The sequence below is a fragment of the Lissotriton helveticus genome, chromosome 7, assembly GCF_964261635.1.
Source record: "Lissotriton helveticus chromosome 7, aLisHel1.1, whole genome shotgun sequence".
NCBI classification, from domain to species: domain Eukaryota; kingdom Metazoa; phylum Chordata; class Amphibia; order Caudata; family Salamandridae; genus Lissotriton; species Lissotriton helveticus.
This window is the reverse complement of record NC_136068.1, coordinates 1,602,855,930-1,602,920,356: the sequence shown is the minus strand read 5'-3', so window position 1 is coordinate 1,602,920,356 and position 64,427 is coordinate 1,602,855,930. Positions and strand designations below refer to the sequence as shown.

The following is a 64,427-nucleotide window of genomic DNA, read 5'->3' as shown; positions in this document are numbered from 1 at the left end:
CAAAAAAAAAATGCAAAACGGCATTGATTCCTATGGGCCTCTAGGCCCATAGGAATCAATGTAATGCCATTCCTTAATTGCGATTCGCAATTAAGGAATCGCAAATTCCGAAAATTAAGAAATCCTAAAAAATTTTAGGATTTCTTGATGTATAGGATTTTGCAATTCCTAAATTGCGATTCCTTAATTTTCGCAATTTAGGAAATGCAAAATCCTACAATGATGCATGTGGGGGTATGTTCCTTATCGCAATATACCTGACATACTATCCCCGCCCCTCTCCCTCACTTTTACCCCCATTCGCCTTCCACCCGTTCTCATATATTCACTTCATACTCCTACATGCTATTTCCTCTCCCTTCTCCCGCCCCTGATCTACCCTGCCCCTATACCCTCCCCCCACTTCCCCTGGCCAACCACACTTACATAGTTACCCAAATCCTGGTTAAGAACTAAGGGGCAGATTTATGTTGGTAATGCGCCATGTTTGCGTCACACAACTGCGGCGTAAACGTGGCGCATCCCTACGACCAATTTACAACGTGACGCATCTAGGCAGATGCGTCACATTGTAAAGCCCTGCGCCACTTGTGGGCGTTCCGGCGCAGGGTGGGCGTTCCGGGGCAGGTGCGCCTCGCAAAAGTGGCTGAGTGAAATCTATAACATTTCACTCAGTCACTTTCAGGCCAATGCTGCATCAAAACCCTGCGCCTGCTTGAAGCAGGCGTAGGTCTTGACGCAGCATTGGACAGATAGGGCACCCCTGAGCCTGGCTGGAGCTGCGTCGCGCTTGCGACGCAACTCCAGCAATGCGCCACCTTTACGGCACAGATGCGTCACGCATCTGTGCCGTTTTTGTCCCATGGTGCGCCGCATTGTAAATGCGGCGCAGCATGGGTGGCGGAGCAGCGGCGCAAAATAACTGGCGCATCCCTGGGGATGCGCCAGTTATCATAAATCTGCCCCTAAATGTTACTTCTTATTTCCTTGTCTAGGTATTTATTTATTACTCTTTTATTTTGGTAATATATTTTGCTTTTCCTTTTTGTACGAATGTAATGTCATTACTGCATTGTGTCTCTACTACCATCCCTTGTAACGCGCTCTGATACCCTTGGGTCTAGCCAGCGCTATATAAGACGGTTTAAATAAATAATTAAAATAAATAAATAAATAAAAATGTGTTCTACTCACACCCACTCCACTGAGCAGTGTTCTATATCTCATTAATATGAAGCCCGCACCCTATGGAGTAAAACCACCGACTCTTGTGTGATTGAGAGTTAGGCTGTGAGGTGTTCCTTGGATGTTTCCCTGGACGGAGGCCGAGAGGTGTGCAACAATTCACTTATGGTCACAACCAACCTGAGCCTGTCGGAGGCTGTAGATATCAACCTACAGAATAATATATTATGGTGTGATTTGTCAGGCATTTTATCTCTGTGTCATGCTTAAGTACGAATGCAATCACATGAAAAAGTGAGTGCTGCATGAAAGATGATGTTCAGAAGGTTACATTATAATCGATTGTTCTTCTGCGGCCCCTCCAGTGCTTAATGTGAACCTGTGGTTTCCAGTGCTCAGCAACGGCACTTAATCATCAACACCAGCACTTTTCATCAGCACCAGTTAAGGACACATTAATTTATGGGGAGATTTTGTGATTTGCCCAGAATCACAGGATGTTGAGCCAACGCCGACACTGATACTCAAACCTGGTTCTCCAGCTCCGAAGTCGGCAGCTCTGACCATTACGCTACATCTGATACCTTCTTTCGTGGTTAATATTTAGGGCATATTATCAAGGGGTTTATCTCCACTTTTTTGGCTTTAAAAGCCAAGAAAGCGGAGATAAAATTATCTCCCTATTACCTAGCTGTCGCTAACACCAGGTAGCGACAGCTAGTAGGAGATAGCGACCATCTTGGGCCCCACTTTGCATGTCAGTGATATTTATCACTAATGACATGCAAAGTGGGCGTGCCAAGATGTTAGCGACTGGAAACAGTCGCTACCATCGCTATCTCCTATTACCAACTTTTGGAGATATTCGCGCTAAGCGCGAATATCTCCAAAAGCTAACACCTGCCCTGAGCAGTTCTTAGCTATGTTATCCAATGGGAGGTGGATAACATGGCTAAGAGCATTAGCTCGGTAATGCATGAATATCCCTGACTTTTCTGCGATATTCATGCATTGCGGCCGTTTTTTATCGCATTTGCGATAAACCTTGATAATACCAAGGTTTATCTGCGATAAAAATCGCCGCAGCTCAGCGGTAAAATTTTGTCTCTAACCAAGCAATAGCGATAATTATCGCTATTGCTTGGTTATATGCCCCAAAGTTATTTTTAGGTGGTGCTAAGAGGAGAATTAGGCTGGTGCAAGCTACCTCCCGACAAGAGCCCCGGCACTTACTTTTTTTTACAAATTAACCTCTTGGCACCTCCAAGTTAGGGGAGAGGAGTTGGCCTAACGGCTAGGGCGCTCGACCTCGGATCTGGGTTCGAGTCTCGGTAACGACGACTCCTGTGATTCTGGGCAAATCACTTAATCTCCCCGTGCCTAAAATAAATGCGTGTCCTCATGTAACGTAACTGGTGCTATGTAAAGCGCTCTGATACCTGATTCAGTTCGGGTCTAGTTCGCGCTATATAAAACTCTGCAAAAAAAAAAAGTCTGGGGGTGCGGAAGCAACTGCTACACCCCAACTTCCAGCACCACTGGGGCTACTGAGCTCATGTGTAATCAGTTTGGGTTTGGAAATGGTAACTAGTAAGTTAAGGGCTCGCCTCTGACATATTTGTGTTAAAAAATTTGCCAGATTGCTCCATGTCAACAGGACACAAACTTTCCCTTTAGAAATCATCACTATCTGGTGCTGTTGACCAGGTCCATAGTGGAAGCAGATGTGCTCGAAACCCCGCAATGCACTAATTTGTTAAATGATAGCCCAGGTTTGGAAGCCTGAGAGCCATCCAACATGGTACAACCAAACAACTGTGTGTGTCTTTTACAACTTAAGTCAGAAATCCTGGTAGAGGCAACTCACATTTAATCTGTACTGAATTAATGCAATGTTAATGTTAAGCTAGCTTTAGTGACACTGTATTTTGCAGCCCTACTAAACTGTATAAATGTGTGCTAAAGAAGCGCTGTGATGTTACTACCTCTAGTTCACTTTAGTAGTTTAATAACTTTAGGACCTTAAAAGTGCTTAAAATGCAGCATATTATCCTCCACAACACAAATACCATTTAATATATTTACACTCATTTAGACACAATCCCACTCCACATAATTCCAATACACTCAAAAACACATAATTACTATCCACATAATACAACCGCACACTATGCCACATAACTCCACTACAGAAATCCACTCCACTCCACACCACACAATTCCATGGCACACCATGCCACAACTAACAATTCCAATCCAACCCACATAATTCCACTACACACCACATGCATCCACTCCAATCCATAACACATATGTGAGAGACATTTACAACGCCAATAACTCTAACTCTTTTACTTTTTTTTAAACAACCAAACACACAGATCTGGAGCTTAGTTCCAACCTATTTGTTTTTTATCACCAAAACGGCATAGATATCCACACAGTTCAATGCTACACAATTAAACTCAACACCTTTCCAATTCTCAACAATTTGACACCAAACCACATAATACAACTCAACAACACAATCACACAACACACCACATACATCAAATCCACGCCACAAAATTCAACTGCGCACCATATAATCAAACTCCACTACCTACCTCTCCAAAACACAAAGTACCATTCCACATGATTACACTCTATAACATAGAATCCCATTCCACACAATTCCAATGCACTCAATACCACAAAACTGCTATCCACATAATTCCACAGCACACCATGCCACATAATTACACAACACAAATCCACTCCACACAATTACACACCACACAATTACACAACGTATCCAATCCAGCCCACAAACTTCCACTACACACCACGTACATACACTCCTTAACACATAGGTAAAAGACATTGCCATCAGGGAAGAGGGTGTGGCTTAACGGCTAGGGCCGCTGACTTTGAAGCTGGGGATGGTTCCAGTCTGGCCAGAGGCTCAAACATCCTGTGATTCTGGGCAAATCACTTAATCTCCCCATGCCTGAAAATGAATGTGTCTGAAATACAGCTGGTGCTCATGTAAAGTGCTCGGATACCTTCGGGTCGAGTTAGTGCTATATAAAACTGCAAAAAAAATGCCAATACCTCTAACTCAAGCAAATGCGAGACTGAATGCATTTCCTATGCTTGTTTTAAGACTTATGTCCTATATGGAGAAACGGTGGTATCTAAAATGATGAAAGACTTGCAGAAGACATATAATAGAGGATAAAGGACACGTGCATGTGAGCTGGAGTCTGCTGTTCTCTGAGACAGGAGGCATGCAGAGTTGCACGTGTGCTAGCAGCACTCTTCAGCTTTCGGCGCTTCCAGTCAGGGCCAGGGGGGGTTTCCAGACGGTAGGGTCTTCGGGTGTCCTGCAGCCGGGGTCAGGCGGTGTACACAAGCGGATGCCCACTCCTTCGAGTGAGTCTGCCCTTTCTTTGCTTGTGTGTGAGTGTTAGCCACGAGATCCTCTGGCAGACGTCATCACACTCCCCTACTCGCCCCTCCCTGCCCGTGACCCATAAAAGGAGCCGGGCAACCACAGATGCACCAGACACCCACAGATCCCAGTGCACAGGGCAGACCGCATCACCTGAGAGTGGCAACGGCCAGAGAGAGGGCAGAGCAGCTAAAAGTGGCACTGTCCCCTGAGAGTCGCATAATACCCTGAGAGTGGCACAGGTCTCCTAGCAGCGGCACAGACCCCGCACTCTCCTGGCAGCGGCACAGACCCCGCACGAGAATCCTACATACCCTAAGAGGCCAAAGGAGGTCAGAGAAAGTCCAGGAACTCAGCAGCAACAGAGAGACCCCATCAGACCGGCGGAGGATAGCTCTGAGAGGCGACGACTGGTGCTTGGCACACACAGGTGGGTGAGGCACTGCCTGCATGCCTGCCCACCGCTCTGTGCCAGTTCTGCCCTCACAGGGCACACACTGTACTTGGTGCCCACTGGCAGGCACGTACATTGAAGAAACCCTGTACTTCAGCCATGTTTTGGGGGATGGGATGTCAATGCAGGGAAGGGCACAGAGCCTTTGGGAGGGCATAGTATACTCGTTCGCGGAAAGGGAGAGTGTTGTAATGACACAATTCGAAATGGGCTGATAGAGACTTTAGACAGGCACAGATGGAAAATCTGAATTCCAGTGCTAACTCGCTGTGTGATCTTGGGCAGTTCATTGTCTCTACCATGGTCTCAGTTTGCTGCTGGGGGTGTGAAATACCTGTATGTGAGAGATTGTCGTGCAGCCATCATCTTTAACTGTGCCCCCCCCCGCTTCACTCACCACCCTATAGGGGCATCTCTACGCAGCCCTGCTTTTCCTTTATTGTGGGGCAGTGCTTTAAATGGGAAAAAATAAGTGCAGATACTCATTAAAATTAGCTAGAGGTGGAGGAGCTACGTCGGCGACCAAGATAGCCGCTTAAGGGCTCGGCTGCGCCGGTCCCTCTTTCCTGACCCTCTATCCTGGCTATTATTCGGAGCCCCCTGTGTACCCCCGTGTATGGGAGCATTGGCGACGCCTGCGGGTGTTTGAGCGAGCCGCCCCCGAGCTCCGGCGGCGGAGTTACGTCGCCATTGATGCTGCGGCCTACCTTGTGGTGAAGCCGGGGCCTCGCGTTTCGAATAGGCCGCCGACTAGTGCAATAACATCGGCCGCCGCGGGTCGGGGGGGGGTCGGCCCAGTAGCGCAGGGAGCCGCCCTGGTCCAGAGGTGAGCTACGGGCCCCACGGCAGGAAACATCGGCGGGACGGTAGTGAGGGGGTCATGAACAAGGAGTGGGCCCCCCCCCCCCCTCCCCTGGATCTACTTGGTTGGATTGCCAATGGAGGCCCTGTTGGCTTGAGACCTGTGAGCTGCCCAGTGGATGCTGAGATCACTACGTTTGGGCTGCACACGGGTGGGGGCTCCCCCCCTCCCTCCCCCGTTCCTCACGGTGCTCTTGGGGACATTGGGCACTGTACAACGTGGCCGCCCTGTGCTTGGGAAATGAATGGCTGCATTGCAATTCTGGGCGTGGATTGTGTGGCCCACAGGAGTGACGATTTCTGCTGGAGGCGATGGGGAGCACCGTGCTGACGAGGCTGTAGCTCTGCTTCCCAGTGCAGGTATCCTGCTTGTGCTCAGAGGAGGAGGACATATTGCTGAGCGCTGTGATCGCGCCACGTAAGCTGCCTCACGGTGCGCTTGGGGGCGCTGAGTGCTGTACAACGTGGCTGCCCTGTCCTTGGGCAATGAGCGGTGGCAGTGCAATCGAGGGCATGGATTGTGTGACCCGTGGGAGTGACGATTGCCGCTGGAGGCGGGGATGAGCACTGCGCTGTGAGACTCTAGCGCTGCTTCCCCTCGCAGGTATCCTGCGTCTGCTCGGAGGTGGTGGAAATATTGCTGAGGGAGATTCTGGGAACACCCGGAGTGAGAGTCGTCTGTGTGCCAGCGGATTCAACCTGGGAGAGTGACGAGGAACTAATCCATATATAGGGCGTAAAGCCTCCCCGAGGGGAGGTGTAAGCGGCCGGCTGGTCTCGGAGGTTTGACTCGGCGGGGGTGCGGGTCCTCGCACCTCCCCCTTTGGCGCGACACTTGCTTGTGGGTGAGAGCCGGAGGTGATGCGGCGCCCCTGGGTGACGCTGCACGTCCCCGAGTGTCATGCAGACTAAAGGGCACAACCTGGATTGGCGAAAGACCTCGGCCTGGTGTAGGTGACTGCGCTGGATCTGGAGTCAGCTATTCGATTGATGACAGGAGCAGATGGTGTAAACGAGACCCTAACTACCCGGGAGGATAAGAAACACACACTACCGGCAGGCGAGATGACGGCAAGGGTTGACGCAGATAATTCTCAGCCCAAATCCACGAGGGGTGCCAGAAATATTCAGTCCAATAAACTGGACCGCTACACTCTACCTAAAGGTTCCCCGATTGATTCGAAAAAGGGGCCTGTTGGAGGGGCAGAGGAGGCTCCTGGTGGCAGCGAACCAACGCTGACAGATCTCATGATGGCAATCAATGGAGTCCAGACATCCATGGGCCAGAAGATGGAGGCCTTGAATGACGAACTTGATACTGTCACAATTGAGATGGGGCGGATAAGAGCGGACCTCACGAAAACAAGTGAGAAAGTCAAATCGCTAGAAGTCAAAACGTCTAGCCTCATTGACGATGTGAACTTGTTGCAGCAAGAAGTGCATGATCTTAAGACCTCAAGGGTTCTCACCAATCGTAAGCTCGAAGATTATGAAGGGTGGGCACAGCGCAACAATGTTCATATACTGGGGGTGCCAAAGAAGTCGGAGGGACAAACTCCGGATCTATTTGTGGACACTCTCATTCTCAACCACCTTAAACCTAAAGGTTTGAGTAATTTCTTCATAGTCGAATGTGCCCACAGAGTCCCGGGAGGTAGACCTGGACCAGGGGCTCCCACCAGTCCTATGATCACTAGGGTTCTGAACTTTCGGGACAGAGATGTGATTCATCAGGCGGCGCGAACCGGAGCTCCATTGAAATTTGAAAATGTGACTCTCTCCTTTTTCCCGGACTTCACTCAAACGGTGCAAAAGCAAAGACAAGGCTTCCTGGCAGTGAAGAGGAAACTGAGAGACAAGGGTATAAAATATGCTATGATGTTTCCGGCCCGTCTCAGGGTAGAACTCAACGGGAAGGCCTGGTTCTTTGATAATCCTGATGTGGTGTCTGACTGGTTGGACAGTACTCCTTTGCCTGGCGCTGGGAGTCAGGACCGAGAAGAGGCGGAGGATCAGTGAACTCGCTAATGTGGACCTTACTGTGATTTAAACTGTCGTAAGTTGCAGCGAGATTGCATGGGACGTGCAAATAGATCCCCTGCTTGGTCATGTTTTATAATATGTTGGTGAATTAAATATTGCAGGGGGGGCTGGGGGTGAGGTGGGGGTGGTGAGTCTGCCCATTGGCCCTCCTCTGTTTTCTACCTTTAGTTAACTTTAGATTAGATTGGGGGCGACAGGCACACTGCTAGTTGGGGATTAGCGTTAGCGACATGCAGGGGTGCAGGGTGGGGGTGGAGGGCTCAATTTTGTGAGTTGGTTTGGGTTTTGGTTTTTTGTTTGTTTATTTCTTTTTCTTTGCATCAGGCGGCAGTATCCTATTGCTATGCTAGTGATCTGGGGTGAATGTCGCGTGCTAATCATGGATCGGAGGTGAAAGTGTTGAGTTGGAACGTCAATGGCCTGGGTGACAAGATCAAAGTGGGAGGGTGAATCAGCTAATTCAATTAATCAATCAATCATACCATTTGTATAGCGCACTACTCACCCGGGAGGGTCTCAAGGCGCTTAGGGGAAGGGGTATGCTACTGCTCGAACAGCCAGGTCTTGAGTTGTCTCCTGAAGGCGAGATGGTCCTGGGTCAGCCGAAGGTGGATGGGGAGGGAGTACCATGTCTTGGCAGCCAGGTAAGAGAAGGATCTTCCTCCGGCGGTGGCTCTTCGGATGCGTGTACGGCGGCGAGGGCGAGGCTGGTGGACCGTAGCTGGCGGGTGGGCGTGTAGAAGGTCATGCGGTCGTTGAGGTACTTGGGGCCCAGGTCGTGGAGAGACTTGTGTGCGTGGGTGAGGAGCCGGAACGTGATCCTCTTGTTGACGGGGAGCCAGTGCAGGTTCCTCAGGTGGCTGGAGATGTGGCAGCGTCGGGGGACATCCAGGATGAGTCGAGCGGAGGCGTTCTGGATGCGCTGGAGTCTTTTCTGTAGCTTGGCTGTGGTTCCAGCATAGAGGGCGTTTCCGTAGTCCAGTCGGCTGGTGACGAGTGCCTGGGTGACTGTCTTCCTGGTCTCGGTCGGGATCCAGCGGAAGATCTTGCGAAGCATACGCAGGGTGTTGAAGCACGATGAGGAGACGGCGTTGACTTGTCTGGTCATCGAGAGGGAGGAGTCCAGGATGAAGCCCAGGTTGCGTGCGTGGTCGGTTGGCTTGGGTGCGGTGCCCAGGGCCGGGGGCCACCAGGAGTCGTCCCAGGCGGAGGGCGAAGATCCCAGGATGAGGACTTCCGTCTTGTCCGAGTTCAGTTTCAGGCGGCTGTCCTTCATCCACTTGGCGACGTCTTTCATCCCTTCGTGTAGGCAGGTTCTGGCGGTGTCGCGGTCTCTGGTGAGGGAGAGGATCAGCTGGGTGTCGTCGGCGTAAGAGATGATGTTGAGGTTGTGCTGGCGTGCAATGGCTGCAAGAGGTCTCATGTAGACGTTGAAGAGGGTGGGGCTGAGTGAGGATCCTTGCGGAACGCCGCAGATGAGTTCGGTGGCCTCGGATCGAAACGGGGGGAGGCGGACTCTCTGTGTTATTCCGGCGAGGAACGAGATGATCCACTCCAGTGCCTTCTCCTGGATACCGATCTTGCTGAGGCGCTGGACTAGGGTGCGGTGGCAGACAGTGTCGAACGCAGCGGAGAGGTCCAGGAGGATGAGGGCCACTGTTTCCCCCTTGTCGAGCAGGGCCCGGTTGTCGTCGGTGGCTGCGATGAGGGCGGTCTCGGTGCTGTGGTTGGCTCTGAAGCCGGACTGTGAGGGGTCGAGGGATCCGTTTGTCTCGAGGAAGGCGGCCAGCTGTCTGTTGACGATCTTCTCGATGACTTTGGCAGGAAAAGGGAGGAGCGAGATGGGGCGGAAGTTTTTGAGGTCGGTGGGGTTCGCTGTTGGTTTCTTCAGGAGGGCGCTGAGCTCGGCGTGCTTCCAGCTCTCCGGGAAGGTGGCGGTGTTGAAGGAGGTGTTGATGATGTTCCGGAGTTGGGGTGCGATGGTGGAGTCGGCCTTGTTGAGGATGTGGTGTGGTCAGGGGTCGGTCGGTGATCCGGAGTGGATGGTGTTCATCGTGCAGGCTGTGTCCTCGGTGGTCACCGTGGTCCAGGTGCAGAGGGTGGTGATGGTGGTGGGGGGCGTTGGTTCGACGGTGGGGTGCATGGATGGAGCGCTGAAGCTGTTGTGGATGTCGGCGATCTTGCGGTGGAAGAACGAGGCGAGGGAGTGGCAGAGGTCTTGTGACGGAGTGATGTCGTTGGTGCCGGTGCTGGGGTTGGAGAACTCCTTGACGATGCTGAAGAGTTCCTTGCTGTCGTGGGTATTGTTGTCCAGTCGTTCCTTCAGGGATTTCTTCATGGTGGTGCGGATAAGCTGGTGGTGCTTGCGGGTGGCGTGTTTGAGGGCGGTCATGTTGTCGGTGGTCCGGTCGAGGAGCCAGGCTTTCTCGAGAGTGCGGCAGGTCTTCTTGGAGTCCTTGAGTTCGTCGGTGAACCAGGATGCCTTCTTGCTTCTGGGTCTGCTGGGAGGGTTCTTCAGTGGTGCGAGGTCGTCAGCGCAGGCGGTCAGCCACTGTGTGAAGTTCCGGGCTGCTTCGTTGGGGTCCTTTGCGCTGGCGGGTGCGTTCTGGCTGAGAGAGGTGGTGAGCTGCTCGGTGGTGATCTTACTCCAGCTTCTGTGGGGAATCTGAAGCGGGTGGTGGTGGGTCGTGGTTCTTCTGAAGCTGAAGTGGACGCAGCTGTGGTCGGTCCAGTGGAGTCCGTTGGAGTGGCTGAAGGTGATGTGCTTGCTGGATGAAAAGACGGGATCAAGCGTGTGGCCGGCGTAGTGGGTGGGGGTGTTGACCAGTTGCTTGAGTCCGAGGTTGGCGAGGTTGTCCAGCAGGGCGGCGGTGTTGCGGTCCTTGTTGTTCTCCAGGTGAAAGTTGACGTCTCCAAGGAGGATGTAGTCGGCGGAGGGGAGGGCGTGCGGGCTGATGAAGTCTGTGATGTCTTCGCTGAATTGTGTGCGTGGTCCCGGGGGTCTGTAGACGAGGGTGCCTCTGAGGGTCGTCTTTGGGTCGGTGTGAATCTGGAAGTGGAGATGTTCGGCTGCGGCGAAGGTGTCGTTGAGGTCAGTCGTGATGCGGATGGTATTTCTGTGGACGATGGCGATGCCTCCTCCGGTCTGGTTGACGCGGTCCCTCCTGATGATCTTGTACCCGTCCGGGATGGCGATGGCGATGTCGGGTGCAGAGGAGGCATTCATCCAGGTTTCCGTGATGAAGGCGACGTCCGGTGATGTTGCGTCGAGGAGGTTCCAGAGTTCCACGGCGTGTCTGTGGACGGAGCGGGTGTTGAGCAGGATGCACTTGAGGTGGTTGCTGCTGGTGCTTGACTTGGCGGGTGCGGTGCAGGTTCGGAGGCAGGTGAACTTGCAGGTACAGCAGGTGAAGGGTCCGTGGGTGCGTCTCGGCGTGGCTCGGCAGCAGGCGGGGTTCCGGCCGGCATTGAGTGCGTTGAGAGTGGCGGCGTCGTAGGTCAGTCGGGTAGTCTTGCATCGGCGGCGGGAGCCAGGGGTCCTAGCGCTGGGCGCGGTCCAGGCGCGGATGGGCGCAGACGGGCTTACCTTTGGCGCGCCTTCGGCGCACAATCGGCGCGCCCGCTGCACGTCAACGCTGCGCGTGGGAGCGGGCATCATAAGTAATGCGCCGGGAGGGCGGGTCAGCTGGGTGGCGAATGGGCGGCAGTGGGCGGGGCCGCAGGGGCAGCGGCAGGAAGAAGGTGCGAGCGGCCGGCTCGGCGGTGGCTGGGTCGCTCAGGCAGGCAGGCAGTCGGCGTCAGCGGGAGCAGGAGGGGGCGACCAGGCCAAGGTAAGGCGCTGTGGTCACTCCCGATGGTAGTCTGCGGTCCCCTTAAGTAATGCGCCGGGAGGGCGGGTCAGCTGGGTGGCGAATGGGCGGCAGTGGGCGGGGCTGCAGGGGCAGCGGCGGGAAGAAGGTGCGAGCGGCCGGCTCGGCGGTGGCTGGGTCGTTCAGGCAGGCAGGCAGGCAGTCGGCGTCAGCGGGAGCAGGAGGGGGCGACCAGGCCAAGGTAAGGCGCTGTGGTCACTCCCGATGGTAGTTGTTAGAAAGGCGACCCCGGGGGAGGCAGAAGATGTCTGACTGACCACCCCTAGGTCCACCTCTCCGTCAAGAAGTAGCCGAGCGTTACTGAGAGGCCTCCTGGGTGAGGGCCCTCTCCTAGGATCGCACAGCAGAGTAACCACACACTACAAATGGACACCACACCAGAGGTCGAGTTCGTAAGCTTTATCAGGAAATAAAGGCCGCTGGATCCCAGCGATATGTACAAGTAGACCGAGGGGTCTGTAAAGTCTCGAAGAAGGGGGGTCAGGGAAGCGGGACAGTCTCGGTTGGGGGTGTATGAAGGGATACCCTGCGCACAGCTCTCAATCCTCGAGCCGGGGGTTCCGAGAGGTTGACCCGCGGCAGCGCCAGCAGGCTCTCAGGATGGTTCGGTAAAGGTGGGCCGCGGCAGCGCCAGCAGGCTCTCAAGATGGTTCGGCAAAGGTGGGCCGCGGCAGCGCCAGCAGGCTCTCAAGATTGTTCGGTAAAGGTGGGCCGCGGCAGCGCCAGCAGGCTCTCAAGATGGTTCGGTAAAGGTGGGCCGCGGCAGCGCCAGCAGGCTCTCAAGATCTCTTCAGGTTACAGGCAATGAGTTCTTCTCGTGTCGGTCGTGACAGCGTCGGTAGGGCTTTCCAGTCCAGGATACAACTGACGTCCTAATCCAGGGCTGGCCCAGATATAGGACGGGAGTCCTTTGATGTCTGGACCCTCGCGCCTGGGGGTCAGAGGGGCCGGGATGATGGTGTCCAGTCACCCAGCAGGGGGGTGGAGCCAGCGCCCAGGGAGGCCGGAGGGCGATCGAAACCAGGCGTCCGGGGACGGCTGGAGGGCCATCGAAACACCCTTTTCTTCGGGATCTGTCGAGTGGCCACTCGACCACCTGGGTGGATCTTGGTGCCTCGATGTCTGGGCTGCGCTGGGGCCTGGGCCGGGGCCGAGGCCACGTGGTCGTGACGTGGTGGGCCCAAGATGGAGTCGGGCGCGGCCTCGTGCTTAGGTCGTGAGGGGCCCACGCTGGAGCCAGGTCGGTAGTGGGGGTCCGGGAGGGTGGCCGGACCAGCAATGTGGGGGCGTGCAGTGTCGGGCAAAAAGGGCTGCCCGATGCTGGGTGGAGGGCCGATGTCGTCCGGGGCCCACCAGGCGGGAGGGGTAGGACCACGCCCTGAGGTCGGGTGCAACACGCGTCCCCCCAGCTGAAGGCAGGGGAGAGTCACCCATCCTCTTGGGGATTCTCCTCGCCGAGGCGGAAGAATCTGGAGAGGCCGTCAGCATTGGCGTAGTCGTTGCCGGGGCGATGCTCCACAGTGAAGTCCATCCCTTGCAGGGAGATGGACCATCGCAACAGTTTCGGGTTCTCGCCCCGCATCTGCATCAACCACCGCAGGGGCCGGCAGTCGGTCTGGACCCGGAAGTGGGTGCCGAAGAGGTAGGGCCGGAGCTTCTTTAGGGCCCACATGACGGCGAAGGCTTCCCTCTCGATGGTGTTCCAGCGCTGTTCTCTGGCTAGCAGCCGCCGGCTGATGAAGGCAACGGGAAGGTCGATTCCCTCAGGGTTCACCTGTGAGAGGACCGCCCCAATGCCGTGCTCCGAGGCATCGGTTTGGACCACAAACTCTCGGCTGTAGTCGGGGGCCTGGAGCACAGGGGCGGTGCACATGGCAGTCTTTAGAGTCTCGAAGGCGGCTTGGCACTCTGGGGTCCAGCACACCTTCTGTGGTAGATTTTTGGAGGTCAGTTCTGTGAGGGGCCCCACAATGCTTCCATAGTCTTTGATGAAGCGCCGATAGTATCCTGTGAGCCCCAGGAAGGCTCGGACGGCGGTTTGGGTGATTGGGGGCTCCCAGGCCCGGATGGCGTCAATCTTTGGCTGGAGGGGAGCCACCCGGCCGCTTCCCACCTGGTGTCCCAGATACGTCACGGACCCTTGGCCGATCTGGCACTTGCTGGCCTTTATTGTTAGTCCGGCCCGTCGGAGGGACGACAGGACCTCCCGGAGGTGGGTCAGGTGTGCATCCCAGCGGAGGCTGTACACTGCAATGTCGTCTAGGTAGGCGGCGCTGAACTCTTCTAGCACGGCCAGCACTCTATTCACGAGTCTCTGGAAGGTGGCCGGGGCATTTTTCATGCCGAAGGGCATCACCTTGAAATGGTAGTGGCCATCAGGGGTCGAGAAGGCTGATCGCTCTTGCGCTCCAGGGGTGAGGCCGATCTGCCAATACCCGGACGTGAGATCGAAGGTGCTGAGATACTTCGCAGCCCCCAGGCGATCGATCAGTTCATCCGCCCGGGGGATGGGATGGGCGTCGGTCCTGGTGACGGCATTCAGCCCCCGGTAGTCAACACAGAACCGGAGCTCCGGGGGCGTGCCGGGGGCGGCGGCTTTAGGGACCAGGACAACTGGGCTGGCCCACGGACTGTCGGAGGGTTCGACTACCCCCAGCGCTAGCATCTTGGCCACCTCGGACTGGATGCAGGCCCGAACTCGATCGGGCACTCGGAAAGCTCGGTGTCTTACAGGCGGGCTGTCTCCGGTGTCTACATGGTGGACACACCACCGGGTGACTCCAGGGGTGAGGGAAAACAGATCTGCAAACTGCCCCAGCAGCTGCCGGCAGTCATGGTGCTGCTCCGGGGTCAGGGTGGAGGAGAGCATGACCCCTTCGATGGAGCCGTCCTTCTCAGTGGTGCTCATGAGATCTGGCAGCGGTTCGGAGTCGTCTTCAGCTCCTTCATTGGTCGCTAACAGCAGACTTAGTTCAGTGCGGGCAAAGTGCGGCTTGAGCCGGTTAGCGTGTAGGACCCGGAGGGGGTTCCTGGGGGACTCCATGTCCACCAGATAGGTGACGGGGCTCTTACGCTCCATCACCCTGAAGGGCCCCGTCCACTTCTCTTGGAGGGCACAAGGTTCAACCGGGGACATGACCCAGACCTGCTGGCCCGGTTCGAATTCGATGGACGAGGCGTTCTGGTCATACCAGCGTTTCATCTCCTCCTGACTGGCTTCAAGGTTGGCTTCGGCCAGTTCCCGGAACTTCTGAGTCTGGTTTGCGTAGGGTCAGGAGGTACTGGTAGACATCTGGTGGAGCCCCTCGGGCAGCCGTCTCCCAGCCTTCTTTGACCAGGCTGAGGGGGCCCCGGACCGGGTGCCCATACAATGGTTCGAAGGGGCTGAACCCCAGGGACTTCTGGGGTACTTCGCGGTACGCAAACAGGAGGCAAGGCAGCAGAACATCCCATTTGCGTCGTAGTGGCTCCTCGAGGCCCTTGATCATTCCCTTCAGTGTTCGGTTAAACTGCTCCACAAGTCCATTTCCTTGGGGGTGATACGGGGTGGTGAACTTATATGTGACCCCGCACTGTTGCCACAGGGATCGCATATACTTGGAAATAAAGTTTGTGCCCCGATCACTCACGAATTCTCGGGGGAAGCCGACTCTGGAGAAGATCCCCATTAGGGCTCGGCCTACTACTTTTTTTTTGTTTTTTTTATTCTTTTTTTTTTTTTTTTTTCTCATATATGCCACCAGTTAATATCTGCTCTAAAATAGGCGCTCTTCAAGCCACTGTCACAAACTATCCTTTCCAGCCCTCGTGTTTGTGGATAGCTGTAGAAGATTGCCCAGAGGAATGGTCGTTACCCGTCCAACTTCCTTTCGAATTGGTTCTTGCAGCAAGGAAGGACAGGACCACTTACCTCTGGCATAATCATTGGACTATTGTTACCTTTCAATCCAGGCATTCAGTGCAGACCACAACCTAACAGCTTTATCACCCCCACATAGAACATCAAATTTACTCACCGCCACGATGTATTTAAGACAGTCTGCAAATTTCGGGGGGGAAGCAGATTTCCATGCTTTGCAGATCTCTCTTCTAGCAATGGTCATAACATAAAAAATAAACTGTGACAAGTTACTGTTAAACACATAATCTGACAATAGGCCAAAAAACACCAATCTAGGTGTACATTGAATTGAAACCGACAGAACCTCTTCCAAGAAGTTACACAATTGTTCCCAAAAATTTGCTATATTCGGACATTCAAAGAACATATGAATATCATTTGCGCTCATTAGATTACACCTAGGACAAAAGTATTGCACCCCAGAGATCCTAGAAAGTTTAGCCGGGGTCCAATACACTCTGTGTAACGTGTATAAATGATTTCTTCTTAAATTAGAAGGTTTAATTATCTTTTGGGATAAAGAAAAAGAGTCAACCCACAATTTCTCAACATCCTCAGCTATCTGAACTGAGGAGGGGTCCCATATTTTTGCAATCTCTACTTCTAGGTTGTCTTTATTGTTCAGTAATATATTATACCATTGTGCCGTTTCCCTTTTCATTTCTCTGGAATTACTATATAACTCTAAGAACAAATTCTCGTCATTTGAGGCCCAATTTTGACTTCCCCACCAGGCCGATAGTTGATAGAACTTAAACCTCGTTAAAGTCCCTCCAGTTACACCCTCAAGAAATTCCCACTTTAGAACTTTCGATTCGTCACATAAGTCCCCCCATTTCAGGAGACCTGCTCTTCTTAAAGGGAGAGCCAGTTGATCCAATAAACACTCCGGAGTGCCTGGTGAGTCCCATAGTGGGGAATATTGATGGTAATATTGAATACACAGCAGTCTGCACACCTGCGACCAATAATATAAAGCCGCTTTTAACACTTTCAGCCTGACTTTTTTGAAGAATTTTTTGTCACCAAATTTAAAGAGAAAATAGTCAGTACCAAAAGGGAGATCCTGTAGCATAGCCTGGAATAGTAAACTGTTTGAAGTAAAATCCAATCTATTAGCTAATATCCTAAAGTTTTTAAGCTGGAAAGCATAAGAATAAAATAATAAGTCCGGGAGAGCTAAACCACCTAATTTTAAACCTCTCCTCAGCTTCTTCCAAGCTATCCTTGGAGATTTTGTCGCCCAAATAAAAGACCCTATTCTACCTTGTAAGTTAAGAATATCTTTTCTACTGAAAACTAAGGGAATAGAATTAAACAAAAACGTAACCTTAGGCAGAATGATCATTTTAACAAGATTCACTCTGCCGTAGATATTTAAAGGTAGAGTATTCCACCTAGAGAGAAGTTTTTTGATCTCCTTTATCACAATTTCCCAACTAACCTTCGGGGTGTCGTCTATATTCTGGGTTAAGTAAATACCTAGATATCTCATCTTGCATTTGGCTTCTGGAATAGGGAGTGGATTATTCCAGCACATTACCTCGGTTTTCTCCTTGTTAATAGTATAACCTGAGACCAAGCCAAAGTTCTCCGCAAGCAAAAATAACCTAGGAATTGCTTCGAGAGGGTTTGAAGTATACAACAAAAGATCATCTGCGTATAGCGCTGTCCTAATTGATAATTCCCCAATTTTAAACGAAGAAATGACAGAATCCTGTCTTAAAGAACAAACAAAAGGCTCTATGTAAACATCAAACAATAACGGAGACAAGGGACATCCTTGCCTCGTTCCTCTACCAACACTGAACCATTCTGACAGTCCTCCGTTGACCAGAATCTTAGCCCTGGGACTTCTATATAAAGACACCACACTTTTAATATAAATTTCAGGAAAACCAAATTTCTTCATCGTTGACCATAGATATTTCCAGTTTACTTGGTCAAACGCTTTCGCAGCATCTATTGCAACTATGGCCAAAGGTTTACTGTTTTGGACTGCATAGTCAATAGCTCCAATTGCCTGAAATGTGAGTTCATTCAATTGTCTGCCCGGGATAAATCCGCGTTGGTCCGGATGTATAATGGATTTGATAACCTTAGCGAGCCTATTTGCCAAAATACCTGAATAAACTTTTAAGTCGGAGTTCAGTAAAGATATAGGTCTATATGATTCTATCCTTTGTGGGTCTTTGTTTGGCTTCGCAATTAATGAGATGGTTGCGTCCAACCAAGAAGATGGGATTTGTTGACCTTGGATGAAGATTTCGTTAAAGAGTTTAAGCATTGGAACAATAAATTCATCCAAATTATCCTTGTAGATTTCTGTTGGGAGCCTATCCGGACCCGCAGCTTTCTTTCTTGACATTTTATCGACTTGAGATCTTATTTCCCCCTCCGTGATTTCACTTCCTAAGAACGCTACTTCTTCGTTCCTCAAACAAGTTAGGTTTCTCAGAATTTCTAGGTTTTCTATTTCTTCCGGTGCAGTATTCACTCTTTCACGATAAAGATCCTCATAAAAAGATCTGGCCTCCTCCTTAATGTCTTCATCCTCAGATAGAACAGCCCCAGTTCCACGTTGTATTAAAGTTTTGATGCTGTTTCTGGACCTGTCCGCTCTGGCTTTCCAGGCAAGTAATGATCCACATTTCTCCCCATATTCAAAATTACTCAACTTGCTTACCTCCCACTTGTCTCTTAGTATTTTTTCAGAACATAATCTGTGATTAGTTTGTAAGTCATTTAATTCTTTTTCCAGCCTCAATATTTCTGTTCGATCATTAGAGATGGCATGAAGAAGTTGCTGCTCTTTTATTTTAATTAGATTGAGATTGTTTGCTTCTTTTTCTTTAATTAACTTTCTATTTAGGGCCATTTGGGAGCCGTATATACCTCTTAAAAAAGATTTAAAGGCGTCCCATATGATTCGGTTCGGGGCTGAATCATTATTAAATAAGAAGAACTCTCTTATGCTTTTCTTGGTGCTAGTATTGAAGTCAGCTTTCAATAAAATAGTCCTATCCAGAGTCCACCTGTACTCTGATGGGTTCTTTTTTTGAATGCTAATACACAACTTAACCACAGAGTGATCTGATAATCCGTTCGGGATATATACAATAGAATGAATATTTGGTAGCATCGCTCTATCTAACAAAAAATAATCTATCCTGGAGAACTGATGGTTTTTTTTGCTGTAAAACGAATACTCTCTCTGCGAGCCATATTTGACTCTCCAGGCATCGCACAGCGCATACTCCTTAATGATGTTTTGTAACGTACATATCGATTTTTTTGGGCAGTTGTATCTAGCCTTTGAGGTGCGGTCAAGTTCTGCATCCAGTAGTAAGTTAAAGTCTCCCCCTAGCACTATAGGGATAGAAAATTGTAGTAAATAACTTGCTAGTTTATGGAGAAAACATGGATTATCTTCATTTGGGCCATAATAAACCCCACATAAGAATTTAACAGTACCCACTGATACCACCACCACCAACCACCGCCCTGACTGATCTGTAGCCCAATCATGGACAACTATTCCTTTATTGGCACGAATAATGATTGCCACCCCCCTAGTGGTACCTATTTGATTTGAGCAAAAAATTTCCTGAACCCATTTATGGTTTCTAAAGACTTCACTGCATTTATTTGCTTCCAGATGAGTCTCCTGCAGAAGGATTAGTGATGCTCCAACATTTTCTAAGAAATGAGAAACATTAAATTGTTTCTTATAACTCCCTAAACCGTTCACATTCCAGGAGAGGATTATAGTTTGGCTAGCTTGCATACTCTAGTTTTAAATTTTGAATGTGGCTAGTAGCATAACTTAGTACCTTATAAAAGTGATAATTAATTAACGGAAAGAAAAAAAACTTTTTTATGGTGTCTGAGGACATTTTTTGTTTGTTTTTACCCCTTCCCCTGTAGCACCCACCCACCCACCCTGCGGGGAACCCTTCCCTCCGGATTGGCGAAAGCGCCCTAGAAGGCCCCGTTCCCTGATTACCCCACTCTAATGAAAGACAAACATATATACAGGTCTCATTCCCCTATCTTTATTGATCATTTCATGCAAAAAAACTCTTAATTTTTCTTTTATATATATTTTATATATATATATACATATATACATACATAATTTTTTTTTTTTTTTTTTTTTTTCCCCCTCTTCCCCTTTGTATATTCTCTAATGTTTATCTATATGTATCTGTATATATACATATGTATACACATACACACATTTTTTTTTTTTTATTTATTTATTTTTTTATTTATTTATTATTTTTTTTTTTTTTAAATCCCTTTTCCCTTATTATTTTTTTTTTTTTTTCCCTTCACCTGTTCACTAACATACTCTACCCTATACTGAAATACAGAGTAAATAGATTCGAGACATAGAACATCTAGATCGCCTCTACTTATGCTATTCTTCCTGGGCCTTCATCCTCTCTAGAACAGCATCTACCTCTTCCGGAAATTGGCACGTGTACATCTTATTATTCCACATAATTTTAAGAAGTGCTGGAAACTTCATCTGTACATTTGCCCCCATGGAACGTAATTCTGGCATTCTAGACCCTAACTCCCACTGTCTTTGAGCAGTTTTACCACCTATATCAGATCTAATATAATATGGATTAGCTCGAAAGTGTAAGGAAGTGCGTGATAAGCATCTGTTCAGAATCAGTTCTTTCACGCTATATGTTTGGAAGTTCACCAAAATCTTCCTAGGGGCCTTCCTGTCCGGGTGCAACCTATATGGGTCTCTGTGTACCCTCTGAATTTCCGCTTCTAGATCTATATCAGGACGATCCTTGAGGATATCTTCACGCAATAATCTGCAAACAAAACCTTTTAAGTCCTCCACCTCTGTCCCTTCCGGAATTTTTAGGATCCTCAGGTTATTCCTGCGAGATTGAGTTTCCAGCCTCTCCAAATCCATAGCTAGCGATCTATTCTGGGCCTTCAAAGCTTTTATTTCTTTAGAATTGGTATTTGAGGACTCTGAGAGTGTAGAAACCTTTCCTTCCAGTGCGCTAGTTCTAGTATTAATACCGTCAATTTTTGCCTCTAATAGGTCAAATCTATCATGCAGACGCTGTTGATTTTTTTCAGAAGTCTCAAATCTACCTAATAGATCCCCTCTTAAGGACTGTAGTAGGAATCCAAGACTTTTATCTGAAGAGTCGCTACCTCCGCAAGCTCCTTCTTCCTCTGTATGGAGAGGTTGGAGTTCAACCTCCTGCGTAATGTATTCTGGCAGCTCACTCCCATGGCTTATTTCTTGATTAGCAGTCTTTGAGAAACTAACTGAAGGTTGGGCAATTGCTTCACTTGCCTTAGTAGCCGAGACTTCTTCAACTGCTATCGCTGGAGTGTTAGCTGATTCCAGAGCCCCAAATTTATTACTCAGGGGAAAGGAGGCTAAAAGAGGGGAAACTGCTACCTGAGTCGGACTTTTTAAACTTGGCTCCCCTCCACCACCTCTATCCATACCGGTGCTGTCTGTTTTAGAAGACAGTGTATGCTCCATTATCTTAAAGTAACTCTTAAGTGACGGAGTACTTTTAAACGAATTAGATTTAGAATGTTTTGAGCCTTTAGCCTTACCCCTCTTCGCTCCCCCTTTTCTACTCTGTCTACCTGGTGAAATTGGCTCCGGACCCTTACTAGTAGCTTCGGCCAAATCTGCAGTATTTAGTACCCCCTTTATCTTAAGCTCCTTTCGTGAGCGAAGCTGATATCTATTTTTAATGGCACTTTTCTGCTCGGCACTAACTACTCCCACTTTGGAACATTGTTCAGGTGCTCTAGCTGTAAGGAGCCCTTTCGTTGTGTCTTCCTTCCTAGAGGGGCTTATGTTTCCCAAGTTAATTAGCTGTGTAGCAGGAATCCTCCTATCTGCATCCATACAAACTGTGGAGTTCCAACAAGATGCAAACACTGGAAAATGAGGGTAGTTCTCGCGGCTTGCAATCCCTGTTAACCGATACCATAGAGCAGCTTTCTTATGAGGGCCAATGATATTACAGCTTACCCAGGGTTTTATACTGACTGCGATCTGCTCTGCCTGGGATCGTACATTGCAGCCACAGCGCCCGTTCACAAAACGCTGAGGACCCACTCCAAGTGCTAACGGTAGCGCCTCACCATAGACACGAAACAACTGACCGGTAGCCGACTCCCTGGCGTACCGCCGTTCGTGAGTCGCGCCGTGTTGCTCTCTCATCCGACCTACCAAGTGGTCCGCGTAGGTCCTAGTGCCTTCTCCTTACTTCCGTCTCCCTGTTCGGCGTTTGCTTCCGCTGTCACTCTCGTTCCGTGGACGCGGGGGAAAAAGGTGAGAGAAACTGAGTTGCCGTACCCCGAAAGGACGATGACAAAATACGACTTCTCACTCACCTACTCAACCAACATGTTCTGTTTATAGTCCAGCTTGGAAAAACGAACGAAGAGAAGAGAAGAGACCCATAGTAACTTTTAACTAGGGCATCAGGGACGGAACCTCGCAGCAGCCGCTAGCCTGCCGCCGCCATGTTCCCCAGGCTCCTCCCCAAAGCCGACTCTGGAGAAGATCCCCATTAGGGCTCGGCCTACTACTGGGGCCGTGATGGTTCGGAGGGGGATGGCTTCCGGATATCGGGTGGCATGGTCCACCAGCACGAGGATGAAGCAGTGCCCTTGAGGGGTGCGGGGGTCCAGGGGCCCCACGATGTCTATCCCCACTCGCTCGAAGGGGGTGGTGACCACGGGAAACGGCTGGAGCGGGGCTTTGACTTTCCCCCCGCTCTTCCCGCTGGCTTGACAGGTCGGGCAGGATCTGCAGTGATTGTGCACATCGTTGCGCATTTTCGGCCAGTAGAAATGAGTCACCAGGCGGCTGTAAGTTCTGTCCTGCCCCAGGTGCCCGGCGAGGGGCACATCATGTGCTAGGTTCAAGAGGAAGTCTCGAAATCGGAGGGGAACGACCAGCACCCGGCTGGCCCCTAGTTCGGCAATCTTCTGTTTACTGTAGAGAAGGTCGTTGTCCCAATAGACCCAGTGGGACCCCGCAGGGTCTCCAGCGGCTTGAGTGGCGGCTTGCCGTCGAATCCCCTCGAGGGAGGGACAGGTGCTCTGTTCTTGTCGGAATTGTTCGCGGGTGGGGCCACCTTCTTGGCGCCACTGAGCTAGTTCCGGCAGGTGGCCGAGCTCGGTGATTTCCTCATGGCTGGGCCCCGGGGGGCCGGGTTCAGGGTCAGTGTCCTCGGGGACGGTGGGCGGTGGAGGTGCGGGCCACTCCGGCTCCTCGATCGGGGCTTCCTCCGTTGGGGGGGAGGCCCGGGCAGACATCGAGCGGGTGGTCGCACAAACCCACTCGGGAAGGCCTAGCATCCCCAGATGCTCTCTCCGCTCTACGCCGGCCCAGAGGGAACTTTCCAGGTCGTTCCCGAGGAGGCAGTCCACGGGATCATCGTCTCGGACAGTCACTTTCAGCATGCCCGACACCCCTCCCCACTCGAAGGGGATGCGGGCCATCTGGCACAAACTTTCAGAGTTGTCAATCGACCGCACTGGGCACAAGACGTTGGGGAGAATTTGTTCGGGGGTCACCAAGTGGCAGCGGACCGCCGTCACGCTGGCGCCAGTATCCCGGAGGGCTTCGGCCCGGCGTCCATTGATGGTGACCCATTGGCGGTATTTCTGGGTGTTACCTGGGATCGGGTCTCGGGGGATCATGTCTCGATCACCCAGGCATGCTAGGATCATGGCTGCGGGCTCCCACTCGGCCTGCTTGGTGTCGTCGCCCTCTTCTTCGCCTCCCTCTGCACTCAGGGCGGCGGCCGCGATCTGGCGGCTCGGGGTCCGGTGGTGCCGGGTCGCTGGTTCATCGGGCAGAGAGGGTCGTTCGCATAATGGCCCTGTCGCTGGCATCTGTGGCACGTAACATTCGGGCGGGGCCCGGGTCTGGCTGGGGGGCCTCCCCTCCAACCCAGGGATGGTGACGGGGAGGTAGGGGATGACCCCGCGGGGGTGTCTCGGCCCCTGCTCTGGCCTCCTCCGCTGCCTCGGGGTCGGTGGTTCCCCGGGGATCCCCGGCCGTAGTCTCCCATCGGACTCCGGGGAACTCGGTTGCTCACCCATCTATCCGCCTCGACAGCGAGTTTTCGTGGCTCTGTCAATTTGCTGTCGAGGAGGTGCTGCCGGAGTTCGACGAAGCAATTATTGGAAAGATGCTCCCATAGGATGAGGTCGACCAACTGCTGGTAGGTGGTGACCTGGCAGCCTCTGATCCACCCTTCGAAGGCTCTGCTGTAAAAGTTCACGTACTCCACCCAAGTGGTACCGGGGATTTTTTTACAGTCTCGGAATCGCTGCCGGTACATTTCGGGGGTGAGTCCGTAGCGAGTGAGGAGGGCGGTCTTCATGTGTTCGTACGAGGTCATCTCGGCGTCGGGGAGCTCTAGCAGGGTGTCTCTCCCCTCGTTGATGAACTTCCCCCATAAGCCAGCGCCCCAGTCTTTGAGGGGTACTCGATGGGCGGTCATGGCGACCTCGTAGGCTTTGAACCACTGTTGGATGTCGTCGTTCTTATAGTATTCTTTGATGACCTCCTTGGGTATGCGCACCTTCGTGTCCCCCGGCGGGGGTGAGGTCTGACCCCCGGCGGTGCCGGTTTCTGTTGTCTTGGCCTTGATTTCCAGTTCTTTGAGGCCGCGCTCATGCTCGAGCACAAGTTTCTTTTCTTCAAGGTCTCGTTGTCTTCTCCTTTCCTCTAGGTCTCCTTCCAGCCGTAGTTGCTCGAGGGCTAATTTCCTTTCTGCCAGCTGTATCTCTCCTTCTTGTCGGAGTCTGGCGAGCTCCAACTCGTGGAGCCGGTTCCTCTCTCATTCTCGGGCGTCTCCGTGGGGGAGGCCCGTGTCTAGGTCTGCGGGTCTTTCCCCCGCTGGGTTCGCGTCGGTCTCCGGGCGTCCATTCGGGCCCGGGTTATCTTCATTCTGGGGCGGTGCGTTATCGGCGTCCGCCCAGGCTTGCAGGGCTGATTTAAAGTCCTCTTTGGTGTTGAGGCCCGTGGTAGCGATGCCCAGGTCCTTGCAGAATTGTTTTAATTCCTTGTGGCTGTAATCTTCCATCTTTTCTTTCTGGAATTCCGCTGTCGGTCTGGTTTCCTGAGTAGTCATGGTCGCGGTGTGTTTTTCTCGGTAGTGAGCGAATTACTCTCTTGTACGATCTGCTTCGGCTCGGATCCCGTCGCTTGCCACCAATGTTAGAAAGGCGACCCGGGAGAGGCAGAAGATGTCTGACTGACCACCCCTAGGTCCACCTCTCCATCAAGAAGTAGCCGAGCGTTACTGAGAGGCCTCCTGGGTGAGGGCCCTCTCCTAGGATCGCACAGCAGAGTAACCACACACTACAAATGGACACCACACCAGAGGTCGAGTTCGTAAGCTTTATCAGGAAATAAAGGCCGCTGGATCCCAGCGATATGTACAAGTAGACCGAGGGGTCTGTAAAGTCTCGAAGAAGGGGGGTCAGGGAAGCGGGAACGTCTCGGTTGGGGGTGTATGAAGGGATACCCTGCGCACAGCTCTCAATCCTCGAGCCGGGGGTTCCGAGAGGTTGACCCGCGGCAGCGCCAGCAGGCTCTCAGGATGGTTCGGCAAAGGTGGGCCGCGGCAGCGCCAGCAGGCTCTCAAGATGGTTCGGCAAAGGTGGGCCGCGGCAGCGCCAGCAGGCTCTCAAGATGGTTCGGCAAAGGTGGGCCGCGGCAGCGCCAGCAGGCTCTCAAGATGGTTCGGTAAAGGTGGGCCGCGGCAGCGCCAGCAGGCTCTCAAGATGGTTCGGCAAAGGTGGGCCGCGGCAGCGCCAGCAGGCTCTCAAGATTGTTCGGTAAAGGTGGGCCGCGGCAGTGCCAGCAGGCTCTCAAGATGGTTCGGTAAAGGTGGGCCGCGGCAGCGCCAGCAGGCTCTCAAGATCTCTTCAGGTTACAGGCAATGAGTTCTTCTTGTGTCGGTCGTGACAGCGTCGGTAGGGCTTTCCAGTCCAGGATACAACTGACGTCCTAATCCAGGGCTGGCCCAGATATAGGACGGGAGTCCTTTGATGTCCGGACCCTCGCGCCTGGGGGTCAGAGGGGCCGGGATGATGGTGTCCAGACACCCAGCAGGAGGGTGGAGCCAGCGCCCAGGGAGGCCGGAGGGCGATCGAAACCAGGCATCTGGGGACGGCTGGAGGGCCATCGAAACACCCTTTTCTTCGGGATCTGTCGTGGATCTTGGTGCCTCGATGTCTGGGCTGCGCTGGGGCCTGGGCTGGGGCCGAGGCCACGTGACGTGGTGAGCCAAGATGGAGTCGGGCGCGGCCTCGTGCTTAGGTCGTGAGGGGCCCACGCTGGAGCCAGGTCGGTAGTGGGGGTCCGGGAGGGTGGCCGGACCAGCAATGTGGGGGCGTGCAGTGTCGGGCAAAAAGGGCTGCCCGATGCTGGGTGGAGGGCCGATGTCGTCCGGGGCCCGCCAGGCGGGAGGGGTAGGACCACGCCATGAGGCCGGGTCCAACAGTAGTCTGCGGTCCCCTTAAGTAATGTGCTGGGAGGGCGGGGGTGTCCGTTGTTCCCACTTCTTTTCGCACTAGCGTTGGAGCCGCTGGCGGCATGGGTCCGGTGGGACCGGTCAATAAGGGGACTGTGGTGGATACCAGACTGGGAGGATAAAATCTCACTTTACGCAGATGATATTTTGTTATATCTCACGAACCCCAGAGTGTCCCTGAGTAATTTCCTAGATGTACTGACGATATTTAGCAGATATTCTGGGTTTGCGATAAATTGGATGAAGTCAGTGTTGTTTGTTATAGCTGGTGATCCGCCTGTGGTCCCCCAGGCGTGCCCTATAAAGATCGAACTTGTGGGATTTAAATACCTAGGCATGTATATCACATTAGACCCAAAAATGAGATATGCTAATAATTTAGAACCCCCCTTGTGCCGGCGTAGAGGGGATGTGGACCGATGGAGAGCTCTCCCATTATCACTACTTGGAAGGGCGGTTCTGTTCAAAATGATGGCCTTGCCCGATTTTTGTACATACTCCAAAATTCTATGGATCCAGTGCCTATTACTTATATTAGAGAGATTGAGGCGCTCCAGCAGCAGCTCCTATGGGATGGAAGGGCTCGTATATCTTTTGTCAAACTCACTCTTCCCTGGTATGATGGTGGAATTGGTCTGCCGGACTTGAAGAAATATTATTGGGCTTCCCATCTTGCACCCCGAAGAGTGCGAGCAGTAGAACTGTCTCCCAGCAACCCAGCCAGCAGTGACATGGACGACGACAAAGCCGACGCCGCCACCGTCCATGTAGTCAGGATGCTGAACACTCTTTCGGCTACGCAGCCTGCAGCACCCATGTGCACTGTCAACGTGCAAGACCAAGCAGTTGCCGCCCTAATTGACACAGGAGCCACCATGAACCTCATGGCTGCCAGTGTATACAGGGCCCTGCCTAACCCTCCGGTGCTTCGTCCCACCAGAGTGTAGGTCTATGCCTACGGCACCAGGCGCCCACTTCGGCTGTGCGGGGTGTTCCAGGCGGACCTCTCCCACGATGCTGCCCGCCAACGAGCCAAAGTGTATGTCTCGCAGGAAGACTCGGGATTCCTCTTAGGGTGCAGAACAGCACAAGACCTCAGCCTGATCCACTTCGCCCTCACAGTCCGGGCCAATGACCTCGACCACCTGCTGCAAGGTTTCGCAAACCTATTTGATGGGATCAGATGCCTGAAAGGCCCAGCTGTCTGCCTTCAAATCGACAGGTCAGTCGCCCCTGTTGCCCTCTGACATCGGAGGATTGCTTTTCACCTTCGGCCCAAAGTAGAAGCAGAACTGCGCCTCCTGGAGGAAGCGGGGATCATTGAGAGAGTGAGTGGCCCCAACCCATGGTTGTCGCCCATCGTCGTGGCGAAGAAACCGAAGCATCCCGACGCTGTCCGCATTTGTGTGGAAATGCGGATCCCCAACCTCGCCATCAAATGCGAGCGCCACCTGACCCCGAAGGTGGACGAGATCATCGGAGAACTATCTGGCTTGAAGTGGTTCTCGAAGATGGACCTTCGGTCAGGGTACCACCAAGTTCCGCTCCACCCGGATACGTACCCCATCACAACATTCTCCACACACGCCGGCCTCAACTTTGGAATTTCAAGCGCCGCGGAGGTGTTCCAGAACATCATCAAGAATGTTCTTTAGGGGCTGGAAGGTGTCCTAAACGTCAGTGACAACATTCTGGTGCAAGCGCCCACATTGGAAGAGCACATTAGAAGCCTCTATGCAGGATTTACTCCACTCCAAGATCACTGCCTCACCTTCCATCATGAGAAGTGCGAGTTCCTATGCAGGGACATCAGCTTTTTTGGATACCGCTTCTCCGACCAAGGGGTAGGCCCAGACCCCGACAAGGTCAAGGACATACAGGAGGCCCCCGCTCCAACATCAGTGACCGGTGTCCGCAGCTTCCTGGGCATGGTCACGTACTGAGGGCGGTTCATCAAAAACCTGTCGGATCTGACTGGCGCCCTTCGTGACCTCACCAAGTCACCCAGCCACTGGGTGTGGGAAGCAGTCCAGGAGGAGGCGTTCCAGAAGACCAAAGCCACGCTATTGGCCGACACGACCCTGGCGTACTTCGACCCTTGGCACGAGTCACAGCTTGTGGTGGACGCCAGCCCAACAGGCCTCAGAGCCATTCTAGCTCAACAACAAGCCTGTGGCGAGTGGGCCCCCGTCGCCTACACGAGCAGAACCCTCACCCCCACGGAGTAACGCTACTCGCAAATTGAAAAGGAAGCCATTGCGATCTTGTGGGGATGCCGGCACTTCCACATCTACCTGTATGGACACCCATTCGTAGTAATCACAGATCACAAGCCCCTCATCCCACTATTCCAAGGGTCCTCATCACGTCCTCCTCCTCGGATAGAGACGTGGGTACTACAACTCCAAGAGTTCCAGTTCACAGTGGAATACCGCCCAGGCACTCGTAACCCTGCCGACTTCCTGTCGCGACACACCCCTCCCGTCATGAGCCAGAAGCGGCCGAAGCCACAGCCACGGAAGAATATGTCAGGATGATCATTGAAAGATCCCGACCCCTCCCAATTTCCCTGGACGAAGTGATAAGAGCCACGAAAGACGACGACTGTCTCCAGATCGCCATCCAGGCCCTCGCCTCAGGAGACTGGAAGCCCCTTCAAAGCCCAACGTCATTCCGCACCCCGGAAGCACAAGCCACACTGAAGGTGTTGTATCAAGTGCGCAATGAACTATCCGTCTCAACAGAAGGTTGCCTCCTAAGAGGCCCACGCCTCGTGTTGCATGAGTGCCTGACTCAACAAGCAGCTCTTTTAGCCCATGGAGCGCATCAAGGAATAGTGAAGTCAAAGAATCGCCCCCGAAGCAAAGTGTGGTTCCTAGGTTTGGACCGGCAAGTGGAATCCATTGTCCAACGGTGCCCGGTGTGTCTGGCGACTAGCCTCCCAAACCGACCTGCGCCTGTAATCACGGAAGATGGCCCCACCTCTCCGTGGGAAAGAGGCTGTGTCAACATTGGCAGCCTCCCAGGCGGGAAGTACATGTTGGTGGTCGTAGATGATTTCTCACTGTTAGAAAGGCGAATCCGGGGGAGGCAGAAGGGGTCTGACTGACCACCCCTAGGTCTACCCCTCCTTCAGAGAAGGGACCGAGCGATGTCGAGGGGCCTCCGACGGGAGGGCCCTCTCCTAGAATCGTACAGCAGAGTAATCACACCACTACAAATGTACACCATACGTAGATAGAGTTTTCAATCTTTATCTGGCAATAAGTATCGGTTCAATATATACAGCAGATCCCGAGATCTGGAAAGTCTCGTGATAAAGGGCAAGGTAGCGGGACAGTCTTATAGATGGTCGGTTGCAAGGAGACCCTACGCACAGCTCTCAATCCTCGAGCTGGGGGGTTCCGGAAGGTTGGGCCGCGGCAGCGCCAGCAGGCTCCAAGATGGTTCAGCGAGTGTGGACCCCGGCAGCGCCAGCAGGTTCCAAGATGGTTCAGCGAGTGTGGACCGCGGCAGCGCCAGCAGGTTCCAAGATGGTTCAGCGAAAGTGGACCGCGGCAGCGCCAGCAGGCTCCAAGATGGTTACAGCAAAGATGGACCACGGCAGCGCCAGCAGGCTCCAAGGTGGTTACAGCGAAGATGGACCGCCGCAGCGCCAGCAGGCTCCAAGGTGGTTACAGCGAAGATGGACCGCGGCAGCGCCAGCAGGCTCCAAGGTGGTGACAGCGAAGATGGACCGCGGCAGCGCCAGCAGGTTCCAGGTAGAACAGCAAGGTGAGTTCGTCTCAGGGTCAGCCGCGACAGCGTCAGCAGGGCTTCTCGACTCCGGGATACAACTGCCGTCCTACTCCGGGGCTGGCCCAGATATAGGTCTGGAGGCCTTTGATGTCCGGACCCTCTCGCCTGGGGGTCAGAGGGGCCGGGATGATGGTGTCCAGACACCCAGCAGGGGGTGGAGCCAGCGCTCAGGGAGGCCGGAGGCCGATCGAAACCAGGCATCCGGGGACGGTTGGAGAGCCATCGAAACTCCCCTCTCCTTGTCTCTGGTTTAGTGGCCACTCTACCACCCGGAGGGCTCTTGGTGCCTCGATGGCGGGCTCGCTGGGGCCGTGGCCGCGGCTGGGCCGGGACCACGTGTCTGTGACGTGATGGGCCCAAGATGGCGTCGGGCCTGGAATGAGGGTCCGGGGTGGGCACCGGACCGGTAATGCTGGGGCGGCCCGAGTGTGCCGTGTCAGTGGTTGTGGGCCGCCGGGTGGCGGATCTGGTGGTTTGTAGGTCGTGCAGAGGTGTGCCCGAGGCTGACCCGGGCTGGATGGAGGGCCGATGTCGTCCGGGGCCCGCCATGCGGGAGGGGTAGGACCACGCCACGAGGCCGGGTCCAACACACGTCCCCTCCAGCTGAAGGCAGGGGAGAGTCACCCATCTTCTTGGGGATTCTCCTCGCCAAGGCGGAAGAATCTGGAGAGGCCGTCAGTGTTGGCGTGGTCGTTGCAGGGGCGATGCTCCACGTGAAGTTCATCCCTTGGAGGGAGATGGACCAACGTAGCAACTTCGGGTTCTCGTCCCGCATCTGCATCAACCACCGCAGGGGCCGGTGGTCGGTCTGTACTCGGAAGTGGGTGCCGAAGAGGTAGGGCCGGATCTTCTTTAGGGCCCATACGACGGCGAATGCTTCCCTCTCGATGGTGCTCCATCGTTGTTCTCGGGCCAGCAGGCGCCGGCTGATGAAGGCCACAGGAAGGTCGACTCCGTCAGAGTTCATTTGGGAGAGTACGGCCCCAATGCCGTGTTCCGAGGCGTCAGTTTGGACGATGAACTCTCGGCTGTAGTCGGGGGCCTGGAGCACCGGGGCGGTGCACATGGCAGTCTTTAGTGTCTCAAAGGCTACTTGGCACTCGGGGGTCCAGTGCACCTTCGGGGATAGTCTCTTGGAGGTTAGTTCTGTGAGGGGCCCCACAATGCTCCCATAGTCCTTTATGAACCGCCGATAGTATCCAGTGAGCCCCAGGAAGGCTCGGACGGCGGTCTGGGTGACGTGGGGCTCCCAGGCCTGGATGGCGTCGATCTTGGGTTGAAGGGGAGCCACTTGGCCGCTCCCCACTTGGTGTCCCAGATAGGTCACGGACCCTTGACCGATCTGGCACTTGCTGGCTTTTATTGTTAGTCCGGCCCGTTGGAGGGCCGTCAGGACCTTCCAGAGGTGGGTCAGGTGCTCGTCCCAACAGAGGCTGTACACCGCAATATCGTCCAGATAGGCGGCACTGAACTCTCCCAGCCCTGCCAGCACCCGATTCACTAGTCTCTGGAAGGTGGCCGGAGCATTCTTCATGCCGAAGGGCATCACGTTGAAGTGGAAGTGGCCATCGGGGGTCGAGAAAGCGGATCGTTCTTGCGCCCCTGGCGTGAGGCCGATTTGCCAGTATCCGCCCGTGAGGTCGAAGGTGCTGAGGTACCTGGCGGCTCCCAGGCAATCGATCAGTTCATCCGCTCGGGGAATGGGATGGGCGTCGGTCCTGGTGACGGCATTCAGTCCCCGGTAGTCGTCACAGAACCGCAGCTCCGGGGGCGGCGGCCTTAGGGACCAGGACGACGGGACTGGCCCATGGACTGTCTGAGGGTTCGACTACCCCTAGGGCTAGCATCTTGGAAACTTCGGCTTGGATGCAGGCCCGGACTCGGTCGGGGACGCGGTAGGCTCGGTGCCGCACGGGCGGACTGTCCCCGGTGTCGACGTCGTGAACACACCACTGGGTGACTCCGGGGGTGAGGGAAAATAAGTTCGCAAATTGACCCAGCAGTTTCTGGCAGTCCTGGCGCTGTTTGGGTGTCAGCGCGGGAGAGAGGGAGACCCCCTCGACGGAGCCATCTTTCTCGGAGGTGCTCAGGAGGTCTGGTAGAGGCTCGGAGTCGTCCTCTGCTCCGTCATCGGTAGCCAACAACAGGCTCAGTTCGGTGCGGACAAAGTGGGGCTTGAGCCGGTTGGCGTGTAGGACCCGGAGGGGGTTCCGGGGGGACTCCATGTCCACTAGGTAGGTGACGGGGCTCTTGCGCTCCACCACTTTGAAGGGCCCCGTCCATTTGTCCTGGAGGGCGCCGGGGTCGACCGGGGACATGACCCAGACCTGCTGGCCCGGCTCGAATTCAATGGACGAGGCATTTTCATCATACCAGCGCTTCATCTCCTCTTGACTGGCCTTCAGGTTGGTTTCGGACAGTTCCCGGAACTTCCGAGTCTGGTTGCGGAGAGTCAAGAGGTATCGGAAAACATCGGGCGGAGTATCGGAGGCGGCCAGCTCCCAGCCTTCCTTGACCAGGCTGAGGGGGCCTCGCACAGGGTGTCCATATAATAGTTCAAAGGGGCTGAACCCCAGGGACTTCTGGGGTACCTCCCGGTAGGCGAACAGGAGGCATGGCAGCAGAACGTCCCATTTGCGCCGGAGGGGCTCTTCTAGGCCCTTGATCATTCCTTTCAGGGTCCTATTAAATCGCTCCACTAGTCCATTCCCTTGAGGGTGATACGGGGTGGTGAACTTATATGCAACCCCGCACTGTTGCCACAGGGACCGCATATATTTCGATTTAAAGTTTGTGCCCCGATCACTTACGACCTCTCGGGGGAAGCCGACTCTAGAGAAGATCCCCATTAGCGCCCGACCCACTACGGGGGCTGTGATAGTCCGGAGGGGGATAGCTTCTGGGTAGCGGGTGGCATGGTCCACCAGGACGAGGATGAAGCGGTGCCCCTGAGAAGTTGGAGGATCCAGGGGCCCCACGATGTCGATCCCTACTCGCTCGAAGGGAGTGGTGACCACGGGAAACGGTTGGAGTGGGGCCTTGATTTTCCCCCCACTCTTTCCGCTGGCGTGGCAGGTCGGACAGGTTCGGCAGTGGTTGTACACATCGCTGCGCATCTTCGCCCAATAAAAGTGGGTCTCCAGACGGCTGTAGGTTTTGTCCTGCCCCAGGTGCCCGGCGAGGGGCACATCATGTGCCAGGTTTAAGAGAAAGTCTCTGAAGTGGAGGGGGACGACTAGCACTCGGCCGGGCCCCAGCTCGGCGATCTTTTGTTCACTGTACAGGAGGTCCTGGTCCCAATAGATCCAGTGGGACCCCGAGAAGTCTCCTGTGGCTTGCGTGGCGGCTTGTTGTCGGAGTCCCTCGAGGGAAGGACATGTCTTTTGTTCCCGACGGAACTGCTCGCGGGTGGGGCCCACTTCTTGGCGCCACTGGGCTAGTTCGGGAAGGGGCCCGAGCTCGGGAAGTTCTTCATGGCTGGGGCCCTGCGGCCCCAGTTCGGGTTTGGCTGTGGCAGTGGCGGGTGGCGGAGGTGCCGGCCATTCAGGTTCTTCGGGCAGATTGTCTTTGGTTGGGACGGCGTCCCGGGTGGACATGGAGCGGGTCGTTACGCAAACCCATTCAGGAAGGCCTAGCATCCCCAGATGCTCTCTTCGCTCGATCTGTGCCCAGGGGGAACTTTCCAGGTCGTTCCCTAGGAGGCAGTCCACCGGGGCATCGTCTCGGACGGTGACTTTCAGCATGCCGGACACTCCTCCCCACTCGAAGGGGATGCGAGCCATCTGGCACAGGCTCTCGGAATTGTCCGCTGACCGGACAGGGCACAGAACGTGGGGCAAGATTTGTTCTGGGGTCACCAGATGGCAGCGGACGGCGGTTCTGCTGGCCTCCGTGTCACGGAGAGCCTCGGTCCGGCGTCCGTTGATGGTGACCCACTGGCGGTACTTCTGGGTGTTGATCGGAATCTGGTCTCGGGGGATCATGTCTTTGTCGCCCAGGGAGGCGAGGCACATGGCCGCGGACTCCCATTCCTCTGGTTCCATAGGGACCTCTTCTTCTTCATCCTTTTCTTCGCTCAGAGCGGCTGCAGTGATTTGGCGAACGGGGGCCGGGTGGTGCCGCCCGGTGGTGCCGCTGGTTCATGGGGCAGAGAGGATCATTGGCATAGTGCCCCAGCCGCTGGCATCTGTGGCACGTAACATTGGGGCGTGGCCCCGGTCGGGCTGGATGGGCCCCCCTCGGGCTGGAGGCTGGTATAGAGGAGGCGGGCGAAGACCCAGGCGGGAGGTCTCGGCCTCGGCTGATGCCAGACCCGCCGCCTCGCGGCCGGTGGTTCCCCGGGGACCCTCGTCCGTATTCTCCTGTGGTGTTCCGGTGGACGCGGTTGCTCGCCCACCGATCTGCTTCGACCGCTAGCTTTCGCGGCTCGGTCAACTTGCTGTCGAGGAGGTGCTGTCGTAGTTCAATGAAGCAGTTGTTGGAGAGGTGCTCCCATAACATAAGGTCGACCAACTGCTGGTAGGTAGTGACCTGACTGCCTTTGACCCACCCCTCGAAGGCTCTGCTAAAAAAGTTCACATATTCCACCCAAGTGGTACCGGGGATTTTTTTACAGTCTCGGAACCTCTGCCGGTACATTTCGGGGGTGAGTCCGTAGCGCGTGAGTAGGGCCGTTTTCATGTGTTCATAGGAGGTCATTTCGGTGTCAGGGAGTTCCAGCAGGGCGTCCCTCCCTTCGTTGACGAACTTTCCCCACAGGCCGGCGCCCCAATCCTTCAGGGGCACCCGATGGGCGGTCATGGCCACCTCGTAGGCTTTGAACCATTGCTGGATATCATCGTTCTTGTAGTATTCTTTGACTACATCTTTCGGTAGGTGAACCTTGGTGTCCACGGGAGGGGCCGAGGTCTTGGCCCCGGCCGCGCTATCTTCGTTGATCTTGGCTTTGATTTCTAGTTCTCTCAGGCCTCGTTCGTGTTCATATGCTAGTCGTTTTTCTTCGAGGTCACGTTGTCTCCGTTTCTCTTCTAGATCTCCCTCCAGCCGTAGTTGCTCGAGGGCTATCTTTTTCTCCGCTAGCTGGAGTTCTCCGTCTAGCCGGAGTCGTGCAAGCTCCAATTCGTGTAGCCGGTTGCGCTCTCGTTCTCGAGCGTCTTCATAGATGAGGTCCGCATTTAGTGTTGCGGTTCTTTCCCCCGTCGGGGGTGCGCTGGTTTCCTGTTGCCCGTTCGGGCTATTCTCCTCTTGGGGTGGTCTGTCTCGGGTTTCCACCCAGGCTTGTAGGGTCGATTTGAAGTCCTCATTTGTGCTCAGGCCAGTGGTAGCGATACCCATGTCTTTACAGAATTGTTTTTGTTCTTTGTGGCTGTATTCTTCTATCTTCTCTTTCTGGAATTCGGCAGGTAGGTTGGTTCCTTGGGTCGTCATGGTCTCTGTGTGTTTTTCCGTCGTAGCGGGTAGATCACTCTCTGCTGGATGGAGGGCCGATGTCATCCGGGGCCCGCCATGCGGGAGGGGTAGGACCACGCCACGAGGCCGGGTCCACACTCACGATACCCAGAGGTGGAAATTCTGACTTCCATCGCAGCTTCAGAAGTCATACCCAAGCTAGAGAAGGTAATAGCCACCCATGGCCTCTTCGGCGAGCTACGCACAGACAATGGCCCACCCTTTACCAGCACGGATCTATCTGAATATCTTGTGTCAGTCCTTACCATCCAGCTCGCTCCCTTCGTTCCTCTTCTCACCATCTTTTCAATGTACCCAGGTTCAAACTTACCAGAATGGGAGGTAGTTCCTTTTCGAACATAGGACCCAGACTGTGGAATTCACTTCCACTGTCCCTACGGATGGAAAATACTCACACGCTATTTCGCAGAGCAGTAAAGACCTGGCTCTTTGACCTTGAATTCTTCTGTCTCATGTTGTTGGTCTGTCTCTTAGCGCCGGGAAACCCTCACGGGTAGCTGTCGCGCTCAACAAAATCAATTAATAAATAAAATAAATTGTGTCCCACCAGATTAAGCACCACCGGGTGACCCCCAGGTGGCCTCAGGCAAACGGAGAGGTGGAACGGTTGATGCGAACACTAAACAAGACAATCCAGATAGCCCTGGCCGACGGCCAAACCCTGGAGCTGGCACTCTATCAGTTTCTCCGGGAGTATCACCTGACTCCCCACTGCACTACCGGCATCCCCCCAAGCCGCCTCTGTTTCGGCAGGACCGTGACAGATACCATCCCACATCACCCAACGTGGGCAGCTTCTCCGACCCCTCCGAACCAGTCAATGGAGCGGAGAACAAAGACCAACCCAGACGCGTCCCGAAGAAGGAGAGCCCAGGACAGCCCCATTGCTGTCGGCGACCAGGTGCTAGTGCGAGACCGCCACCCAGGGGGTAAATTCCGGATGCCTTTTGAATTAGACCCATGGACTGTGATTGGGATCAAAGGCACCATGGTCACCGCCTCCCGGGGAACTCAGAGAGTCACTAGGAACATCTCGTTTTTCAAGAGGATCCCCCTGGACGACTTTAAAGAATTCCCAGCGCCCAGTGAAACCGACCACGAAATGCCCAGAGGCCTGTCTGAAGCAGGAGAAGATCGCAGCCCTCACCCGACCCAGAGTGGAAAGAGCGGCCTAACCACCCCAGAGCCTGAAGAACTGCCGCAACAAGAGGCGCGTAACGGCCTAGGGGCTCCCGAGGCAGACTGCTCGGAAGACATGTTCCTGACCCCTCCGACTAGAGACAGTCAGAGCCGGTACAACCTGTGGCCCCATCCGCGGCCGTCCCAGAGGTACCAGGACTTTGTTGCCCGCTGCCGACCACAGTGAACTGGCGAGATGATGCACCAGGGCAAACCAAGTAAGACTGTTCCTAATGTTTAAGTTGCAGAGACTGAGAGATGTTATTTGCGAAGTTTGCAATGTATGCTGTTCATAATGTTTTGCATTTTTGGGTAAAGGAGGAATGTAATGTTGCCCGCGTGTCAGGCCAGCCCACCTGACACGCACTGGAAGGGGGGTGGCGGCTACTGACCCCGAAAGCATGTGAACAATGAGCTGGCCGTACGCACAGTACTTAATAAATAGCCCAGGGCGTGGTTTCAGTTAGTTGCTAGCCACCAACGCAACCCATAGTGTCCGTGTCTATCTCTCTGGTAGCCCTGCCCCACGACATTACACAGAGGGGCCAAGGCCCGTATGTGTATGGATTCTGAGCTCACACTTCTGACTGAAGCTGCCACTACTCTGGGAGCCTTAACACTGTTCTGCCCTCAGCAACCTCACTAGCCATTCAGAGACGAGCCTGTCAAGTGACTGACTTTGACCTTGTCCTACTGACTGCTCAAAGCTGAGTCACCCTCGCCGGACTCTGCCTCATGGTTTTGAGATGTATAGTTTGAGGGCTGAAACTGTCAATCCCAAGAGAGGGGATGGGGAGAGAGGTCAAGTCTCCTCGATTAATATATATGTCCAGTGCTTCACCGTATGTCGGCACAGAGCTTCGATACATAGATGTCAAGCACTGCCTGACACGACTAGACACGGTAGCGGCCAGATACCCAGTTCAGGGGTCTGGCAGGGTTGATAGGCAGAGCAGGGCAGGCAAGACTCAAGTCTGATAATGCTCCTTCTGGGCTCTGTGGATTCGGGCGGGATGTCTTCACTGACCTGGTGCTGCTGCTCTGTAGGCCTGTTTGTCTATGACCTCTTGGGTGCGAGAGAGTTTCATGTAAACCTCAGACGGTGATAAGGACAGTGAGAATAATGGCCTTTCTTTTCCCTTGTAGGTCAGTGAGAGAGAACATGGCTCCGCTCTGCCTGCTCCTAGTCCTTGTATGTGGAACGGTGGCATCATCAATCAGCGACACCGAGGGGGACAAAGGCAATGACCGGTAAGTTTGGGACAGCTGACACTCGGTGGCTGATGGGACGTGGGAGTTTTGGGGGTTTGAAGGGTGGCAGCTGTCATGGTGAAGTAGTGGCTTCTAGTGGCTAGTTACTGTATTGCATAGTCTGTGACTCATGGCGGGTGCAGCCAAACGTTGGTGCTGCAGTCACAGTATATGTTTATCTGTGGAAAAGGTGTTGGGCAGCGGCCAGGGCGACTGACTCCGGAACCCGGGGGCTCACGGTTCGATCCCCGGTGCCGGCGGCAGATCAGCCCAGCACCATGTGACTCTGGGCAATAGCTCCCTTAGTCTTCCCGACGGCCCCTAGCGCCTTGACACCTTTACGTAATTGTTCGCGCTTTATAAATACTGGACATTTACATTTACATCTGAGGAGCTAGAGGGTTGGAGTGAGAGACTGGTGCAGCAGCAACATCCAGGGGTCTAGCAGAGTACAGCAATGGCTCGGGTAGGGGTTATTCGCATCATATTGGCTGTGGACCAGTGATTTGCAAGTCAGAATGAAGCTTCGATTGTGGTCCAGGGGTCCAGTGTGGGTCCACGAGGGCAACAGCTGATGCCGCATTGCCAGGATGTATATACGAGGGCAATTAATATACAATCACTCTAAAATTCATTTGAAATGGATACATTTGCATAGTCATTGGCCAATGGTCATTCAGAGCATTGCATTGGCTGAGATCTGTGAGGTGACATATGCCGGGGCAGCAGCAAAGTCGTCCTGTTCACACGGTGAGTCTCCTCCTCAGATCCTCACCTAGATTCTATAATATCTATAGGGGCAGCGGTTAAGATTATACCGTCTATGCTTTCCGGATTTGGGTCAACACTTTAAAACACAATCTAAAATTCAAACTGTTGCGTTGATTCCAACTGATGTCACCCCCACACTCTCCCTCCCCTAGTGTGAAGAAAATACTTCTAGTGAGTGAAAGGAGATATAGAAAGAAAAAATGTGTGAAAGGGCTGGTGGTGCCTCACGGAAGTAACACCATGGGGGTAAGCAGGAAGGTACTCGCCTGCTACCTCAGGTTCTCATCATCAGCAACAACCAACCTGAACATAAATTGTGGATGTGAAAAGGAAAAAAGAGTGAACACTGGTGATAGGATGTCTAATACTGCCTGTACATCAGTAGAAAATCCAATGTACCACAGGATCAACCCCATAATATTAAAACCAGGCTAGGTCACACTGGCTTTTGGACTTTTATTCAGTGCTGTGTGTCCACCATCTTATAAGCCGACATGTTTCATTGCCCAAGAAAAAACACACAGCAATTTCTTCAGGGCATGGGTTCTGTCACTCCACCCTGCACTAATTTAGCTTTTTTATTAGTGTTCCTAAAGGGGACAAAAGTGAAAAATCATGCAACATATTTAGTTGGCACCTACTCACTAAATCTCAAATGTTCGTTAAAAACCAGTGGATGTCATAAATATTTACCGGGATAAAGCCCATTCCAGGCATACCTGTACCCGTATGTGAGTTTGTGCTAAGTCACTGTCTCACTTATTATTACGTAAACTGCCACCGTCAGTCTGTAAAACATAATGTGTTAAGATTAATCACAACGTTAAAAACCATATACATTATGTTACATGTATCACTCTTTAAAGGTCTCCTATTCCAACATTCTTTATGTGTTAGGGACCTTATTCAGCTATGTTCTCAGAGTTAAAATCATGCCTCACATTACCTCCATATTTCTACTTAAATCATCGGCTTGTTGTGCATTATTTCCTTAGTGGTGCAATCATGCTTACACATAGCATTGGATAGCCAACTCAAGTTCCATCAAAAATTACATTTCTCGTTTTTCCGCTACTGATGACCCCTTCAATGTCACGAGTGTGACTGGTAGCTCGGCCCCCCCCTACATTAAAGGAGCTCGTTCTGAGGCGGTACATACCTCGCCTCATGTTCACTCATCGTCGCCTGCCCCCCGCTATGGCATTATTGTTGGATCTTAATCTGGCTCAAGTTCAAGCTTTCAACAAGCATACCACGCTTACCGTGTCCCCGCCGGTGTATAGCGTCAACTCAGCACCTACCGGACTCGGCAATCGGTGGAAGCTTGTATGGGTGCGTACGTGCCGCGTCATCACATGGGTCACGTGTTTCCCTCTGTCTGTCATTATGATCTCTCTGTGATATCCCGGGCGCTATCTCTAATGAGTGCCGTCTTAGTTGTATTATATGGAAATTCCCCCATTTATTGGCACGCAAACCTGGAGCAAGAGCTCTATAGCTATACCACTGTTGTTGGTTGGAATAAATCGACAATGAACATACAAAATCTAAGGATTAGTGTTCTGTCTCAAAAGTACGAATGAAACACCATTTGGTGGTGTGCAAAACTAGTAGTTTCTGATGAAATATCTTCCTACCACAGTGCTAGTGTGGGGCCGCTCGATAAAAGGCACCCAGAAATTCCTATTCACAATGGAGGGCCATCAGTTGACAAACTGCCGCTTTATTTAGTATCTGCAACTTTATTGAGTCTTACAATGAACAAAGTACCATAGTGAGGTCTAATTCCACCTATATTGAAGAACCTGTCTTCTAAAGGTTAATAAAGATGTTTGACACCTTGGACTTGTACATACTAGTTTGTAGTTAATTTGGACATGCTGGCAAAATACAATATCTAGTGCTGTTGAGGGTAATCAAACCCTCTTGCCACCCTATTGTAGCTCACTATAGGTGTAGAGAGACCGCTCAATCACAGCTGCTGGTACCGCTGTAACTTATGCACTAGTATGAAATATGGGCTACTTAAAGATCAGGTGTACTAATTTAAGCGGTGACTTTGCCCCATTCAATGAGGTCATTCAGCCCCCTTTGGTCTACCCCCTCTTGGTAGATCCAGTGTGCTTCCCTTGTGCTCAATCTGCTTTCTATGTTGTAACGGTCGCCCACTACCCTCTTGAGCACTACCCACCGGATGTCTCTCGGTCTGTGTTTTAATGCCTGGAAGTGCTGCACCAGTTTCGTTGTGAGTTTCCCCATGCGTAAAGTGCTCAGATGTTCCTGTATTCTTATTTTGACTTTTCGTGTCATGAGACCTATATAATGTAGGTCGCACGGACACGCCAGTCTTTAGATAACTTTGGTGGTGTTGCAGTTGCTGAACCTGTTCAGAAACCAGGTCTTATTCCCTGCGAGAGTACCGCTTTTAGCCTGTGCTGTGAACTCACAGACCGAGCAGCTCTCACATGGAAAATGTCCCTGTGGCACATTGGTCTCTCGTGATTCTAGTTTTGGCCGTGAGTGGACTAAGCGTTCACGCATGTTAGTTGATCGCTTGAAGGCAAAGCGTGGTTGACGCATTTTCATGTTTTTCGTACTTAGTAAATGCCAATGCCTTCCGATAATCTGTCTGAATTTGGTAGACAGTGGTCCAAAAGTGGTAACCACTAGGATACATTATCCACTTGTTTTGGGTTGCCTCTCTAGCAAGGCAGCGCTTGGGGTGTTAAGCGCTCGTTTTCTTGCTTGTTTGATCACCTTCCTGGGATAAGCACGTTCTTCCAATTTCATAGAGAGGTCCTGAGCTTGTTCGGTGAACTCTTCTACTGATGATCAATTCCGGCGGTACCCCAGAAATTGGCCAACCGGCAAATTGTCACGAAGAGCTCTGGGGTGGTAGGATCTGTAGTGGAGGAGTGAGTTTTTGTCGCTGGGTTTTTGGTGCACATTAGTTACCAGCTTATTGTTCACAGCTCGGATATCAAGATCCAGATAAGTTACTGTAGATCTACTGATCCTCCATGTGAACCTCAGACATTCATCTAGATTATTGAGCCACTCTAAGAACTCATTTAATGTAGTTTCCGTGCCTGTCCATATGCATAACACATCGTCAATATATCTCTTCCAGAGGACACTGTTCCTCTGGAAGAGATTGGTGTCATGATTGATGTAGTGTGCCTCAAACTGGCCTACATAAATGCAGGCCAGACTGGGAGCGAATGTAGCCCCCATCGAGGTACCAGAGACTTTTATTTATTTTATTTATTGGCTTGTATAGTGCTAGACTCGACTCCCGAAGGAGTATCTCTGCGCTTAGTTCACCCAGCAGACTGAAGGGACAGTGCTCTCAGGATCCAACAAAGAGGGAGACGCTATATTTAACCCCTTGCATGCTCATGACGAGCTCAGCTCGTCATGAGCTACAGTGCTCCTGTGCTCATGACGAGGTGAGCTCGTCATGGCCTTTAGAACGCTCGCACACTGGGCTAATTCCCCTGCTGTGCTGAGCGTTCTAAAGAAACGGGTGTGGTCATGACAAGCTCAGCTCGTCATGAGCACACGAGCACTGTACTGCATGACAAGCTGAGCTCGTCATGAGCACCGGGGCGCTGCGCGCGCCCCTTCTCCCCCCAGCACAGCAGGGGAATGTCCGCAGCAGGGAAGGGGTTAAAACAGAAAGGTCTTCAACAATTTCCTAAAGGCTAGATGATTAGTGCATAACCTAAGAGTAGCAGGCAGTTTGTTCCAGAGACTGGGGCCCAGAAATGAGAGAGCTCTTCCGCCCAGTCTCGCCCTTCTAATAGACGGAACCTGTAGAAGATATTGGTTGCTGGAGCGGTCATGGCTAGTTCTATGCATTGCAATACACATGTTTGTGGTGTATCGTAAATCCACTCGCTTTCCCCCAGGGCGCGCGCTGCTGTCACCAGCGTCGCTACCTGGGGGATGCTTGTATGCAACGATTCAATGTCTATGGTAACAAAAAATTGGTTATGCTGGTCATAGGTCACATTTTCCAATATTCTCAGCCCATCGGTGGTGTTGGAACTGGGGTCACCAGCTCCCCGTGGGTAGCATGGCACGAGCGGGTAGGCATCCGAAAGCTTATGTGTAAAGCGACCATTCAGCACACGCATCGACTGAGACAGAAAACTGGGCACGCAATGAGTGACGCCACTCCAGTGAGTATGTATACAAATTAAATAACTTTTATATATAGAGCAGAGTCAGGGTAATCAAGAATTCACAGTATTATTACCTTATTAGCTTTCCTTTCAAATATATGTATTTCAACACTTGGCAATAAATACTAGGTGAATAAATATTAAATATAAGATAAATACTGATTAGATATTATCAAATGTAGATAACCACAGGCCATACCGTAGCCTTGCTTCTTGTCAGCACCTGTAAGGAATACATCACAAAAGGCAACTAAATGACATTACTATTAGATCTGTAGGCATTTTACCCACTTCTCACCAAGCAAGGGTGAGTGTTTTACAGCAGAAAACATGTAAATAAATAACTGTAGGTTTCCCATAAATGCAGCACTAAGTGGGAGAAAACATTCTATTAAGAATAAACAACCCCTTGTGCAGGATTAACCATCTCCTTAAACATTCTAAAACAAGGCACCCAGTAAGGGTGAGCATCTCATTATGCTAGTAACCACTTTTATGAGCAGGAGTAAACATTTACTAACAGGTAAACCTTTCATCCGGTAACACTGGCTCAGTTCACTGGGCAAGTACTCCCACCTCTTCAGGTGTTTTAACACTCCTTCTGGCCAGAATAAACATTTGAGGAATTAGGCAGTGATAATAACATTCCCTTAGCCACAGTAACCAGTTACCTCAGGGGATAACAATGGGCTTCCATTTGACTTCTCACCAAGCAAGGGTGAGCTTTCCCTTAGTCATAGATAAAACATTTCATTAGGACAGAATTACCCATCTCGTCAGGAAAAGATAATCTTTCGTTAGATGTAGAACAGTTAGTTAACCAGGGTAAACCCTCCCAGTAGATAGGGACACCCCTTTCAATGGTTACCTATAGGCCCTCCAGGATTGCAGAACTAAACAGGACTAAACATTTCCTTTTGCACAGATCAGCATTTCCTCATGTAAGGGAAAACATTTCATGTTGCAAGAATGGGCATCCCCTTAGGTAAACATCCCATTGGGTCTGAATAACCATGGAATTAGGCCGGAATGTAGAACACTTCCCTAAAGATCAGGCAACATGTCATTATGCAAGAACCCACATTTCATTAGGCCAGGATAACCTTTGCATTTAACTGGGGGTCAACATTTCATTATGTTAGCAAAGGGAGCAAGTTATTAATCGCTGTAGCATAAATACCCAATTCATCAGGAATATACATTGCATCAAGAATAAACCTGGCATCAAACATAACCAGTGCATTAGCCAGCCCTAACCTGGTATAAGGCCAAAAATGAACACTTAACTTTTCTCCCAGGCAGGGGTTAACCTTAATGGCCCAGCAGTCCCTTAACTTATTAACCCTTCTCGGTGAGCAAGTCTGACCAGGGCCATAACAGACCCCTAGCCAGAGGTTAGTTCTTAAATAGATCCAGGCCCAGTTCAGACGCTGTTATGGGCCTGATCAAGGCCAACGGGGCCCAACTACAGTTTCTCCCGGGGAGTGGTGAACTCAGGGCCTTCTCCGGCCTTCCGCCCTCCTCCCCGGGATGGTACCTTGTGATCTTCGGGCCAATCTGGCCCCTTGCGGCGGTTCTCCGGCGAGAGAGGAGGGCTCTTGCTTCCTCCAGAGCCCTCCGGTGTGTGTGGGGGCCAGTCCGGGCGCTCCCCTGGTTTGCGCCGGCAGGTGGGGGCTCTCGGGCTCCTCCTGAGCCCTTAGGTAGGTCTCCTTCCTGGTCCCAGGCCGGGGACCAATCAGCAGGCTTCTCCAGCCTCGGGACCCGTCGGGGGCAAAGCGGCGGCTTGCGGAGGGCTCTCGGGACTCTCCGAGCCCTCCGGTGCAAAGGTATCCTGTTCCCGGGCCCTGGATGACGTTTGCGGCCTGGGAACCAATGGGCAGGCGACTCAGGAAGGCGCGGCAGCGTCGTCCAATCGCTGCACGGCACCAGGGGGGGGCATGGCCAGGGACGCTGCGTCGCCTGTCACGAGACGCCGGGTGAAGGCTTCAGGCCTCGTCAGGCCTAGGGCGGCCTGACAGGAATTTGTGGACTCCGGCGGCCCTCTCCTGGTACCGGGGGCCGCCGCAACGACGTACCCCACGGGGGAGCCTCCTCAATCCAGACACCTGACCGGGGCAGGGATGAGGGCCGCAGCAGGTCTCCGCGACGGCGGCAGACAGCGCCTCGCAAATACAGCGCCTCGGGGACACTAGGGCGCTCGGCGGCACCACACAGGACGTCGATGTCAGCGCTTCACAGGAGACAGAAGGTGAGCGCTTGGGGGCAAAATGCAGCGCCTTGCAGGGCAGGATGGTGCTTGAAGACAAGAGCGGCTCGGGATTCTAGCGCTTCACAGAGGGCTACAGCGCTTGAGTCATGGGTAGCACAGTCAGCTCAGGGCACAGCAAGGGAAAGCAGTCCACAGCGCTTGGGGAGCCCCGACAGGCTATGCAGGACACAACGCTTCGCAGTAGGTCTGGGGCACAACAGCTCCGGCAGTTTACAGCACTGGGCAGCTTCGTTAATCTTTATCTTTATCTTTATTCAAAGTTTTATATAGCGCGAACAAGATCCTTACAGATATCAGAGCGCTTCACAATGACAGGGTAGGGGCAGTAGGAATGAACAGAGGTAATGGGAGCAATGTAGTAGTCACTAACATGAAAGGAAAATAATAACATACATAAAACATATCAATATACAGTACGGTAAACAAGTAATATAAGACGGCACAAGTCATTGATCCCACTACAGAGGTGTTCAGATACACCTTGGGTGAATGGAAGGCTTATACCAGTGTTTTAGTATAGAGAGAGCACTGAGTGGGGGCATCGGGAGGGTGAATCAGTGACCCAGCGTGTATCATATATTGGTCGGTAGTAAGAAAGTAGCGCAGTAGTGTCTCCATCAACTAGAGGTATAGTGCCAAAGGACAAGGTGAGCATTGACACAAGGTAATGCAGAGTCTCTGATCCAGCACCTATGAAGTTCAGGAGATCTTGGCCAGAAGGATGGTTTTCACCTCTTTCTTGAAGAGTGCAGTGAATATGAAAAGTGAAAATTCTTGAATAGCGCTTTAGGTCCTCCACGCCAGGGTACAAAGCAGAGCAGCACTCTGCAATCTCAGCACTTGGGCAGCTTCAGCATTAGCGCTAGGGAATAAGAGCGCTTAGCCAGCAGACAGTTCATTTAAGTTGGAATCAGATCAGCAGGTTCCACAGGACAGATCACACAACAGTGGCAATACAGTAAAAGGGATCCCAGGTGGCGTCAGGGAGCGCGGGGAGCGACACAGCGCCAATACCTGGTTGATTTCTCAATTGTCCTGTGGTGATTTGGTTTCTTCTCGGCGCTTTATGTTCCTTGCGCCCTTGTAAATAGCAGTCTCTGGGTTCCTTGAAGGGGGGGGGGGTTGGAGTTGATGACTAATATCCAATCTCCTCAGCCAGTTCCATTCAGGTGGACTCTGGGATCCCCTCCCGCCGGGCCAGATCAGGGGGCAAGTTCAGGATACCTCAAAACTTGGTAGGCAGCACCTAGGCCCTGTCACTCCCAGTGTCATAGGTCCCTGTCTAGGCCCCACTGCCTAAAAGTCCTGCGTAGGTTCTTCCCCAGGTCTGTGCTCCCTCAATCTGACAGGAAGGTTTCCCTCCCTTTCCTTATATAGTGCCAGTTGACAGTTGGCAGTGGCAGTTGGTGCCACCTCACCTGTTCCAGAAGGTTCCAGGAGGTTCTAGGGCGTTCCACCATTATGGCTATGGCCAGGCTGGCAGGCTAGTATGGATACATTGTTTGAGGGTTCTAGCCAGCTCCTGACTACTAGAATGCGCCCACAAAGACCGCGCTGCAGTAGCAGGGGTCAGTGGCAGCCATGTTAGGGGAAGTGGGCACCTGTACCTTAACATTACTTTAACATTACGCAGGGCATCTCCACTACACAAGGCCTATACCCTTTTATTACAATAGGGGACATCCTAAATTAAAGGAATAAAAAGCCAAAAATTCTGGGGAAAGGGCCAAGTCCTACAGGTGGTATCTTGGACATATGAAGGTTGTGTAACCACACATTCTCTCAGAAAGTAGTCTGAACATTGTGATAAAGGTTCTAACAGTGATTGGATGCCCGCCACAATCGGGCGCCCAGGTGGTGGTCGCTGGGCTTTATGAATTTTGGGAATTATGTAGAATGCCGGCATCCTGGGTTGGAGGTTAATCAAAAATTCTGCCTCCTTGTAGGTGACCCATTTCTTCTCTTTAGCTTGTGTAGCTAACTCAATGATGGTCGCCTGCAGTTCTTTGGTGGGATCCCTAACCAGTGGTCTATAATTCTGGCAGTTATCCAGTAATCTAGCAACTTCGGCATCATAATTTTTGGTGTCCATCACCACCACCGCCCCGCCCTTATTGGCCGGTTTGATGGTGATGGTCGAGTTGGTTTGTAAGGCCCTTAAGGCCTGCCAATCCCTGCCACTCATGTTGGTATGAGACGTACCCCTCATGTTTTGCTCCATGGTTTGCTATGTCTTGTAATACTTTCTGTTCAAAGACTTGCACCTCTGGGCCCACAAGGTTATTCGGTGGACAAAAAGTAGACGGGCATCTTAAATTAGTAGAGAAGATTGGTGGATTATCTTGTTCTTTCCCTTCAAATTTTTTTTTTGAGTTTTATTTTTTTCATAAGGCCGAATATTTCACCCCGCAGTTTGAATCCATCATGTTTTGGGGTGGGGACATAGCCAAGACCTTTATTGAGGAATCTCAACCCGTCCTCAGTCAGTTGATGTTCAGAAAGGTTAACCACAATGTTCCTATCACTACTAGTTACAGGGGAGTTCTGCCCCGACTGCGTGTTATTCTCGGGGTATACATCTGCCATGTTGAGTTCAAATTCTGGCATGCGCGACCTTGCCCACTGGCCCCTCTTTGATCTGTAGGATGTGGGGGCTGTTGCACTAAAAAACCCTGAAAAAGGCCCCTAGGTCCTCGTTAGTTCTTGCTTGGTGGTTAAATCTCACCTTTTGATTGGAAGTATGTGGTTGGACGTTATAGTCCTTGTCCTCACTACTTGTATTCTCAAATATCCAGTTGTTGGGAGTCTTCCTCCCCTGTCGTCGCCCTCCTCGCTGACCCTGTGGTTGTACTGTCTGCTCCGGGGCTTGTTGGTAATACTGGTCTTCTGTGTAGGGAAAAGCCCACTCATGGCTAAATCTGTCTGAATTCCTTCTCAATCCTTTAATTTTTTGATTGACCATTTACGTCTGTACTCTCCTAAATCACGTTGGATCTTGGCCAATTGTTCTTTGGTGTCCACTATTGTAGTGTCAGCTTTTATTCATTCCTCTGTTTCTAGGATCTCTTTTAAGAGTTCTTCACTTAGTCGCGTGGCCGTACTAATAATGAGGACGAGCCAATCCCCGGTACACTTATTAGCTATGTAGCTCCAGTCCACCCGGAATTGTCTGTCCTCTAAGAAGATCTTCGGCTCAATGCGGGCCAAGAGGCTGGGTGGTGCTGCTCCTGCTCTCAAGTACTCAGTCATAAGCGCTCCATGGAGCACTATCCTGACTTGTCTCTTCCTAGTATTGGATAATTTTTTCCATTCGTCACGTGCTGATGACGTCCCACTTAGAGGAGCGTTAGGCAAAAGTGAAGGGCCAGACAGTATAGATGCTATATGGTCATCAGTGAAGGCTAGACAAAATGTATCCATACTCCGGTAGTTATGACACCCGTGGAACAAGGCAACATGGGCCCTGAATTAGTAAAAACGTGCCAAACTCTGTGATATCAAACAGTGTTTGTACTACTAACATAAAATGTTTTATCTTCTTAATCACGCTCTCACGGCTAGGTGAGTGGGGATGACCTGTTTTCTACCCCTATAGCTCCATTTTGAATAAGGCAGCATCGAAGTCGAGCAGTTGGTCAGAGTGTGGCATTAACTGAGGTCTTTGGGACGGTTTGTGGGTCTGCCTCGACCACATGGGTAGCTGCTGCATTACCGCACTGTTGGGTTCTGTCTTTAGAACTTTTGACGCATGAGCCAGCTTGGCAACCAATGCTGAGGTGGAATAGGAATGTTGGAAAGAGGGTTGGCAGTTCCTGGTCGTTGTTTGCTTTGCCGGTCACAATACTTAATGCTCTACAATAAACTTGAAGTATCTACTTATCAGTCCTGTCTTACTGGGACGTTTCACTGGCGACGGCTGGAAGCAAACCATAGACCGGCAAAGCAGGCGATTTTTCCTCTGAACCTGATTTACGGCAGCAGCAAGCTAAAACTTTACAGTAGCTGAGAGCGAGAAGCTTTACAGTAGCTGTCCTTCTCGGATCAGGTCTCGGATAGAACAGACGATGCGTGAAGTGCTTGATTTGTTTTTGATTTTCAGATTTTGTGAAGTCAAAGAGGAGTGACGTCACCGTCGCAACGATCAGCTATGAGTAGTTGCACAAAGCTGTATGTTGCTTAGTAACAGCCCTGTGCAGCCGACACGGAATATACAATTTCAAGACGGCCACATTCCTTCAAGGTTGCTTAGCAACCCAGAAGTCAGGGTTTTCTGAGTCAACACGTGCACCAGGCGTGGCCAGTACAGGTGAGAGTTGTGGGGGCGGGGCGGGGCAAGCCAACAGACGACGGGATAGATAAATCTAAATATAAAAAAACACTTACTTTGTACCCAGCGAGCGCAAGGTAAGTGGTTTTTTTTTTTTAAATGTATTTCATTTTACCTCTCCTGTCATTTGTTGACTGCCCCCCCACCCCACCTGCTCCACCGCTCCTACCTGGCATACCATGCATTGCATGCGCTGTGAGTGAGAAGTCCAAAGTGACTTTTCCCAGCCTGTTTTAAGCGATTCCTGTTCCAAATAAACCATGGTTTAAGTCGGGTTTGGATATCATTGGCCCATGTATGTTTTGAACCTACGTAGTAGGTATGGGTTGGTACTTGTGTATTATGGCACAAGGGGGCCAGAAGTACAGTTTATTAAATCAGCCAGCACGGAAGAGGTATTGGAGTCTTTGCAGTCCTTGTTCTTTAGGGAAGGTGCACCAGTTGAACTTATCACAGACCATGCGGTGCAATTTACTTCAAAGGATTTTCAGATATTTTTGTCTCACTGGGGGATAAAGCACATTACATTTTTCTCTTTACCATCCTCTAATGGTTTTGTGAGAGAGGTTATGGATTTGTTGTGGGCTTAGCACACCACTCTATGTGCTTTCACCAATGGCTCACCTTTTGTTTTGTTGAAGGGAAGGATGGCAGCCACCAAATTAGAAAGACCTTGAATGAATGATTTGAAAGTGTCACGTGTTAAACTCAAGCATGTCAAGGACAGTTGTAGAAGACTCAGGAGAAGTATGCTAGCACAGAATTGATAAAATTAAGACTGAAATCTCTTTTTAACAAAGGGGATTGGGTACAAGTAAGACTATCATGTCTTGTGGCGAAGGGACATTCTAGGTTCTACCAGCCCATGGAAACTGAGGAGGTCAACGATAGGATGGTGAAGCTAAGTTATAGGAAATGGTGGAACAAAGACAAGTTGTCCAGGCAAAAAGGGAAATGCAGTGAAGAATATGAGTAGTCCAAAAATGCCCCTGAAGACTTACAGAATCAGGACGGTATGGCCTCATGAAGGTCCGTGGGAATGAGGAAGGTACCTTGTTTCTAGGATTATGTGGGGTTTCCATTTTGAGCCATTTTACAGTTTGTACATGTTTATACTCTTCACTAAAATGTTATTATTTTTTTTTTTCTCCTTTATCCCTGTATGCTACAGTATGTATGATAAGCATGATTTTATTATCGTTTTGTATATTATTGGTTTGTAGTTTTGTTGTTTTAGTTTTATTATAAGGGGAAAGATGAGTTGGGTTCTGTGTTTAGAACTGTTGGTGCATGATCCACGTGTGCAACCATCGGTGAGGTGGAATAGGAATGTTGGGAAGAGGGTTGACAGTTGCTGATTGTCGTTTGTTTAGCTGGTCGCCTTACTTAATGCTCTACAACAAACGTGAAGAATCTACTTACGAATCCATTCTTACTTAGATGTTTCATGCGTCTGTTTATATCACAGCAGAAAAGGTAGCCTCTAGTAAAACAGCAATAGACGTATTTGGCCCTCACTTCTTATGCACTTAAGCTAAGCTGTAAACAAATTAGTGTAGTATTCTGGTACTGATATCCATTTCCCTCATTGTGTCCTCTGCAGGCCTTCCAGGCGCCATCCTCCCCCAGTGGCGTCCTTCCTGAAGAGTCTGAATGCTCCACAGACACGGAGGTCAGAGGGAGAGCCCGCACGCCTGGCTGCCAAGGAGGCAGGCGGTGCCTTCAGCTCTCACCACGGGTAAGGATCTGTCTCTCACTTGCTGTTTGTCCCCCTTCTCTCTCTCCCCTGCTTTTATCCCATTCATCCCATCTGTGTTTATCCCCCTCCTTTTCGTTTGCTCCTTCTCCCTCTCACTCTTTGTCTCCCTCGGGTGAGCATGAGCACACTGGCCCTGCTGAGGTGCACAAACATGGCGCTGCTGCAATACCTGTCCTTCATCCCCAGGGCGTGTTCTGAATCTTGTGAATGTTTTTCTCTTTCAGGGCCGTGCCTCACCGGAGAGAAAAGCGCCATTTACCACAGGTCATTGCCAAGCGAAGCTGCACGCGGGGCACCTGCCAGACGAAGCACCACCTAAACCACTCCTCTGGCAAGGAACACTCCAATACAATCCCAGGGGACCCGTACGGCTATGGTCGGCGCCGACGCTTCCTACTCGCCCGCCGGGCGGCCCTTAGACTGGACCCAGCCAGTAGCGACCAGCACAAATCGGGGTTGGTGGGACAGGGGGCATGAGGGGGTAATGGGATAAAAAAAAAAAGCTAAAAAAAAAACATACCGCGTCGTCTCTCCTCCATCTCTCCTTCTCGTCCCGCTGCACCACCAGAACAGGAAGCACATCCAGGCTCCCCTATGTCAATCACAACTCTGCAATGCAGCATTGTGGTTGGTCTGAGTGCCGTGGTTTGGCCCTCAGACAGGTAGGGGGAGCCTGGGTATGTTCTCCGTCCAGGCTGTAATGGAGCCTGGACGGAGAACATGCAAAGTGCTCATGGCGGTTTGGCCTACCCGAAAAAAAGTCATGCGCACTTACAGTGTACCCATCACTCCTCCCCGGCCCTGCTCTCTGAGAAGAGCAGCCTGTAGTAATCCTCTCGAACACCACTTATACTTGGAAGGTATTTTATTGAGCTATCTCATACAGCTTCTTGACCCTGTCCTAGCAAAGGGAGAGCGCAGCACCATGTGAATACAAAACATTCTAATCCCCCTCTTCAGTACATGGAAGGGAAACAACATTCTAATTCTAACCTCACATTCTACCAACACAAACTAAGATAAAAACCTTTTCTTTACACAATAGAAAAAAAATAATAAACACATACAACTATATATACCTAAGGGATACATTTATAAACTCTTACAACCATATAAGGCATTTTTTTTAATAAGCTAGCAATAACATTTTATACACTACAGACGTAATCTTCTAACGTCTTTGGTTTCTTTATACTTCTGCCAAAAGCACTGGTCTTTCCACCTACTGAACAACCACTCTGATTACCACCATCGACAACTTCACCACCATTCATGACTTCACTATTCACCTCTGTTCGATCCCCAGAATCTCTTGTTCCATCTCCATAGTCTCTTGATGCTTTCTGCCTTCTCTTATTCCTGCTCACAACCACATCCCCTTCTTCTTGCAATTCTTGATTCGAAACAATCTCTTCAACATCAGCATCAGCAAAACTATCAATCCACCAGTACATATTACAACAAAGTTCTTTTACTTCTAGGTTCAATTCATGCACTCCATGGTCACTTTCTCTAACCCTAGCCAACCTACTCATGTGACAAATACTGCCATCCTCCAACTACACTCTGTTTTTCATTACTTCCACAACCCTAACAGGTTGTTTAAACTTGCTTTAGCGTTTAGGCACCTTCCTAGCAGATTTCACTCGTAGCCATTGACCCACCATCGGGTACACATTATCCACTTTCTAACTTTCTCAGTACTCCATGGCACTTTGTTACCTCTTCTCATCCACCCTGGATTAGCTTTAGAATGGGTTTTATGTCGTCTCAAAACAGCCTTTATCCAACTGAATCATGAACGGTGACTCTATGTGTCCATACCATTTTCTACAATTTATTCTCCCAATTCTTTCTTCTTTGACTAGCTAACTGAAATGTACCTTTTTATGTTTCTGTTAGCTACTTTCACAATAGCATTCCCCCTGAATGATATAGTGCAGTGAATTTCTGTGCAAAGCCAGCAACTTCCATGAACATCTTAATTTCCTCCGATTTAAACTGTACACTATTGTTCGTAAGTACGATAAGGAAAAGTTTCCCTCAAAAATATGTCATTCAAGAATGTAATAACAGATCTAGTGTCCACCTTTTCAACCACTTCTGATTTAAGCAATTTAGAGAATAAATCCACTAATGCCAAAATATATCACTCCATACTATTGGACCCATGATATCCAAAGCAACTTCCTCCCAGGGCAAATTGGGACACCTCAACTAACTCAAAAGAGGGTTGACTGTCTTAAGTGGCTTGTCAGCTCTTTCACAATCTATGCATGACCTTACAAACCTCTCTATTTTAGCATCAACTTTAGGCCACTGATACAAATCTTTAATATTACATTTGGTCCATATAATACCCGCATGTCCCTCATGACACAATAATATGATCCTGTTTCTAATATTGCATGGAGGTACAATTATGTCAGCCCTTACCTCAAACATGCCTTACCTCAAACATGCCTTTCCAATCCTAATCTATCTATCTCCTCCCAAAAAGCTTTAATTTCACCAAGGTCTGTCTTTATGCAATCTTCCCAACCATTTACAATTTTACTCCTGACCAAATTTAATACATCATCCTCCTCAAAAGCCGCTATCCATTCATCTTCTTTCAAACTTTTGGATTTTCCAGTATTGAAAACCCACACACACATCATTCCAAGGGCTGTTATCCACTTCCCTAAGAGGTAAGGATAACTTGCTCAACAAATCTGCCATCATATTTTTCCTTCCCGGAATAATATGTACTTCATAAAAAGTCTTGTAACCTCATGGAAAGCCTAGAAATACACGCTGAATCTCTGGATAAGTGACCCGTTGTCAACAATTTTGTCGAATGTTTATGAACAGAACGGACAATGAATTTTCTGCCCCACAATAATTTACAAATATGTTCCAATGCTCATACTCAAGCTAACGTATCTCTTTCTGTCACAGAATACTGTTCTTCCGAGGGTGTCAATGATCAGGACGAAAAACCAATAACCACTTTAAACCCATTCCTAATTTTTTGAGTAAGTACACTCCCTAAACCTTTACCACTTGTGTCTGTAGTGACAAAAGTGTCTGCATTAGAATCAAATCCTTGCAACGTTGGTGCACTGCCAATGTTTTGTTTTATTTCCATAAAATGCTTCTGGCATTGAGAAGACCACTCAAACTTGATTTTATTCTTCAGCAGCTTTCACATCTCATGTGTTTTTTCTGAGAACTTGGTCACATATTTTGAGTAGAAGTCTACTAAACCCAAAAATGAACAAACTTCATCTTTGTTTTTTGGTGAAAGGTGCTTTACAAAAAGCTTCTACATATGTTTCTTTAAATGTAATACCTTTATCGCTAATTACACGCCCGCGAAAGCTGCAGCACCAGGAGCAAATAAAATGATAATAACCAAGTTAGCATCATTTAAAGCAGTGGGGCGATGCTCTTCCGCCTTAGCAGAGGAGCCGCTACTGGACCGAGCACCCTGCTGGACTTCTGGCTCCTGCGACCTTACAACCTTACCTAGCACTGCAATTCTGACATTTATCAAGCACAAGGCCCCAGGCAGCACTGCTAGGGAAGGCCAAACCATTTAAAGGGCGGTCTCTTAAAGCCTGGGACACAACCTCAGATGTGGCCTTTGGTGGCGAGGCCTCCCCAATGAAAGTCGTCAGTGTTGTGTTCCAGCGTTTATCCTCTCCTAGGAGGTGGTGATGAACAGGCAGTGCCATGGCTTCTGGGAGCTCAGACATCAACAGAGGAAGCTGCCGTTTTCAAGTCTTTAGAAGAAGTAATGGTGTTAACATGTTTTATTGCTGAGGTACTGGGTTTTTCAGAACCGGTACTGATCCGTTAACCCAGCGGTGCCAGGGTACACCCAAAGACCTCGGGTACTTTCCTGATTCAGACCACAGAAACTCAGAGTCTTCTAGGTGAAGTCAAGGATCGATTTTTTATTGGCTGCAACCAAGGTAACAAGCGTCCTAGAAGTACAACAACACGGGATGTATGTTCTCAGGAGACTGCCGCAATTCACAAAGTCAGGCATCTCTTTTTATACGAAATATTGTGCTTTAGGCAAACATTCTTTACATTTTACTATACTATTGAGATGTTTCCATTACAAAGAAAAAGCAGAGTCATGATGACAAGGCCATAGTTCAGTTTGTACAACCCACAATAAATTACCCGGCAAGGCCTAACATTTTCATCAGATATCGCTGGACCCCCAATAAAACCGGGCACCTCCCCATCATAAAGCAAGCGAGAGAAAAGAGCAGGGACAGGTGTGAGCAAGATTCGGCAGGGTGTGTGTGCGATGGATGGGTTTATGGCCTGTTGAGCCTTGATGCTATCTTGCTCGGCCACTGGGAGAGGAACTGACCAAACAGGTTCGGCCTGGGGCAATGGTTCCAACCTGCCCAGGTCAGAGAGGAGTCAATTAAAGGTGTATGTGTCCTTTGGGATCGAATGGAGCTGCATTATAGGCCTATGTAAAGGGCAACTCACAAAATGGCTGCTGTACCCAAAATGGAAGCCAAGGGTTCAGAACGAGAACGACGATTTTGAGGTGAAATCGTCACTTGAAATTGACGAAAATGTTTGTACATAGTGTACTAGCCATTCTCGGTCTTTTGATACCAAATTCGTCATGTTCCGATGAAGTTTTATTCTCGAGTGCAGAATTATTACACGAGTCCCGAATTTTCAGAACTACAATCCCTCCTTTTGCCCTTACATAGGCAATTAATCTATCCTCATGCTAATCTGAGTCCAGATCTATATTCCTAAAGTCATTGAGATGTTGCTGTAACATCATCCTAGCACTTAGCTCGTCTCTTGATACAGGTTTCCTTACACATGATGTAACACAGAGGCCACAGATTGCAGGAGCACACTGCACGCACAGACAGAACAGGAAAAGAATGGCTAAGACCATCCCAATGACCATCAGAATTTTCCATCCCCAGCCGGATATCAGTTCCCAGAACCACCCCATTAATGACCAATCTCCTTTATCCACATGAATAGATTCGGAAATCTTATGTAGTTTGGAGATGGCCTGGTACACTGTTGGAGCGTTATCTGGGATGAAAATACAGCAACTTGACTGGATCAATCTACATACCCCACCTCGGTCTGCAAGTATGACATCTAAAGCGACCCTGTTCTGAAGGGTCATAAGACGATCCGACTGGAGCTCAGCAGTCAAGTTACCAAGGGCACCAGCAGTCTCAACTACGGTGGATTCAACTACCCTTGTCAATTGCCTTATGTTCCCGCTGTTAACCATGGGTCCCCAGAACGGCAGAAAACCCTTTACGAAGTCCCCAAATTCTTGACCTGCAGTGTCTTCTTTAATCAAGACACCTCTAACTATCCTTGTCTTGTGGTAATCTGCCGCTGCTGTGTAGGTGGGAGGTAACAGGAACGAAACAAAACATGAGCCCGAAAAGTCAGGGGGCAACCATGTATAGGCTCTATCATGGCAGATGAAATAGGTACCCTTAGCTGCTAGAAACGCAGGGGAAGTCTGAGACCCAAAAACATACGTTTCGGTACAGACACTCTTCCCTAACTGAGCTCTGGGATTCTTGCCAGTACCTTGCAGACATAGGTGACCCTGATGAGGTACAATCCAAATCGGGGACGATTTTTTAGTTTGCTGTTTCTCACTTAAAGTAGCTCCATATCCGGTCACGTTCCAACCTATATATGCAAATATCTCATCGTCCGGGGTAGCGTCATAAGAAATGTCTTCCTTAATCATGTCAACTATGCCTTTGACTAGGGCGCTAGTCTTGGGGTTGTCTTTAACAGAACGTAGGGGTTGGACTTCACGTGCGTATATGAACATTGTTCTGTATGCCCACACAGAACCATTATGGCTGAAAGGCAGGACCAGATAAGGGATACCTTTGTCCGTAGTGTGAGGCATAAGGCCACAAACCCAACAGTTAGTTGTGTTCATTACTAGTTGGTGTTGGTGTAAGAGCTGAACAAAGGAGTTATTAATGAACTCTAACCTTCTATTGGATTCATGGTCCGGTAGAGGGTGAAAAGAATGAGAGGAAACAGTAGGAGGAGGAGGTGTAGGGGACGTAGTGGGTGCAAATGGTACACGAAAAGAGAACAAAACATATCCTATTAAAAACGTCATCACACTGAATAACATAAACATGCACAATATTAAAAAGCTTTTCCTTGTCATGGTTTTACATATTTTGTGTTTAAAGTTCATTGGTTTGGCAGGTCTCTCCATCTCGGAAAACTCCATCCTCTCTAAAGTGCTGCCCGCGATGGGAGGTTAATTCTGCTAAGGAATGCTTCTGTCAGTCTAGGGCAACTCCCTTGGACCAACCAGAACTGCCGACCTAACGTCGTCAGCTGCACCCCAAAGACTTTAAGCAATCGCGGCCCTAGCAGCGGAACCTGGATGGCGGTTCGAAAAACAAAAATAAGCAAGTTTCTCAGATGGGAGAGCTGCACGTTCAAAAATAGTACTTGGAGGGAAAAAGAAAAATAATTTTTTTTTTATTTGTCCATAGGTCTTGGTCTCAAATTATAGCGTTCTTTCCCTGGTACTGTCTGGTCCTGAAACAGGAGTTCAGGCTCCAAAGTGTTCAATCGCTTTGATGGCGGCACAGCTTCTTGCAAAATGTTCTCACTTTCACGTTCAGAGTTAGTTCCTTTTACTCGTGCATCACTGAAAGGCAGAAAACGTGGCACGGTGTCAGTCTCTGAGTCAGCGACACCCTTCTGGACCCACTGGTCGTATGGCAGGGGTAAAGGGATCCTTTTACAATGGACCCCGTGGATCCAGTGCTTCTTTCCTTCCACTCGAACAGCTGATCTTGTGGAAAGAAGGACGAGGTGCGGTCCCGTCCACCTGGGCTGCTCGTTCTTGGTTCGCTGGAAGTTCTTCACGAGGACCCAGGATCCAGGGTCGATTGCGTGACCTGGAGTTTCAGAGACCGGAGGCAGGGTGTCGTGAACCTGTTGATGTAAAACACGCAATTTAGCCGTCAATTCATACAGATAATCAAGCAACACAGGGTGTTCCAATTCGCTGAACTTTGTGGGCCTTGGCACTCCCCATATGTTGGCCGGGCGGCCAAAGACTATCTCATATGGACTAAGCCCCACTCGCGAATGCACAGTCATTCTGGTGGACAGGAGTGCTAAGGGTAGAGTATCAGGCCATTTAAGACCTGTGCTCGCTTGAATTTTGGCTAATTTTAACTTGAGCGTGCCATTGTAACATTCTACTAATCCAGCTGATTGGGGGTGATTTGCAGCGTGGAACTTCTGCCGAATGCCTAGCCCTTCACATACATTCTTCATCACACGACCCACAAATTCACTCCCATTATCAGACCAGACCATTCTAGGCATTCCAAATCTGGGGAAGAACTCCTTCACAAGGGCTTTCGCTGTGGACAAGGCAGTATTGTCTTTTAGGGGGTATGCTTCCACCCATCTTGAGAAGGCACAAACAACAACAAGTACGTATTTTAAATTGTTGCACCTCTCCATGTGGATGAAATCTAGCTGCAAAACCTCGAACGGATAAGTAGGAGGCGCAAAATGACCAGCTGGAGTTGGGGTTCCCCTACCAGGACTGTGTTTCAGACACACCATGCAATTCTTGACGACATTCTCTGCACACTTAGGAATTCCTGAATTTTGCCATACTGGGGCCAACAACTTGCAAATACCTTTCACGCTGATGTGAGCCATTCCATGAGCCATTGTAACTACTGCAAGCACATACGCATCGGGTAGCAACCATCTCTGATGCTCTGACAATTCAATCCAACAACCATTAGTATCCATTCTACCCGCGCTTTCTCTCCACATGTTCAACTCTTTCTCTGAAGCCTCAGCTTGAATAGACTTCACACTCTCTATCGTGTCTTCACACATTCCAACATCACCAACCCATCTTGCAGGGCCTGCAACATACATTCGGCTCATCACATTCCTTGCAGTTTCTTTCGCGATTTCGTCAGCAAATGCATTTCCACGACCAACATCATCAGTCACCTTCTTGTGAGCACTACATTTCACAATCGCTACTTGCAGAAGCAAGGTCAGTGATTCAAGAAGCTCATTCACCAATTGACCATGCTGAATCTTAGCTCCATGCGAAGTCAGGAACCCACGTTCTTTCCACAATCGTCCAAAACTGTGAGCCACTCCAAATGCATACTGGCTGTCGGTATAGACAGTCACTTTCATTCCTTTTGACAACACACATGCTCTTGTAAGTGCAATTAATTCTGCTGCTTGAGCTGAATTATGTGGAATACGTGCAGTTTCAACAACTGTATGCAAGGTCGTGACAGCATAGGCTGCAGTCGTGTCACCATTCGGGAGCTTGAAACATGAACCATCCACCCACAATGTACCATCACATTCAGCAAGAGGAGTATCTAGGAGATCTATTCTCCCTTTCGTTTCTTCTTCTGTCTTAAGGAAACAATCATGCTGTTCTGAAGCATCTAATTCCTCTACAATTGGCAACAACGTAGCTGGGTTAAGTGTGTTGCATCTTTTTATGTGCACATGACTCGCTAACAAGGTTAATTCGTAACCTGACAATCGAGCACTAGTTAAGTGCTGTGTCTTGGTTCTGTTTAACAATATGTCTACTGCATGTAGGACCATAACGATCAAGGTGTTATTCATCACTAAACCAGCAGACTGTCGAATAGAAACAGCTGCTGCCGCTGTTGCTCTTAAACAACTTGGCAATGCTTTAGCTACCGGATCCAAGGTCGACGAAAAATATGCACATGGACGCTGTCTGTCTCCAAACAACTGTGTCAGTACTGATAATGCACAACCTTGTTTCTCATGGACATACAATGTAAAGGGCTTACTGTAGTTGGGGGTACCTAACACAGGAGCCGAACATAATGCATCACGCAGTTCAGAAAAACTTTTCTGGCACTCTTCAGACCAAGGAACGGGATTGGGTGTATCTTTACACGTTAATGCCACCAAAGGTTTGGCCAATAACGAAAAATTTGGAATCCACTGTCTACAGTACGATGTAATGCCCAAGAAAGCACGTACTTCTCTCTGTGTTTTTGGCACACTCAATTTCGCTATTGCCTGAATTCTCTCTGGGGTCAGTTTCCTTCCCTCCTTCGATAAGAGATGACCTAAGTAGGTCACTTCTTGTCGACAATATTGCAGTTTGGAAAGTGACACCTTGTGATGCAAATCACACAGATGACGCAACAATGACAACGTGGCTTTCTTACAGATTTTCTTAGTATCTGCAGCAACAAGCAAATCATCAACATACTGTACAAGAGTAGCACCATCAGGTAAAACAATCATATCAAGCTGTGTTTTTAGAGCTTGACTATATATTGATGGACTTTCACAGTAGCCCTGGGCAGCGCGTTCAAAGCGGAAGCTTCGTCCTCCTAAAGTGAAGCCAAAAATATCCCTGCTCTCCTCAGCAATGGGGATGCTGAAGAAAGCATTCTTCACATCAATCACCGAAAACCATGTTGCAGAAGCTGGAATCATAGTCAATAGGGCAGTAATATCAGGAACAACTGGGAATTGTGGCACAACTATTTTATTCACCTCTCTCAGATCAATCACAAATCTGTACACAGGTGGCTGAGAGGGATCAGTTCGTTTCAAAACAGGCAGAACAGGACTATTGCAAATGTTGCCTCTTGTTTCTTCAATGACATCTCTCTCAATCAGATCGTAAACGATCGCTAGCAACGCTTTTTCACCTTCACTAGAGATTTTATATTGGGGAATGCGTGGCAATTTAACATTGGCTTTCAATGTTATAACAAATGGTGGTATTTCTAAAAGACCCACATCATTAGGACCAGTAGCCCAAAGAATATCAGGAAGAGACGACAAATCTGTTGGAATTTTATCCATTGACAAATACATTGGGGAAACCACGTTCTTACCTAAAGTAAGTTGTACTCCTGAAGGAGAACAGTACAGAGTCGCATACAATCTTTTTAACAGATCCAATCCCAACAAGTTTTCGCCACAACCTGTTGTCAGAATAAGGGGTGCTTCTAATTCACAGGGACCAACAGAAAGAGACAAAGGGTCAGAAATCGGATTTCTAACTGGGGCGCCAGAAAAACCTACTGATACATTCGTTTCGCCAGACAAAGGTGCGCCAGGGAGTTTTGAGTGCATAATAGAACTCTTTGTAGCACCAGTATCCAACAGAAAAGGTTCTGACACACCTGATGTAATCACCTCAACGTATGGTCCACTCTGATCTACTGGAACTGAAACAACTCCCTCTCTTTGTCAATGGCTGTCCTAGCAATCATTACCTTCCCAATGTTCATCTTCTGCATAGTAATAGTCAGCATAGTACTGAGCTGTCCTACCGGATGGGTTATTCTGCTGATCAAACCTATTCATAGAATTTTGAGGTGGAAGAGACTGTGTGTTCTGGGGGAGATTTCCACGTCCTCTACCTCTAGAGGCTTGCTGAACACCTCTACCTCTTGTGTTTGGACCACCATTTGCGCGCTGTAACAGAATAGGGCAACTATACTTGAAATGACCCTCTTCCTTGCAATACGAACACTGATTGGGTCCTACAGGAACACGAGGCTGAGTATACTCGACTCTTTGCGAGTTCCTCTGATACTGTTGAGGCTGCTGATAATTATTCTGATAGTTACTCTGACCACCATTATTCTGGCCACCACCACCACGTGGCGGATAGGCTTGCTGTAACAAAACCTTTGTTTTCAACTCTTTAGTTTTCTTGTCTGCTCTATCTTTCTCGTCTTTGTCTCGATTTTCGTAATATTGGGCAGTAGCCAATATCTGTGCTGAAGGGGAAACTGCCCAAGAACTCTCTGAATCCTTGAACTTTTTACACAACTCTGGAAGTAGGTTGTGCACGAATTTATCGGCAAACAAACGCTGACCACCTTCTGTGCTCATATCTTGACCACTGTGGTCGACAAACGTTTCTTCAAACCTGGTGAAGAAATCAGACACCGTTTCTTCTTTCTTCTGCTTACACGCAGAGAGTTTATCCCAATTTACTCGTATGGCAGGCATTATTCATGTAGTTAATAATCCTACCAGGGAGTTCAGCTACTAAGGGCTCAGGTTTAGCACCACCAGTTTGTAGGGCATCTGCAGCAGCAATATTAGCCCATGAGTCACCTAATTCCTGATCATGATCTGTATGACGAATCTTTCCCCATAAAGGCTGTGGAACAACATTCCCAAACAACATGTCGATATTGGCTAAATTCATGATACATGAACCAGCAGTCTGTGACAACTCTTTGTAATACCCTGCAGGATTTTTACGGGGGTCAGGCAATGTCTGTTTAAGGGCCAGAACTTCAGCTCGCTTCCAAGGAACATGTACCCAAACACGCTGAAAATGAGGCTGAATAGGTGGGTTAGCTTGTAGGTTCCCTTCCCTCCACTGTGGGGGAACTTCTCTCATGGGATACTGTCGCGCCTTTTTCCTACCAGATGCACCATGCTCAAACAGTGATTGAGAAGTGCCTCCCTTACTCCGATATGACAACAATGTCTCAACCGCTTTCTCGACATCGGGACCTACGATCATGCCTTCTGCAAAGTTGAACCGCGCACGACACAATTCGGGCGGGTTGCATTCCATATCATTGTCTTCCAAATCTTCACAGAGAAAAACACACATTTGTTCAAAAACGTATCTCTGTTTCGGTGCTTCCCATTGACGGAAGACTTCCATGACAGACTCTCCATCATATCTTACAGTGTCCATAACCCATTTATGCGCTAATCGATTCAGTAAATCCTTCTCTCTCGATAGTCAGGCAGTTGACTCCGCAACTGTCTTCGTTCCGGGTTAGGGGTCGTATTAGGCGACCCGAGGAAAGGTGAGAAAAGATTAGTAACAGTGTTGGCCATTCTCTGTCGAACGGAAGGAGAGACTGATGGAAGAACGGGCGGAAAAACAGGGTGAGATAAGGCAGGAGCAGAGGCAATAGCAGGGGGAGCATTAGGAGAAATAGAGGGTGCACTAGGCAAAGTCGTAGAAAGCACAGGTGAAGCAGATGTGATCGGTGGGCCTTGAGGAGGCTGCACCAAAGGAGCAAAAGCCAGCTGAAGAGTAGCTGGTGGGTGCTGTGGAGGAGCAGGAGGCAATGCAATTACAGGTTGCGCAACTAAAGGTTGCGGAGGTGCAGTGGCATTTTGTGCATAGGGGGGTGGTGAACTTAACAAATGCGATATTAACAGATCTTTTTCAAGCTCTTTTGCTGCATCTTGCTTAAGAGTCGGCAAAACTGGATAACATTTATCTATTACCATTTTACGTTGCCTGTGCAACTGCTCACTCATCTGTTCTTCTTCATTGTCTTTATACTGCATAGCAGCTTGCATTATCGAAATACCCCGTTCTCTCTTATTTTTCTTTGCTAATTTAATTTCCTTCTGTTTGGCCTCCTTACGCCATAGGCGGAAAGAGTCAAACATTGCCGGCCGGGCTTTCTTCTTAAAAAGTTTAACTTCCAGGTTATCTAGGATTTCAGTGTCAAAACTACCGTGTTGGGGCCATTTTAAAACACCATCGTTTCTGGTGTATTTGATCCACACTTCGTTATATGCGATGGGGCCTACTCCATGTTTTACATACAGTTCGTAAGTTGGAGTTCCAACCAGAGGAACCGGACACGAGTCCTCCAATCGGGAGTCCCTATTATTACAACCAAGACAAAACAAATTTCCAAGTCTAAGACCAGGCATTTTCGCTCACAAGTCTGGCTCCAAACTTCAAAGGATTATCGATTACGATATTTCTCGTGAATACACGAGTCCTTCGGCTTTGGCACTTGCAAGTTCCAAATTAATCCCAAAGGATACCCAAGACTAAGAACCAACTAAGGACTGGGAGACGCTCCACTTATACTTAACTGAAATATCGATGACGTCACCAGAAGACTCGTCTTAGCGTTTCGCTCTACCAAACTTCAAGGGTCCAAATCAGGGCGATAGCCAGGGCAGCAGTCCTTTGTAGCCGTCGGGAAGCGGGGAACCTCGCAGCAAAGACTTTCGGACCACGTCGACATGCAGGGGTCGTTGAAGTGGCA

The 64,427-nt window shown here is 50.5% G+C and overlaps 1 protein-coding gene across 1 annotated transcript; it reads left to right on the top strand.

The window, feature by feature from the left end:
• The first annotated feature begins 5,018 nt into the window (after positions 1-5,018).
• On the top strand, positions 5,019-52,176 carry LOC144767567 (uncharacterized). The gene is made up of 4 exons (XM_078650989.1): positions 5,019-5,048; positions 37,907-38,011; positions 51,169-51,303; positions 51,549-52,176. Exons 2-4 carry the CDS (start codon positions 37,923-37,925, stop codon positions 51,799-51,801), a joined length of 477 nt encoding a protein of 158 aa, XP_078507115.1. The 5' UTR covers positions 5,019-5,048; positions 37,907-37,922; the 3' UTR covers positions 51,802-52,176.
• The last annotated feature ends 12,251 nt before the right edge of the window (positions 52,177-64,427 follow it).

What these genes read in the sequence shown, in the direction of transcription:
- LOC144767567 (XM_078650989.1), top strand. Translation starts at nt 37,923, where the DNA reads ATGGCTCCGCTCTGCCTGCTCCTAGTCCTTGTATGTGGAACGGTGGCA. An exon ending in GGGGACAAAGGCAATGACCG is followed by an intron (nt 38,012 to 51,168) that starts GTAAGTTTGGGA and finishes TGTCCTCTGCAG; the next exon opens with GCCTTCCAGGCGCCATCCTC. An exon ending in GCCTTCAGCTCTCACCACGG is followed by an intron (nt 51,304 to 51,548) that starts GTAAGGATCTGT and finishes TTTCTCTTTCAG; the next exon opens with GGCCGTGCCTCACCGGAGAG.